The sequence below is a fragment of the Cajanus cajan genome, chromosome 10, assembly GCF_000230855.2.
Source record: "Cajanus cajan strain Asha chromosome 10, NIPB_CcT2T_4, whole genome shotgun sequence".
Taxonomy (NCBI): Eukaryota; Viridiplantae; Streptophyta; class Magnoliopsida; order Fabales; family Fabaceae; genus Cajanus; species Cajanus cajan.
Window position 1 is genome coordinate 23,297,538 of NC_138526.1, and position 72,089 is coordinate 23,369,626.

Here is a 72,089-nt window from a genome sequence, read left to right on the forward strand (position 1 = left end):
TTTATATATGATATAAATGTACTAAAATTACAATTGTATAAAAATATAACAATATTTGGAACAAAAAACTTATACAAACGAAAAGTATTATAGCATACTGATGTGGCAAGAGAGAAGAAAGTAAAGTTATGTTTATTGAAAAGAAACACACACACACACACACATATATATATATATATATAGAGAGAGAGAGAGAGAGTTATGGAGAAAAGGTAAATTAAATTAAATTAATTAAAAAAGATAGAGTAAAAAAAACATGTTGAGCAAAAATGTTTTTGAAAAATTCGTAATACGTGTTTAGGAAAAAAAAACTTCCTTTATATATAAATGATAATTAAAAAATATCTTGATAAAATTGATTAATATATATATATATATATATATAATTTATGCTTACTTTAATTTTTCAAATATTATATATAAAATAAAAGCTAAATATTAATTTAGAGTTTTTTAATGTTGATCCTTACAATTTTTTAAAATTATTTTTAATCCTTATAGGATTATCCTTTCTCAATTTCAATCTTTATAATATTTTTTTTTTCAAAGTTTAGTCAATATAAATTTATATTTTTTCTTTCTAATTTTTAGTTGTTAGTACGAAGTTACATGAACTAAAGTGAAAGAAAATTATAATATATATTTAAAGAACTAAAATTTGAAAAATGCATATTTATAAGGATAAAAATTTAAAGAACTAAAATTGAGAAAACATGAACTTACAAAGACTAAATTCATATATAAATCAAAATAAACAAAAATATTTTAAATTATCATAATTAAGAAAACAAAACATATACGGACTAAATTCATATTGTAAACATATAAATTATATTTAAAATTTATGATATATATATATATATATGTGTGTGTGTGTGTGTGTGTTTTAAAAAATATATATGAGTGAAAATTCAGTTATATCAAAAGTAACTCTTGAAAGAGTTATTTAATGAATGTAATTACGTTATATATTGAATTTCTTATTCAATAAATTAAGTCTAAAAATTTGTATATTTTATTTTTTAATCAAATAGTTTTATTTAATAGATAATGTTAGATAATATTTAATAATTTTTAAAATTAATATCAGATAATATTTAATAATTTTAAAAATATTTTCAAATATTCAATAATTAAAAAAAATGAAGAGATAACAAATAAGATAAAATATATATAAGTAAAATAAAAAGAAAAAAATATGAGAAAATTTCAAATTCTTACTTTTTTGGGAGAATTTGAAATTATACTATTTCAAGAAATTTTTCAAATACTTGAATTTCAAATTCTATTAGCAACGAAATCTCTTAGTTGCGAGGGATTAGCGAAAAACCTTTTCCCTCGCTAATTTGCGACGGATTTGCGAGGCATTTGCGAGGGCTATCATTAGCGAGGGATTTGCGACAAGAAAACTCCCTCGCTAGATGAAAAAATTCGTTTTATAATTTGACTCATAATTTGGCGAGGGATTTGCGAGGGATTTGCGAGGGCGTAAGTTCCTCGCTAAATAAGCACTAGCTATAGCGATGGATTTGCGAGGAGATGAAGGTTGGTCGCAAAATGATCCTATTTAGCGAGGGAATTTAGCGAGGGATTTAAATCCAAGCTATTTCCTCGCTAATTAGCGAGGGATTAGAGAGGAACTGTATTCCTCGCCAGTCCCTCGCTAATTACCGAGGAAATAGCTTGGATTTAAATCCCTCGCTAAATTCCCTCGCTAATCCGCGAAATTCTTGTAGTGATAATTGAAAATAAATAAATTAGAAAATGAAACATAAGAGTTTACAAAATAATAAACACAAGTCCAAATCTATATAAAAATTCATTTCCTAGAAATCTTCTGCCCCGATGTCACAATATCAGATTATACCCACAATTCAACCGTTGGCATTCTAGATGTCACTCATAGCCGGATCTTCCTCATCTAAAACATCCACAATTTATATGTTGAGAAAAGAAAACATTTATATGTAAAGCACATACAAACACACCACAATATAATCTCATCATAACTCATTGCATAATGAATTATTTACAAGCATTTATATATAACAATTTTTCAATCATTCATCATCTTCACATCTCAATTCACAATTACATCAATCCATCACAATCCACACAAATCTTACAATTAACACTATGTCAAGGCCACACCACAACTGACATAAATGATACGAGTTAATTGTCTCACTCATCCCACACCATGCCAGGGTCACGCCCTCCCTATAGCATCACTTACTCAAGGGCCGTGTCATCCCTAGTCATTGATGTGACGAATTACAATCACATCACAATCCACACAAATCTCGCAATTAACCCTATGTCAGGGCTGTCATATTTGACATAAGTGATACGTGTTAATTGTCTTACTCATCCCACACCATGCCAAGGTCACGCCCTCCCTGTAGCATCACTTACCCAAGGATCGTGCCATCCCCGGTCATTGATGTGAGGAACCACAATCACAATCAATCCACACATCCATACAACAATTCATCTCATAGCTCAATTCCATATACACAATGGATAAGTCCAACAAAATAAGGGTTTACACACCCCTCAAGCAATTCACATCTAGATCATCAATTATTAACAAGTAATATAACAATAACATTCATAAATTAATATAATAATCAATGGAATTACCAATTTAATATAATCTTAACATAAACGAGAAAACCCCCAATTATTCCAAAACCTAACTCACAGGCACTTTTCTACAATTTCGTTCTCTCTCCCAGATCATCATTCTTACAAATTAAATATATATTTCTAATCCTAAATACATACAGAATCACATAAGATCAATAATTCTCCAAACAAAAATAATTATAAAATCACTCATAATCCTACGAGTTTCCTCTTCTACCCAATTCCCTCATGTAACTTTGCATACAAATAATCCCCTTTTCCCCCATACCTGGATAAACAGTAGCTGAAACTAAAACAGAGATCTCCTTGGTCTCCTCCTCTAAGTGTCCCTCGACCTTCAGAGAGTGTAGAAGGAAAAGAAGAGAATGTAGAAGAAAGAAGTCAGAACTGAAAGAAGTTAGAACTGAAAGGTGTACTTTTTAGGAATGTTAGAGCTCTCTATTTATAGGCATCAGGCGTCGCCAGAACGACCCATTTCAAATTCGGAATGGCCCTTTCTGGACTCTGACGACATGTGTAAAATTCACATCTAGAACGACCTATTCTCAAACCAGAACGACCCATTCTAGGATTGCACTTAACTCACAACGGCCATATTTAGAACGGCCCGTTCTCAATTAGGGTTATAGGCATTTTTGGTGATTTGGAACGCTCCGTTCCAATTTGGGAATGCCCCTTTCCAATTTGGGAATGCCCCGTTCCCATCTAAAACTTGTAGACAATTTTTGTATTTTGGAATGGCCCGTTCCAGTTTGGGAACGACCTGTTCTGAACTATAAAATCACTCTTGTTTTAGTAGTTTGGAACAACCCGTTCCAATTTGGGAACTGACCGTTTTGGGCTACTAAATCACCTCTATTAAGCCTTTGGGCCCTCAAACAATTTGTGAAAATCGGGCTGTTACACAGACTTTGCGTGCATGTTTGGTTACACGTCCAAAACGTGATTTAGAGCAAAAACGTCCAAAACGTGATTTAGAGCAAAAATCACATTTAAAACCTAAAAATTATAACTGACAACTTCAATTCTGCGTCTCTACATCTAATTTAATATGGTTTTAAAAAAAATTGGTAAAAAAATCTAATTTAAAAAATTGGTTAAGAAACAACCATTCTTTAATCCTTGACATAGTTCTTAAGAAAATATTTTGATTTAATTGCTCTTTACTGCTAATTATATTTCACAATTTGGCAAGTCATATTTCATTGACTATCTAACATGCATGGTTAACTGAAAATCTTGTTGGGTGTGGAAATAAAAATAATTAGTGAATCAACCTTTTATCTTTGTTTTCTTTCTATCTTTAGTTTGTGAGATGTTCCATCTCTTTTTCTATTATTCCTTTGCTTCTCTCCACTTCTTCCTTTATTTCTTTGTATATTTCTCAAACTATATGATTGACTCCAATGGTGGAGAGTTAATTAATATACACAAGATCGTTGTCAATAAAACTCTTTCTAGTGAATAAAATAATATCTTGATTTAATTTTACTTTATTTAATCGTTAGAGGGTCTCTTATATCGGTAATATTTTTCTTAAGTTAATTTTTTAATAAAATAAGTCTCCCTTTAATTGCAATATCAACCAATAAAAAATACTAAAAAACGCTCCAATAATATTTAACATTTCTTCGCAAAAAGTTCATATATATATTTATTTTTGAAACGAATATTGAATATTCAACATCAAATATCCCTCAAAATATAAAATATATTCCTGTTGAAACTTTGTTTCCACTACTTCCTTATCTTTCTACATAAGTTACGATGTGTTCTTCGTTTAAATAATTTGAAGGTCAATAATATTCTATCTAAATTCCAAATCGTCAAAAGTTAATAAAAAAAAAACACCATAAACACCGTAAATCTAAATCATCAATCACCATCACTCAAATAAATAAAAAAGATTAAAATATGGAAGAAATATATATATAAAAATCACCGATCACAATAAATTATTACAAAATAAAAAATGAAAAAGAATAGATCTCTAATGTAACGATGTAAAGGATAAAAATCCTTCTTATTCTCCGTATGTCCTAAAACAAATAATAATAGGTATATAAATACCATAAAATCTCTGTCTATAATATACCTATACGTATAAACCAAACTCATAAATCATAATCACCACTCCATATATAACAAAACGAATCAATTTTGTACACAAATCCAACGAAATTCAATGCTTCATGATGGCCACCAATGATACCACAACCGAAGCTCCGATCACAGCAAGAGAGCTCGAAACGGATCCCGCCGCACCCGCGTCGGGGCTGGGCGCCGGCGACAAGTCCTGAGCATTGACGGCGGCGCCGAAGAGAGCCACGAGGAGGAAGACGGCGAAGAAAATGTTGAGTGATGATGCCATGGCGGAGAAGTTAAGATATAGATAGAACAAATTGAAAGAAATTTCTATAGGGAGGACCGAATTGCAAAATTGAAAAGTAAAGGGGGTGTGTGAGCAAGGAGTGGATGAAGAAAGTGGTGTTTGGGTGAGGGTATTTATAGTGGGGGGGGAGTGGGTGTGGGACCCAGTGAAAGCGTGGACACGTGGCAGGCGAGGAAGGGAGAAGGGCGTGTTTGTACGACATATGGCTTTCTCAACGTTTGCGTGCTGCTAACGTGGTTTGGCTTTGGTAAACGAACTTGTTCGCTTATTGGTGGGGTGCTTAGCTTCCAAGAAAAAGCTTGGCACCTGTTAAAGTTGGACTTCGTTTTCACATCATATTTTCTCTGCGTTGTTTTGGTTTATTCAATCATGCTATTGTTTATTCATTAAATTTATTATGTGTTTGATTTGACTAGGTAATACTATATGTGGGACTAACCGACTTAGTATTAATACTAGTAATCGCGTTTGTGTGTGTATGATTGGTTGCTTATGGAAGCCATGAGGTAATCAATGGTTTCATGTTGTTATTCTATGGAGCAATTATAACGACTAGGGATGGCAATGGGCCCAACAGGGCGGATAATAGTAAATCCGTCTCATTACTTGTCTCTTTTCTACTAGATGAAAATTGGTCTTATACTTACCTCATATTCATGCAAGTATCCATTAAGCGAGTATCCATAAATTTTTTGAATACTCACGGATATCCATGGATATTTATAAATTTTTTAAAAAATTAAAAAAATTATATTACAAATAATTTTAAGTTTATATTTAATGTCATTGAAATATTAAAAATGAAAATTCAATATTAATTTTAAACTTGTATTTAATGTTAATTTTGTTAAAATAATAATAAAAATGTAAGATAATTAATAACTTAAAATACATCAATCTCACAAGTATGATAAAGTCTCATCACGAAACTACAATAATTTAATCTCATAATTCCAAATGAAAGTAAACAACTTAAAATACATAAATTTTATTGGTACAGTCAAAGCTAGAAAATTAATCAAATTATATCCAACATAATTATATAACATGCTTAACACATGTTGGTAACTTCGTCAACCTCACTTTTGTAAGAAAATAAGATGAGAGAGTGTAATTTTAGGGTTATGTGGTACAAGGATAATTAGGATATTTAAGAAATATTATTAAACGGGTACCTGCGGGTATGAATATCATCATACCCACCCCCACTCCGTTTATAAACGGGTAAAAAATTATTCGTCCCCATTATCCACGAGTACCCAATTAGCCTATTCATTTATCATCCGTAGTGAATTTTACCCACAAATACCTGCGGGTACAGGTATTTTTGCTATCTAATAACGACAATTACTTTTATTTTTATTATATATATATATATATATATATATATATATATATATATATTGAGGAGGGTTGAGATAAAAAATAATTGCACTATAATACTACGACCCATAAAAAGATTCATTACATCTCTTAAAAAAAGGACAAGCATCTCATAACTAAAATACTTGTGATTCAATTATTTTGGTAAATCAAGTGAATTACTAATGGTGGCGGAGAGAAATTTTATTGGGATAATTCATTAGTTAATGGGTTGTTGAGAAAATTAATTGGTGCTTTCTTTTATTTGTGGGACTAATAATAATAATAATAATAATTAGCTAGAGTTTGCAACGTTAGAGATTAAAAGCAAAAGTTAAAATTGGAGTATTTTAACGAATTTAACGTTAGAGCTTGAACTTGTAACGTTCTGTGCAAGCATTTTAAAGCGGGAGCTTGCAACGCCAAATTAACGTTATAAATTTGATTTGATAACAAATTTACCGTTGTATTTTTAACGTTGTCTATTAAAGCCATTTTGATAAGTTTTTCATTAAAAAGCAGTGCATTTTAACATTGTCAAATAGCATTTTTGTAAAAAAGTAAAATACCCCCTCCAATTCTAATTATAAAATATTCTCTCCATTTTATTTTATTCGTGGTTTAAAATTTTGACATAAGACTTTAAAAAATTATATATTAATATGTCTAACTTGATAAGATATGTAATTTCTTAATATACTTTTAAACTTTTATAATTCATACATATATAAAAAAATAGTATTATTAAATTTTGACTAATTATTGAGTGAATAGTTATATTTGGTCTAAAGATTTTAAATATATTATTGGCCAGTTGTTTAATTGTGAAGTATTAAAAAAAAAATTGGATTTTCACCAATAAAATAAGCAACACATTAATATTAAAGAATAAATTAATAATGATTAAAGGTATAATAGATAAAAAAATATTTAATATTACAATGATATTATAAAATGACAATCAAATTAAAACAAATTAGAATTGTTAAAATGTTAAATAAAATGAAATGAAAGGGACAAAGGGTACAAATGAGTGAAATTACTCTCTGTTCCTTTTTAATAGTTTTTCAAGATTGTTATACGCAAATGACAAACCAAAAAATACAATAATTTTTTTTTTCATACAATAATTTTGATGTTTCTTATTATTCTTTTTCATGTTTGTCCAATAATAAATATATATTAATTGTTAATTTAAATTCATTGATATTGTTAAATAAAGTTTTGATATGATGTAATATTCTCTTATCTCTTATAAAATTTAATGTTAAGTAAAAAAAATTGCACAAACATAATTGATATTTTTATTAATGTTAGGTCACATTCTTTACGCACTCTCATCAGAAGGATAAACTATCATGTTTTAGTTGGGATATCTAAGTTGTACAAGATACATCCCATACACACAAATGAAGAATTGAGACTTCTCAAACCAAACTATCCCAAGGATTAATTCCTAAGCTTTTACACAAGAGACTTTCTTTAATGGTGTATTCTATATTGTGTTCTTAAAAACACTTTTATGTATATGATGCATGTCAAATAGATTGTATCTATAACACTGCAGATGATCTCATTAGTTTATATATGAAAAATCTCATTATATCATATTCTTCATCAATCACTCATTTACACACATATTTAGGTTCATATATATATATATATATATATATATATATATATATATATATATATATATATATATATATATATATATGTTAAGTCAAAAAATGATCAATCTCTTAAATTTAGAGTTTTAATGCTAACAAACAAAACATTTTTATATAGAAGAAATGTCTATGAAAACGTATTTGAAACATATTTTTGAAAGGAATTTTAGATGAACTATAAGATGTAAATCGTTTGTAAGATGATTGTTAATCAGAACAAACATACAATTTGTTTCATATACATTAAATAGTTATCATTTATTGAGTAATTATAAAGATCACTTTGAATATTTTATTCCTTAACAGATCAAATCAAAAGACTATCTCAACTCACAAATCTATTAAAGAGAAGAACCATACTTTCCATTAGAAACAAATCCTTGAAATCACGTGTAGAAAAGCAAATAAAGTCATTATTATAGCTGCCCCACATTGACATTGCTTCTATAAGCTCCGTTCAATATGGAAAGTTGATAAGTGACCTCCTTAATTAAATAAAAGGTACTATTTGGTGAAATACATTTAATGCTCACATTAATTGTGTCAATTTGTTACCTACCACCCCACAAGAAAAATGATAAAGAAAAATGAAGCAAACTTGTGAGCTGGACTTAAAGTGTTGCATCGGTTATCTTCTTTAGGTTACTATATAAGAAGATTTAAACTTTAAGAAAGAATGACACGTAATTTACTAAAGAGGAACTAATTGCAATACATTTACATAAAAACACTATATGAAAATCTATTATTTCTTGTATACTTTTTTTCTATATAATTGGTTGTATAACGTTTAAGTGAGACGAACACAACATTTGTAACCTTTATAACCATTGTTATAAGTTTGAACCTAGAAAACCTTGTTGATAAAAGAATACTTGAGTAAAACCTGAAGAGGCTTATTGTTAAAAGAATACTTGGTTAAGCTTGAAGAGACATTGTTGAAAAAATACTTGGATAATGACTTAAAGATGCTAGTCAAAGAACACTTTTTGTAGAACCAAAAGTAGCTTAGGAAAGAATACTTGTAACTTTGAGAAATTTAGTGGAACTAAATCTAGTTGCATTGAAAACTGGACGTAATCTCTATGTTTGAGACGAACCAATATAAAAATACTTAATGTTTCATCTGTTCTTTTGATTACTCTTCTTGCACTTTGTCTATTGTAAATGCTACTTCACTTTCTTGAGAAAAGTGCGAGTTTTTGATATTCACTATTTGACTCTCCTTCTAGTGACTATCTTTTCTCAATAATATATATATATATATATATATATATATATATATATATCAACTTCATAACACAAGAACAATATCATGCAATCCAAGGAACACCAAACAAACTCGCAGGCGAAATAATGCTCAATGACACATTCCCCGTGCTCGACGTGATACCTCTAAAAGACCACATTGATCTCTATCTAGACCGTGCTTGACGTGACCAAGCTCATGCCTGATGAAAACAAAATAGAGAGCCCCTATAACATCCATGTCCTGCGAAAGTTAGCTCACGCCTAGTGAAAACATCACAAGGAACCCCCTAAAGCTTCCACACCCAACGAGGGTCATCCCACACTCAACGGGAGAGACCATAGAGAAAACTTTTCTTTTGGTCTTGATGATGCTCGACATGCCCAAGGTGGCAACCAATGTTGTATAAAAAAAACATACATTCTGTAAAATTGCAAATTGGCAAACCAAAGTACCAACTCCAATGTTTACAATACATTCGATAAAAGTGTTATAAATCACATGCTAAACATTCCAAACAACATAATTTACACATATAATTACATACCCAATTAATCTCTTCATACAATCACCAATGCATTCCCTTAGTGTTTCTCACAAGAACCCACAAGAACACCAAAACATACAACTTCAAGCCAATTTTGAAAATTATCAACAAATACATACAATTAACATCAAATAGAACATACAACAAGAAATAGAGAAGATAAAGGCACATTGGTGGAAAACCCCTCATATATGTGGATACAACAAAGACAAGATTGAAGAGTCAATCTCACTACCCAACATACATCCCCACACCTAAAGCGAGATTTTTCACTCTCCCTTTACTTGGATAAGCACTAGATGACGGATGCAAGACTCCTTCAAGTTCTCTAAGTTCTAAAGTACAAGTGCGTACATGAAAATAAAAGAAGTTTGAAAACTAATAGAGGAAAAGCACTTTCTTTTAAAACTTAACCTCCCTATAATCCCATAGTTAAAACATTTTAACTATAGTTACAAATTTCTTCCCTTTTAGTTAATTAAATAAACATTTTAACCATAATTGCTAAAAATGTGTTATGTATTATGATTGCATATTAAAAATGGAATTGTATGCTAGATTGAACTAGATTTTATGTAAATTTGAGCCAAATAAAGATTCTACCAAGTGTGAAAATATTCATGGCCTCGGGTGTGACTGAAGTTAGAGACTTTCTACCTTGATCACGTCAAAAGCGAGATTGATATCTCGGACATGGATTAGTAAGGAGCTTTCTAACTTAGTCTTGTAAGGTGTGGAATAAGAGGCATCAGGTGTGATTGCTCAAAAAAACTCTCTAACTTGGTGACGTCAGATTTAGGTTAAGAGCCACATGCTTGACCAAGATAATGGCTCTATACCTGGACAACATCAAACACAAGTTTAGTGGCGCTGAGCGCGAGTTAGACATAGGCTCTCTACCTGGTTGAGGCTAGACATGATTATTTACACTAGGTGTAATTGACTTAGAGGCTCTCAACCCTCATCCATGCCAAGGGTAGGAGGTTTACTATTGAGCATGGGTGAGCTAGAGGTTTTCTACCTCAATGGTGTCGAGTGTGGGGAAAATGGCACTAGACATGGTTTGTTGGATGAAAAATTTGCCTAAGTGTTTAGAACATATGAAGTGTAATGCTTTCTTACATGCCATATGATGTCGTTATACATTGGTCTAGGATAATGTATAGTGATGTTTTAAGTTGCTAAGTTGTAAGTTGATACTTAATTTAAATTGATTAAGTTGCAAAGTGTATATTTTTTGAAGTTGTTAAATTGTTAGACATATGGTGAGGTGATACATGTCTCAGTTGAGATACATAAAATCTAGAGGAGAGTAAAAATATTTTAGAAATTAAAATATCATGTTTATAGGATATAAGTTATGGTAGGAAAACCTCTAATAGGAATGAGAGACTATCATGACCAGGTATAAAACTTCGACAAATTCCTATTAGACATCTCCTAGCTGAGGGTGATTTAAGGGGGATCATTATTGATGGGTGGTCCCTACACTATTTGATGGGTGGTATCGTTCCATGACTCCTAGGCTATTCTATATTGATGATGATGAGGAGGAGGAGATTGATACCACATACATATAGAGTTAGGAGCATCCATTGCACTAGTCTTAATTTATGATTGAGCTATATTGTGTGACTTGCTGGCCATGAACGATGAATGAATGTATGAAGATGGTTATTATAAATGTATGGAATGATGCTTATATATGTGTGAAATGTTATTAATGTTATATATGTGTGTCTACCTTTATGTCTTATATGTTGTGTATGAATGTGATGTATTCTCACTCCCTATATTTGTATGTTTGTATTTGGGTTAAATGTCATTTGTAGGACTATAACATGTACAAGGAGATGCGTTTGATAAAGGAGAGACACAAAGAGAGGTTTTACTCTGATTGGTATGACATTAGGGGTAGAATTTTAGTCTAAGTAGTTACTTGCATATGTTAAATTCCTATTTTATTATGCTTCCTAGCTTGTTGAAAGTTTTGTTCAAATAGGTGATTGTGCCTTGCTTTGCTTTAAACATCATTTTCTATTTTTTTTAATAAAATTATGGATAAAATATTGTGAACTCTTTTACAAAGTGTTGAAAAAAAGATTTATTATTATTTTATAGAATTGTTGATATTAAATTATTTATTTCTTTATCTAATTATTCAGGATTGAATGGTATCACAGTAACCGGGAAAACTCACCTCTACTATTTGAGGGATCAAGTGATCAAAGTAAGGTTGTTGAAGAAGAAAAGATTGATTGACAATTTTTTAATTTTACCTTATTTATATTTTAAAGAGATTAATTTATATTTAATTTTATGTTATTAAACTTATGTTTTAAATAGAATAATTTGTATTTAAGTTTAGGTTTAGTTTATTACCATCTAAAATGATAATAAATCATATATTTTTTTTTCTTGAATATACATAGATACTCGTAAGTATTTATGCGTTTGTGAGAAACTCACAAGTTAGTGAGATGGGTGGTAGATTTTTTCATATCTAGACAAGTAGTAAATAGTTCCTACACATGTCCACCCGCACCCGTTGCTATCCCTAAACATGATGGTCAAAACCAGATATTAAGCGAACATTCCAACTCTATATAAGAAATTAACAACTACCTTTACATCATAATATTCAACACTAGATATTAAGCAAACATTAATCAACTCTCAACGAGGTATAACCAGCACTAAATTTTATCACAATAGTATATAGGCAACTTCCAAATACCAAAATCGCATACCAACACAAATAAAATTGGTTTTATGATAACTGATTTTAAAATCTCAATTTTAATTTTCTTTTTTTCACCGGTGGTAACATAGAAACATCAAATTTACTATTGATGTAAAACTCTTTGGAATGATTAAAGAATCCAATCAAAGGAAAAAAATCTCTTCCTTAAAATACTCCTAATGGAATTTCACATCAATAAATATTATGAATTATTTGAGAAAAACAAGTTAACAGTTCATTGGATGTCGAAAATATTATATGCCCATTTCTTTGGGCTGAACTAGCACATGTTTTGAACTTGATGGTGAATATTTGTTTTAAAATCTCATAGAGGTTTGAGTAGAACCGTTAAAGTGGGCTTGAAAACTGGTCAGGCTGGGTAAAAAAAATTGAAGTTTTATAGTATGTGGATATATCTCAATCCGGTCTACTTTGACCCGGCCCACCACGTAACCCACCAACTCACTATTTTTTTTTGCAATAAAAATTTAAGTATGATTTGTAGTTAATTTTGTATGATGGGATATTGAAAATTTTTATTTTAGAATTTTATCATGATTTATATTTAATTTTGTATGATGAGTTATGACCTATGATTATTAATGATGCTAATTTTATGACTATTATGTTAATTTATAATTAATTTAAAATTTTGAATTTTTTATAATTTTTTTTTAATTTTTGGTGGGCTGGTGGGCTGGCCCGTATAACCCACCAACCTGTAGTAGGCCGGGCCGGGCCAAATTTCTTTTTTGAGAAAATTAAAAATAGACTGAGTTGGGTTAGTTCATTTTTAAAGTGGGTCAATATGAGCCGGCCCAGATAGGCGGGACTGGCCCATTTTGTTTTAGACATAATTAAAGGTTACATGTAACTAGCATACGTGGCAGCCATTTCTGGTTAAGCAATAATGCATAAGTCTCTCGTAGACTCATACTACCCTTTTACGTTGCTGTTATGGACCGTTTCAGTTTTCTCTTCTCTTTCCTTCTTTTTGCTTTGCCACACAAAGTCCATGCCCTTATTATTGCACTTAATTATGGGGTTACAACATGCAATATGTTTTCATATATCATTCATCCACCCCTTTTTCTTTCCCGTTTTCAATCATTATCTTTTGAGATCTTAGACAATTGTTTTTTAAGGATAAGAAGGACAAAAGTTTGGTTACCTAACTGAATAACAATTTAAAATACGGCAAGGTTAAATTAAAAACAACTAATCAAAACTATAAAGTGTGTTAAATTATATATTTTGAATTTAATAATTTCTTTATAAAATGTCTTGTAAAACATTAGTAAAATACAATTTTATAATGGTAAAATAAAATTTGCATACAAATTAATAGGTACAAATTATTTAAGGTAAAATGAAAAGTGTTAATGATGAAAATATATTTTATTTATGAGTTCAATTTTAATATAACATGAATACGACACTACTAGAAAAATTTATTTTTCTGTGACTTTTTCCACAAAAAAATATTTGCAGAAATTTTTTTTAATATTCTTTTGCAATAATAAATCCATAGAACTTTTTACGAATTTATTTGTGAAAAATAATTTGTAGAAATTTTGACATATTTTTTTTATCGAAAATAATTTACAAGAAGTTTTTGCAAATTTTGCTACAATTTTGATGATCATAGAATTTTTTTTCATGGTAAAAATTCGTAAAAATGTTGTAAGAATTTTTTTTTTGTTTCTTGCAAAAATAAATTTTCAGATAATATTTATCAATAGCATCATAAATGGTAGAAAAATTTCACAGGTGATTTTTCTTGTGGATTTTCTTGTCAATTTTAATCCCCAAGAAAAATTTAAAAAATATTTAAATTTATAAGTTTAATAATTAAAATTTTTAATTAAAAATATTATTTTAGTAAATTATTTATAAATATTTCATAAAAATTAATTTATTTAAAAATATTAATTAATTAAACATTTATTTTAATTAAATGTATAAATTAATGATAATGAGTTTTAATTTAATGATAGTTTTTAAAATAAAATTATTTAATAAAACTATTTTTTAGAATATTGAATATTAAGAGTTAATATAATTTATAATAATATGATTTTGTAGTTCAATGTGATTGAATTAATTTTATTTATAAGGACATAATCTAATTAATTTTTAAAGAAAATCTTAAGCTCCACATTAATTAGAAATAAGACAATTAAAGAGTATATTACTAAAGATTAATCTTAGGTTGGGTTAGACCTATAACCTACATTCAAAAATTTCAAAAGGTCATCAATCACATATTGGAGGTGTGAAAAACATATTATGAATTCATTGTGTGTTTGAAAGATAATAATTGAAGAAATAATGGTGATTTGATACTCACAATTATGACAAAATTTATTGTAAATTTAATTTTTTTTAAGAAATTTAGCAAAACAATTTACACAAAAATTACTTTTGAATTATAAATTCGCAAGAAACTTTTTGTAGCAATTTCTTTATTTTTTTTTTCATAAAAAAATTTGCTACAAAATTTCTTGAGATTTTTTTCACAATAAATTTCATAGGAAAATTTCTTGCGAATTTTAAAATTTGCAAAAAGATATTATCCACAAAGATATTATCTGTAGATAAAATTTCACGGAAAAATTCGTAAGGATCACATTTCTTGTGAATTTTTATGTAAAATTTGTATGAAAAGTCGCATATAATAAGAGAAATTCTAGTAGTAGGATGACGAAACGTACTTGCAAGTAGGATGGTTGTTTATCCATAATTTTAGGTCTAAGTTTGGGGTGGGTATTTCATTCATGAGCGTGAACCAAGTTGTGGATAAGAGGAGGATATTACTTCATTTAATTGTATGTCTTCTAGATGAGTTATGATGGGAATGCTTGAGATTGGATTGATTTGTTGTCAATGAGTTATGGTATTTTAGGGTTCCTTAGACTTGAGTGGTGATATGATTTGGATGAATTATATGAGTGGTGGTTTGAAATTTTTCGTTAATATCATTAAGTGTGCATTACAAGTAAATAATGTTTTATGAATGTAACTATAAAATTGAGACAAAACTAAGAATAATTGGACTTAAGAGTGAGTTGAGGGGGATTTCAAAAACCCAATTTTGTGAATTTTGTGTGTCCGTACTAATTGGGAGATTCTCAATACTAAGCTTGATATTCCATAGGAAGAGAGTTCGTTTGTATTTCTCCAACACTAAGTATGGACTTGCCTATGCTAAGCATGAAAGTCACAAAGAAAAATAATGACTCTGGCACCAAGCATGCATGTTGTACTCACACTAAGAGTTGGATCCACAGAGAGAGACCCTTAGTTAGGCCCTTAGAGAGTCTAACCTTGCTATACACCATTTCACATAAGAATTCTAAGTTTGGGTGCTAAGTGAGAGTGAGTTTCACTAAGCACCATAGTTATATTGTTGCATTTAAAAGAAAAGGCTAAAAATGTTTGAAGATGCAATACAAGAAGGTTTTGGCTTCACATATGAAGAGATCAAAGAGTCAAACTTGAAGTCAAGGTTGTCTGAAGATGAAGTCATGTTGTAATAGTTTAAGTGTTTTTACTTAGGAATAGGTAGCTAGAGTCATGTGAAGCAAATATATGATTAACCAAATATTTCTTAAAACTAGAGATTTTAAAATAAACAAGATTAAAAGAAAAACATGCTTTCATAAGTAAAATCAATCAAGCAAAAAAAAAAACATTAAAAAAATTATCTTTAAGTTTTTCAAAGAGAAAAAGATCGATCTTTAGTGTAATCACTTAACTGAAGAAGTAACAAATTATATATGTATAGTAAAAGTCTTTCTTGTAACTGATTACATGAAGATGTATTAGATTGTAATGTGTCCTTCATAGTTTCTAGGAAATCAAAAATCTGTTATATCTGATTACACAAAAGGGTAATTGATTACATAAGAGCCATAGTATTTTGTGAGAAAGGTTTATAAGTGTATAACATGTTAAAATTGTTTTTCAAATGATTTAAGTTTTAAGATGTGAAATTGTAACAACCTAAACACATCAGAATGAGAGCAATCCAGAGATTTGTATAGGTATGAGACTATGCAGTTAAAGATAACTCAAAGGAATTAATTTGTAAAAAAGTATGGGTTCTAGAGAACTTCTTTCTAACTTCTCTTTAGCTTTTCTTAAACCATGAATTTATGAGGTTCATGTCTTAAGAAAAATCTTATATACCATTTCTTAAGTTGAGTCAACTTAACTCTGTTTGAGACTACCTTTAAGACAATTTAACTTTCAGGGTTCTTTGATCCCAAAGCTCTAAAACAACAATCAAACAAAAATTTATAAATCACATATAATCAAATAAAGCACCTAAAACGTATAGTGTTACATATTAAGTCTTTAATGAACTCATTTAGTGTATGAGTTTTCCTTGACTTGTTTTGTAGTGTTGACTTAAATAAAATTTTGTTTTGAGTTTGTAATATAGTCGAACATGGCAAATCTGTAGACTTTATTTTGAGTTTTTAATGTTATTAACACTTGGTAGATTTTTGGGTACTTTTTAATGTCGAGTTATTGACAAACAAATTAATTATAGGCTTATATATATTTTAAGCCCTTACAAATATAGTGCTGTCTTATTTTCTTCTTATATATATATATATTTTATTTTTTTTTATCATTTTTTGATTCTTTACATTTTCTTAGCATACATTTTTAGTTCCTGTCACTAAATTTATTGTTAAAATGGATATCAAAATATAAAATATTAATTTAGATAATTAAAGTAATGAAAAATATTTTAAATTAAGATAATTAAATTATTTTTATGTTCAAAATTTAATTAAGTAATTTATGTATTATTTTATATAAATAAGGTAGTTAAATATAATTAGCCTTTAAAGTTTTTTTTTTAAATTTTTAACATGTTATGAACAATGATTTTTATTGCATTTATTTTTTCTTATCAATATTTAACTTTATTATTAGTTTTATTAATATTTGATTTTTATTACATTTAATTTTTTTGTTATTTTTCAGTTTATTAATTTTTATTACATTAAATTTATTATTATTATTATGAATATTTAATTTTATTCTTACTTTTCAATTTATTAATTTTTAATATTGTACTTTTTAAAAATATTATATATATATATATATATATATATATATATATATATAATTTACTTAGATGTTTATAACACATTTTTAGTATCTTACTTTTAATGCCTTTTTAAAATTTTAATTTATTAATTTTAATTGATTGTGATATAATTTTTATTTATGATATTTTTAGATTGAGACATGAAATAAAATAGTATAAAATATTAGTAGGAGTGAGGACAATAATACAATTACATAATTTTTCAAAGTGGCTTGATATTCAGAAATAGAGCCATATTAGTAGAGCTTAAAAAGTGTAGCTCGATGATTTTCATAAGTGGATGAGTCAAAACACAATTCTAGCGCTTTGGTAAAACTCGATCAATTAGTGAGTTAGTTGTTTGAAACATTCATTGGAACCAACTAAGCATGTCACCCTTCATTTAAAAAGTAATCATGAAAAGTTTGTGTTCTTGTAGTATTTGATGGTATAAGAAATAGTCCTCAACTTGAAACAGTCAATCCAAAGGCTCAAATTTGTCAAATGGTGATAATTGGAGTTTAGGAAAACATAAGGGTTAAGTATGATGATGGATAAAGGGAGGTGGTTTAGTATTGTAAAGGTTAAATGGGGGTGGTTGAAAATTAATAAATAAAGGGGTAATGTGATGAGTAAAGATGGGTTGGTGGAAGGACATATGTGGTAGGGGATGCTGAGATGATGGCATGGTGGTGGTACTGAATAAAAAAATAAAATTGGGGCTAGTAAGTGAGGAAATATGAGGGATAAATGGTATCTTGAAAAGAATGGTAAGAGGAATAGATAATTGTGGTTGGAAAAGATTGAAGGCACTATAGGAGCTTCCATTAGTGAGCTATTTAATCACACTTACAAGAATAGAAGTTAGCAATTCATGTTTGGAATCTTGAATGTGCTGATTGTTCTCAATTTAAGTAGTCAAAAAACCTATTTTCTCGCTAGAGAAATGATGGTACCATCTAGATCTTTGGAACGTGTAGAGTGATTATTCAAAGGCACGGTATGTCGAAGAAAGCAGTAATCTGATAGGCTTACATGACTCACGTAAAAAAAAGGAAAGCAAAACTAAGAAATACTAGATAACAACATATCTTCATTCATAATTTGGATTGTTTACAAGATGACAATTTAATGAACAAAAGCAACAATATTAAAATCAAGACCCTTCAAAAGGAAGCATCCAAATTAAAAGCAACTTATTTAATGGATCAGGTCCTAGTAATAATCATTTATCCAAGCTAGTGTTAACATTTCATTTGGGCCACTACATAACAGTTGGTCTAATGTGCGTGGTAGTTGGGTAACTAGGATTTTGGAGCTTCTATAAAAGTAAGAAGTTGAACCCTCTTCCTTTATGTATTGCCGCTTTTGGGAGATTAGAGAGAGAAATTTCATTTTTTTCTCTCTCTACAATTTGTCCTCCTTTTGCCAAAATCCACCAACACCTTGTCTCTACAATTTGATTTGGACCCTCAGCAAGAGTTTTTCCTTCCTTATTCTTTAGTGCATGTTTTTGTGGCAATGTTGAGAGCTTAAAGACAACACTCATTTTGCTCAATTTGGGGTTGAAACCACAAAGGTATGGGGAGGTTTCCTTTTCTTCCATCCAAGCTACGATGTTTTCTTCTAATTCTTGTGTTGTTTTGGTTGTTGAAACTAGTTTGAGTCATGAGTATCATGAGAATGTCACAAATATTGAAAAGTAGTTGTTTTTTATGTTTGGGTTGCAACTACTTTTTAATTTTAAAATATATTTTCTGGGTTGGTTTTGGTGGTGTGAGACCATTTCTCCAAGGAGGTAAATAGTTGAATTAGATAATTTTTAAGTTGGATTATAATAGATCAAATAAAAATAATTTATTAATCCGTTTAGATATCCTAAAAAATTATTTAAAATCTAATCCATCCAATCCATTTAAGAATATAAAATCTAATCTATCAATTAACAATTTTTTTAATGTATGTATATCCGATCCATCCATGAAAAAATATTTTTTTTTTGTAAAAGTCTTTTAAAAAATATTTTAAGTCATTATATTAATATATAATCTTTAAGTGTCCAATTTTTTTTTTCAAAATAGTCTTTCAAAATCTCAATCCAATATATCCCTCTTATTGTAATCTAATGAATTTTGAAAAATAGTGGATGAATTACTATTCATTTATAAAAATTAATAGATGGATTGTATCAAATCTATTATTACTTTATATATATAATGAATGAGTTTAGTGATGGATGGATTAGATGAATGATGGATAGATATATTGTTTTGCCACTCCATTTCCCAGTATCTTGACTCCTCTATATGCTATAATACTTTTTTTTTTCAAAATTGTTTGAGCACTATAACAATTTCTAAGGGGTTTTTCTATGTAAATAATTGAATTTGTCATATGTGTTATTTTTAATTTTATAAACAATTTGGAGCATGATTTTGGAAAAGTGAAATCATACACTTGTTTGTCAAATGAAGAAGAGACCATCTTCAATTTTTCATTGAGCGAAACAAGCTTGAAAAATATTTTTTATTATTTACTTTTTGAAAAATTGAAATTACTCTACTGAAAAAATGAATAGAAAAATAATTTTTTGTAGGAATTTTAGTTTGACAAAAATATATTGACCTTATCATTCCTTTTAATTTTCCTTACCCACAGATACTCTCTTTTTTATTCAAGACTTTGGATTGAATTTCTCCTATTGCATATCGTATATTTGTTAATATGAGACAAATTAAGTATTTCTTATTAATTATAATTTAGTCAAATCTATATAATTTTAATGTTGACATAGTAAAAAATTGTTATTAAATAAACATTTATTAGTATTTAATGTTCATCAATATGCTAAATATTAAATAATTTATTATTTTCAGGAAAACAATAAGTTATAGAATTCAAAAGTCTATCTATGAATATTTGACTACAATCTATACTTTAGATTTTTTTTAATTATATATTTCAAGTGACTAAAGTATGTCTGTCTCATTCATCGTTTTGCTTACAATACTCTAGAGTAAAAAAAGTTATAATTAACCAAGTCTTTCTCATTTTATTCTCAAGAGATAACTCAAAGTTATATATGTTCCTTTAAAAATAAATATTTTTATTCAAGACGTTTTGGACAAATATTTTTATTCGAGACTGTGAACCGGTATTTCTATTTGTAGGTCTTCATTGATACATTTACTGGTAAAAAATAAAGAATTTTTGTTAAAAAGAATTTAGTTAAATATTTGAATTATAGATTGCAAAATTTTAAATATACATAATTAAACCATAATTTGTTAGCATATAATAATGTTTAACAATAATTTAAATAAAAAAGAATTTATTATTCTCTTCAAAATAATAAGTTATCATATTTTAAAAGTTTATCAATATTTGACTATGATCCATATTTTATGTTTTAGTTGTGATTATTTATTAAAAATGACTAAAGCATGCCTTATCTTTCTTAAGTATAAAAATAATCTTGAATTCTTCATCAACATCATTTTGTTAATCATTCTACAATATTTTCTAACATTTTTTGTTTTGTTTTTAATGATAAGTTTTAAATGTTCTTTTTAAATAATAATAAATAATAATAATTCATGTATTTTTTTTTGAAGAATTTTGATTGATTATTTTTACATTATTTGATAGAATTTTTATTATAATTAGTTAACTTTTTGGTTCATTGTAGACACTTTTTGATGTTATATAATATATATATATATATATATATATATATATATATATATATATATATATATATATACTTTTGAGTTTGATAGAATCATGTTGTTATTATATAAAATTCATTGTGATTTATAGTTCAATTAATTTTTTTTGAATTTTATGTATTAAATATGGTTGACTGTTCTAAGATGGTAAATTGGACATTGGAGAATAATATGGTTAGGGATAAGTCTAATGTCATGAAAGATCTTGTCTCCTTAGTCTTGTAGGTTTCGACAAATATAGTTTCAAGTTAAATGTAAATATCTTATACCTTTCATTATTCAAAGTAGACTATGCTTTTTTACAATTTTAGTCCGCAACCAAAACCAAAATCATTATTATATTTTATGCAATGGAGTATTTTTTTTTTGTAAAAGTTTATTCAATTGAAAACTCTCATAACAAATCAAAGAATTTATTTGACATTTACAATCCATCTCGGTGATAGCTTTTGCAACTTCATGTGTCCCAAAGTAAAAAAGTATGACATTTGGGTGTTTTATTGTGATTATTTGTTTTCTAACAATATTTCAACATAGCACATGTTGTGTTCCCTTAATCTCTTAACATGTAGCAATATATTTTTATAGTAACATGTTGATAATAAACATGATAGCAAATTGCAAGTTACAACCACACCAACTACTCATGCCAATATTAGAACAAAAGGTTTTAAACCACATGAGATGAGTAAATATTAATAGTATAGATATGAAATATATCTGATACAATTTTAATCACTTAAATACATTATTTTCATCTTTTTATTAGTATAGATACGAAATATTTGATACAATTTTTTCATGTTATAGATTAAACATTTTAAGTATAAATTTTGTAAAGTTCTACATTTGTAAGTGACCCAATAGTAGTTATATATCAGAAAATTTGATAGATCCAACAACAATAGGCAGAATAAACCTTAATACAATCTTATATAATGTAAATTTCTTTTCTTGTAAAGTGTATAGACTTCCAAGTTATAAAATTGTAGTCATTCGAACCACATAAACCAACATTTCAAATTTTAACTAAGATTCTATATCTAGGCATGTACCAAATGTCAATAATCACTAACAAAAAGAACTTGGCATATTCAAGTATTAAAATCCCAATTTCTAAAAGGCAATCTATTATGCACTATTTATTTTCTTCACCGATTTAGCTATTTATTTATTTGTATAGGTTTTTGCAACACCCTAGTAATAGATGCCATTGGACTTTGTCTTAGATGAGGAGTAATTCTTCCTGAGTGGGGTTTGTTCCTCATTAATTAATTTTTTTCTCCAAATGCAACCCCTGATGCTTTGGAAGATATTGAAGATGATCTAATGAGTGATGACTATGATTTACAATTTATTATTTTGGATTGTGTCATCAAGGGCTACAATCCTCTGTATCAATCAATAACTTTAAGCAACCTTCATAAGCTAGTTAATACAATTGTCTTTTTGGTTTACTTCTCTATATAGAAATGAAGTAATCCAAAATCTAAAATAACTTCGTGAAATATTTTATCTTCTTCTATGTCACATGGTTGTTTTAAATAATCATAATAATCATTACTCATCAAATCATTATCTGTGTCTTCCAAAGCATCAACGGTTGCACAGTTGGAGTAAAAGTTTGATGAGGAACAAGCCAAGCTCAAGGAGAAGTATTCCTTGTAGGAGAAGAAGTCCAATGGTATCTAATGTGTTGCAAAAACTTATAGAAATAGGTAAATAGCCAAATAAGTAGAGAAAATAAATAGTGCAAAAGCATCAACTTTCTAGAGATTAGGTCTTTTAATACTTTAGTATGTTATTTTATTTTCTTTAGTACTTGTTAATATATTTGGTACATGTTTGAAGATAGAAACATTGATAAAACTTGAAATGGTGGTGCATGGTACAAATGACTATAATTTTACAATTTGGAAGTCTAGAAATTAAAAACAAAAAACAAAAAAACAAACATATTTAGTATTTGAAACTATTCTAACAATTGTTGTAGAATCTACCAACCCACTTGTTATAAATTCATTATTAGATCATTTGTTTACATTTATATTTGAGATCTTTATATGAAAACATGTTAAATATTTTATATTAGTAATTATTAAGAAGGAAAAAATAGTATATAAATTAGATACAATCTTAATCTTACAAATTAACTAATTTTACAAGATTCAGTTAAACTCAATTTCATAATATGTGAATTTGGTATCTAAATGAAAGCTACTACTTGGCCCGAGCCAAAGTAAATATACAATTAATGACTGTTTCTTCATTCTATGGAATCTAATGTCCTATTCAAGTAGGCATGTAACATCCTTTATACATTTTGCCTAATGTTTTACAAGGAAATACAAAGTTTAAATCTTTGTATGGTTGACAATCTCAAACTCATCCCTAGAGGCTATCTTCGACAATATTCTTCCCCACAATAATCTTGATGTGAAACCAACATCATCTATGCAAATTGGGAGTGTAGAGAATGACAGACACACCTAGATTTGGCAATCAACAAACGCGTAAGAATATTTATAATTTTTTTCTTCCTTTGGTTTAGTAATAAAGTATATGCTTGTTATTTATGATTTTAAGTTGTTGCAATATATTTGACCCTTTTATCATGCCCACACTTGACATTATAATAATTAATTTTTTTTTGAAAGATATGTGGAAGATTTACGTAGAGGTGAAGAAGAATAAACTAGAAAAGACTCATTTATGGTAGGTGGAGTTTAAAGTGTGAATTATTTATTTATTTATTTTTTAAAATTTTCTTTTTCTACTTACATCTTTACTTAATTAAATAAAAAGATATTATTATAATAACAATATTATAAATTATTTTAAATTTTATTAATCGATAGCTTAATCAAATATAAATCTTTTGAATTGTAGATTGTAAAGTTTTAAATATATATTACGAAATCAACTTTTGTTTGCATTTATGTTCAACAATATTCTTAGTAGATATATTTTTATTCATAAAAATTATAATATTAGTAACAATGTTTAAGACCTGATTTAAAATGATATACATAATATTCCAATCCAATTACTAGACAAACTCTAATAGTTCTATTTTCATTAGATAAAATATCAACTATCCTAATTTTGTGATTGCATAGACTACTTTTGGTTTAATGATAAGTCTACCCTCTCTTTATTGAAGATTCACAATGATAACACGATTGCGAATTATGTTAATTTGAAAATGAGAATTTGTATTATGTTATTATAATTAAAATTTAAACCATTTTCAAGAATCTATTAATTTCATGAAACCAATAAGTTGTCAAATTTAAAACGTCTATCAAAATGTCATATCATTTACACACCATAAAATATTTCTTAGATTCTTAAATATAAAGAATTAATAAATCTAAACCTTCTTATATATCGTTTTCTTTAAATCTGTCTACAAATTCTTTTATTTTTTTTTATGATTTTATGATAATATAAATATATTTGGATTTTATTGACTACAAAATATTACGAAGAAATAAAAAAATATAGGAAAATACTATATTAATCAATTATAAAAGTACATTTTTACACTTATGTGATAACACTCTGATATAGACTATGAATTCAAATTAAGTGAGATCATGCAAGATTTAAAAATAGGAGTAACTATACATAGAAATGTCTTCAACCATCAACAAAGAGATCTTCTTTTTAGTCTTACAGTTCTTTCACGAGCAATGTTTCAAGGAAGCAACACTCACGTATGTGTCTCTCTCTTTCTACAATGCAAAGTTAAGGTTTATTACATGGTTTTTAATGTTATATATCAATATGATTGTTCTTTTGGCATGTTATTTTTCCTTGAATCTTTCTTTCACAATTTTGGGAGTGAAAGTGAGATATGTTTTACAGATAGTTTTTGTTGAATGGTTATTGTCCTTTATCTCATTTGAAGTGGGATGTGGTTGAAAATTATCTTTTAGGATTCTTAAAGGTGATCAACAATAAGCACTCGTCTTAATAGTTTTGGAAATAAGGACACAGAAGAACTTTGAAAGATATACTTTAACTTCTAGCATTTTAAGAGTAAGGGGGATAAGAACTATCTTTCAAAGTATTTTTGCTTCCATATTTCAAAAAGTATTTTAGATAAGTGTCGTTTAACATTTGTGAATCGTGGAAGATAACTCTCACTTGAAATGAGGTCAAAGAAAATAAAAATTCAATTAAAACTATCTTTAAACCTTGAAAGATAATTCTTAATTTCATCCTATTGGCTCTCATAATACTCCAAGTCAAAGTATATTTCATTTTCACATCCAAAATTGTGAAGTAAAGATTCAAGGGAAAACAACATGACAAAAAACAAACATATTCATTTATAACATTAAAAACCATGTAAGAAGCCTTAAATTTTTGTTGGAGAGAGAGAGAGACAGATACGCGAGTGTTGCTTCATTGAAACCTTGCACATGTAAGAATTGTAAGATTAGAAAGTAGAGCTCTTTGTCGAGGGTTAAAGACATGTAAACTTCCAATCTTGCCTACGCACATTTAATTTTATTCACATGTCAAAGTATCTATCACATAAGGTGTAAAATCGTATTATAATTAAGTAATGTAGTTCTATTTTTCTACAAATTTTCCATATATAGGTAATATTTTGTATTCAATAAAATTCAAACATTATTGATTTAAAATCATAAAAAAACATTTAATACTTTTCTTAAAATGAAAATAAGAAAATTTGTAGAAATATTTTTTTTAAAATGATATAAAAAATTATTTCGATTGTGATGTGTGAATGAAATGACATCTTGTTAAATCATTTAAATTTGGTAATTTATTGAATTTGTTTTTGGGTGTGAAACCTTATTCAATTGAAAACTCTCATAATAAATCAAAGTATTTATTTGATATTTGCAATAGATCTTAATGATAGTTCTTGTAGCATTGTATGCATCTCGAAGTAAAAAAGGTATGACATTTGTGTGGTTTATTGTGATTATTTGTTTTCTTACAACATTTTAACACAACACGTGTCTTGTTCCCTTAATCCCTTAACATTTGGTTATCAGTAGATTTCTTTAGTAACATATTGATAATAAATGTGATGACTTATTGCAATTTACAATCACATACCGACTACTCATGCCATTATTAGAAAGGAAGTTTTAATACATATGAGATGACTAAACATTAATGTAAACACCCAATTTTGTCCTCTTCTCTTTCTATTCCTTTTCCGTTTCTTTTCTTTATAAATTAATCACATGTTATTTTTTCTTTCTTATTCAACATTCAAATTAAAGTGAAAGACTCAATCACTACTCTCTTTAGAAAGATAAAAATTGTGCCAAATGCCAACTATTATTGTACATAATTATCTTGATAAAGCTGTATAAATTAATATTGTATGACACAATTTAAAAGGAAACACAAGTGAGTGTCTCACGCAACTCCAAATTGTAATGTTTTTTTTAAATAAATAAACAAAAATGTATACTTATAATAATAATAATATAAAATAAAATAAAATATAAAAAAAAGTTCATTTATTGGCGTACGAAGTGCATAATCTAGAAGCTTATGCACTCTGAAGATCTCCACGGGCTAGCCTTCAAGCGCCTCCAATCTTAATGAAGATGTGATTGATCACACATTCTTGAGCCCACCCCTACTGCGGTGAAATCACGCAAGGCGACAAATTATAATAATTACTTGAAGGCAATATAAAAAGAGACCATTACGAAGAAAGGGAGGACTTCTCTTCGCAATCCTCGTCCACGCGGATTGGCTTCCTATCTAGCATTCAGTGGTTTCTTCGCACAAATAGAGCTGGTGCAATACGGGTACAATTTCTTTTTCTTGTTCGTGCTGATTGGTAGAACTGTTACCCTTATATTCTTTATTTTATGAATGCATGATTGGTAGAAAATCAGCTCTGGCTATGCGGGGATTCTCTTCCATGCATGGTTCCTGTTATTTCTCCTTAATATTATCGATTAATACCTGATCCATATAACTTGTTGTCACGTTTTATTCATTTTTACTTTATCATTTACTATCTCTTTTTTTTTATTGGTTCCACAACGTGAATGATATACATATTATTTTGCCTTTCAAATATGCGTTATTATAATAATCATTCGACATCCATTATGTTATTCCATGTGCTTGAAATTGTGTTTATATATCTTTTGTTGATTTGCTTTCCTTTTATTGTCGTTACATTGCGGTTGGGATTTTATTAAGTATAATATACCTTTATCGTATATGGCTTGATTAGCATGGCCTGGATAGCTAAAGCTATTAAATGGAATTAGTAAAATAGAACAAAACTGAAGGAAACCGAGTCGAATAAAATAGGAACAAGTGATAACGTGTAGATTTTCTCGTTTAAACATTCTCATATTAATTTAATAATATCAATATTAATAATACTAAATAAATAAGAAAAATATGTCATCTAAGCAATAAATTTTATGATAGAGTTAACTAGATGAGACATCTTCTAGACTCCAATATATTTTAGATGCAAGTTGTGACCGCTTGATAGTCTTAAGACTTAAAAAAAAATATGTTTTAGTTAATGTTAATAATTTCTCACAAATTACAAATGTTAATTATTAAAAGTTTTGTAATATAATTAAATTAAGGGTTATTCTAAGATAAAGGATTATCTGATCGTGACGTTCTTTTAATCCTAAAGTTTAAAAGTGCAAGTTATGACGACTTTTTATTTTAAACTCTTCTCTAAATTAATAATTCATAAAACACTACTGTTGCAACAAAATTTACTATAAAAAGGAGGGACTAAGATTCGTATGCAATAATGGCAATAAGTATAATCAAAACTAAATAATTCAATTGACTTTGGTGTACACCTCTGTCAATTTCGGGATGTATGAGCTGAGACAGCTCAAAAGTCCCAAATTAAATTAAAGGAGTAAATTTAAATAAAAAACTATTAAAACATTTTCTTTCAAGAACTACGTGACTTTGATTCTTCATTACATATGGAGATACGTAGGAGCAAGAAATTATTCCTGTCGAGCCCAAAAATAAAAATAACAATATTATCTCAATAATAATAATAATAAAAAACTTTAATAGTCAATGCACTTGTTGAATAAAATATATGTGATTATAATCGTTAATTTCCAGTAATTTGGGGTGAGATAAATATTTTAAAAGTTATAATAGTTTGCTTGATTAATTAGAGGTAACCGTCTTTACGATGAACGTCGTAAGGTTTTAATACCTTCCTTACACGTAATTGACTCCCGAACTCAAAATCTGATTTCGTAGACCATTTTTCTTTAATGGTTTTTTTTTCCAATGTTTTTTCCGTAGAAATAAACATTGGTGGCGACTCCATAAAATTTTATTTCGCCATCCCGTGGTGACCGAGGTTGCTACAAATGGCGACTTCACTGGAGAAATTCGAGAGTCAAGCCTTTATATTTGATTAAGCATAATATTAATAACTTTAAATTTATTTATCTCATCTTTAGATTTTCTTTTGTTCATCTTTCTATATATATTTTATTTTGTTAATATTTTATGTTTGTTTATTGTATAAATATGTTTTACATGTATTTGAACCATAGGGTAGATGCCTTTATTCTTTATTTGGAAAGATGGGTGGTTCAGAAATTGTTCCCTTCAAGCACTTTATTTATACATTCCCATGCATTTTATGAGTGGGGTCCTATACCCGGACCTGAGCGCAACCTAGGATAAAAATGAGGTTGAGTAGTGGTAACCTTCTAGATGTACATCTTGTTTGGTTATCATGAAGGCCTCACCTAGAGTTTGATCCTATCTCGAGGATATTACTGCTTCTGATAGTTTACCTATTGTTGTGGTTAATATTTCGAGGGAGGCTCCTTGACAGGCTTTGGCTGATGTAATACAATGGAAAAAAGCTTGGAAGGAGGCTAAGATAACAGAAAGAGGCATGAAGAAACAATTGGAAAATTTGAACGAACAATTAAAGAGAGTTGTAGCTGAATATGAAAATAGGGTCCATGGTGAAAGACAGTTAAATGAAGACTTGAAGAGATACATAGAGGAATTGGAAATACAAATAGGGAAACTGAACATGACCATCATTGGCCGCGATGAAGAACAAAAAGTATGGGCCAATAATTTTGTGAAACGGGCTCTACAAATAAAAGAAATGCTTAACAAGGCCTCACGTCTACTGAGAAAAGCTGAGGGGATGACAAATCCACTTTCCACACCAATAGAAATATTTGAATTCCTTGAGTATTGTAATGACATGATAACCCAGATGAAAAATATGGCTAGATGTGATAACTAATGATATGTATTTTATTTCAAGGGGCATGTTTTGTCGTAATTTGTTTTGAATAGAAGGAAAAATATGTAGTACCTTGATCCTTCAAATGCCATGTACTTTGTTTTGATTATCAATGAAAGTATGGTTGGTGTTTTACTTTATGGTTTTCAAACTAAAATATTTAGAACGTGACGTTCTAAAAAGAAAGTCAAAACATTATGAGTTATCCATTGATCCCATGTTTCCTGAAACTTAGTACTTTGGACGTGACATTCTTAGAGAAAGCGATTCTTCGACACCCTTATAGCACTCGTGCCAAGACAAGACTTATGGCAAAACAAGAGCAAGATCACGAAGAATTAAGGGAAGAGATGAATCAACTAAAAGAACAGATGAACAAAATCTTGGAGACTTTATAGTCATTAGAGGAGCGGAGAGGCACAAATGGGAATTCATCTGAGAATAATCAAGTCACGCCTGCCCATCCCCCTGGGTTCGCACCGCTTTAACAACCTAACCCTAATACACAAGTTCAATTCTCCTCATATGGCCCACCTCTTGGATACTCTTTAATAACTAATACTTTCGGGAATGCCACTACTTCCAACATTCAAACACAGTCCCCCAATTCTCAAGTGCAATTCCCTCCATATGGCTTATCCCCAGGCTACACACCACCTATAGCTACCACCACTTCTAGAAATAATGTCCATGCCTCAAACCCAAATCCCCAAAACAAACTTCTTGAAACCACCATGCAACCAACTAATGACCTGATCCTTGTCCATACACCACCCACAACCAACAATCTCGAAAGCAATCCCTCCAACTCTACCTTAAACATTCAAAACCAAACACAACCGCAAGACCAAAACCCCCAAATCGGTGGCACACAAGTCACCCACCCCCATCAAACCAACATACCTCATCCCCCTATAAACACATCCTTAATTCATACAAACCTTTTAGACCACCCTTCAAACAATCAAGAGACCAACCCAACTTCAACTGTTATCATACACCCTCGCCAACACAGAGATACCCAATCAAACGAGAAGTTGCAATGTTTAGAAGAAAGGTTAAGAGCAATCGAGGGAATGGACTATTATGCTTTTGATGCTATAGATTTATGTCTAGTCCCAGATGTAGTGATTCCCCCTAAGTTTAAGGTGCCCGAATTTGATAAATATAACGAAAATTCATGTCCGAGGAACCATCTCACCATGTATTGCAAGAAAATGGCCGCATGTGCTCACAACGACAAACTACTAATCCATTTCTTCCAAGAAAGCCTTATAGGACCTGCACTAGGTTGGTACATGAACCTAGAACAAGGTCGAATTCGCACCTGGAAGGATTTGGCTGAAGCTTTCATCAAGAAATATAAGTACAACATGGACATGGCACCAGATCGAACACAGTTACAGAATATGGTGAAAAAGGATAATGAAACTTTTAAGGAATATGCCCAACGTTGGAGAGGAATAGCAGCACAAGTACAACCCCCTTTGTCTGAGAAAGAAATGGTTGCAATGTTCATTGATACACTCCAATCTCCCTTCTATGACAGGATGATTGGAAATGTATCATCGAACTTTTCAGACCTAGTTGTCATTGGAGAAAGAGTTGAAGTAGGAATAAGGAGTGGGAAGATTGCTCAAGTTTCAACTGAAACAATTACAAGGAAACCAGTGACGAACATGGATAAGAAAAAAGGAGGTGAAACAAATGCAGTTATGCCCAACTACAACCCTGCAATGATACAAACCCCATTCCCAACAACCTTTAACCCTACCCCTATCGTATCAAACTACCGACCCCAATTCATGTACAACCCCCAAATAGCATCATTTTCGCATCCACCATACCAACCTCCTCACCAACCTAAAATAGCCTACAACCCCCCAATACCACAAACCCCAACAATGCCAACACATCAGACAAACCCATCACAAATTCCACAACACAATATGAGTAATAGTCAAAAAAGGAATAATCAAGAGAGGAACCTTGTACCCATCCCTATGACCTATACTGAACTTTTGCAACATTTAGTTCGTAATTCTTTGGTCACCTCAAAACCATTAAAACCTATTCAACCGCCATATCCAAAATCATTTGACCCAAAGGCTAAATGTGATTATCATGCAGGGGTCGTAGGGCATTTTACTGAAAAGGGTTGGGCATTAAAGTATAAAGTACAAGATTTGATAGATGAAGGATTATTGAGTTTTAAAGAAGAAAATATGAATGTTAGCACTAATCCACTCCCAGGACATGGGAATTCGTCAGTAAATTCCCTTGAAAACGAACCTTATCAACTAGTGAAGGAGGTGGTGCCAGTCAAAACCCCAATGAAAATCGTCTTTGATCAGTTATGTGAGTTCAAGGTGATTGATGGAGAAGTCCACAAAGCAGAGGTATGTGGCTTTCATAAAGGAGCCAAACACTTAATAGAAGATTGTAATGAATTTAAGCAGATTTTGAAAAAGTTAATGGATGCAAACTTAGTCCAAATAACCCAAATACAAAAGGAAGAGAATGTGTTAATGGCCCAATCAGAGGAAAGACATGAGATGAAATCACCAAAGCCGGTAGTGATTGATGGAATCATACTTGGGAATGCAAGAGGTGACACACTCAAAGATCCAAGAAGAGTTGGCAAGACATGAAGGTTTGGGCCAGCCAGGGCCCAATGGGCCAGATGGGCCTGGGAAGGCCCAAGTTGAACTTTTCATGGGCCATATTTTTGTTATAGCTATTTTCATATGTTTTGTATACATCATGTTAGTATAGGTATCATATATTTTGGTCTTGTATTTTGGACCACATAGAGTAGCATTTTAGGTTTTAGGCTTGTTGGGCCTAGTTTTGGGCTTCATGGGCCTTAGGGCTTTTGGTACCCAATATTGGGCTCATTTTCATTCTTGTAAATTTTCCTTTCCATTGTAATTGTTGGACCATTATAATTAGGCCATTAGATTAGGATTAAAGGAGGATTACTAGTTTAGTTAAATTAGGGTAAACTAGGTTTAATTTAACATGCATTTAAGTTGCATTTTGAGTCACATGGATCATGCCACCTTGGCTGAACATGTGTGACTCAAATTCAACCCTAAATGCACACTAAATCAAAACCAAATGCACCAAGCACTCATGGGACCGGTCATACACATGTGTGACAAGATTTGAATTCAAATCTTGGCGCCAACATGGTGACCACTCATGTGGCGCCAAGTGTATTCATATTTTCGGATGCATATATGTTCCCTCCTTCACCTATTGTACTCACTTTGAATATTGAATGAAATTTGAGAGCCTTTAGTGCCATGTTTCTCCTTTCAAAGTCACCAAGATTTCACCTCAAAACCTTAGGAAGTTCACCTTCTTCCTTCTCTTTGAAGTGAGTTCTCCATTGATCCTTGAGCTTGGATGCTTCCATCCAAGGCTTAAGCCTATTCCAATCCGTGATTCATCCACCATCAAGTGCTTGAAGTTATGGATTCCATCTCCTTGAAAAAGATCCGTGCATAAGGAGAGCTAAGGAGAAGTCATCTACCACTCCTTCTAACCTCTTCCATCAATTTTGGTATCAAGAGCAAGGTTCTTCAAGGAGATAAGTTTTTCCTAAATTTTTGTGTGTCCGTGTTTGTGTCTATGTGTTCTTCTTGTTCTATTTGAGTTTCTATTTCAGATCTATGTTATTTTGATTCATTGTGTTCTATAGATCCATTAGTTGATTGTTTTTGAATTTCTTCCACAATCAACATGTTTAGGAACTATTTGCTTGTGCTATTTTGATTTTATCTTGAGTCTCTCCATTCCTTGTATGTGTCCGTGATTGGACCTCATGCATATGCATTAGATTTTGTTTTTGAATCTTTGTTTTGTCTTAGAGTTCATGTTTAGTCCTTATATGTTGCAAATTCCTTGAATAACATGTTTAACCTAGTTTTATTTTGATTTGTGTGTCTACATTTTGCTCGCGGTTTGCTCTCATTGTTGCCTACCTATATGTGCTTTTTCTTTTACCTTATTGTGTTCATAATTTTCTATTAGTTCTAGCAAATTTCTTTAGAGTTAGGTTTCCATTGTGTACTTAAGTTTTCAAATCACTTTCCATTGAAAAATCTTAAGAAAAAAATTTTGTTACCTAAAATTTCAAGTGTTTAACCTACTTCTAGTGCACTTTTCTTGTGGATTCAATTTAAAAAAAAAAGAGTATTAAGGCTGGAAAAACAAAGGAAATACAGAGCCTAAAGTGTTTCAAAATATCAAAGAAAAGTGTACAAAAGAATCCAAAACAAAACCTAAAAAAAACTAGTGCACTAGTTTCCTTGTTTTCACTTGAATTTTGACCTAACTTGTAGTCTCGGTTTCTATAGCTTGGAATCATAAAAAAATTTGAAACAAAAGGCAAATACATTCTCTGGAATCTTAATTTGAATATAGAAAAAGAAAGAATAAAAAAAATATAGAAAACAATTTAAAAGGAAAAAGCCGAGAGGTGTACAATCTGAAAAATCTACTTGATTCCTTGTTTTTGTTTTGACTACTATTTGTTCTATACTTATCCAATTGCTTTCAAATTTTTTTGTTTTGTTCATCTACTCTAGTACCTATCTAGGAACATTCCTAACTGTGTGCTAGCTTTATTTGGAGTCTTAATTTTCAGTTTTACTTGTTGAACCTCTTTGAGTCTTGTCATATACACCTATTACTCTTCATTTATGGTATAAGCTTTTCAAATTGTGCTTTGTTGCTTGTCTACTTTTCTTTCCTTAAATTTTCTGTGCTGGAAGTGGCCTCAAATCCTTGCTCAAGGATCAAGCATTGCTCAACAAAGAGTAGGAAAAGTTTGGACACTAAGACTACAACATTTTGACCTAATTTAGTGACCTAGCTTTTCCTAAACTTCCTTCACTTGAGTGACCATTCCTTTCACATTGTGAGGCAGCCACCATTAATCTCTTTGTTGTGTTTCTTTTGCAGGTCCAAGAGCATCATATTTGAAGGATTAGTGGTGGATTAAACACTTGAATAAGTGTTAGAAAAGTTCAACAACAAATCCGTCACTAATTGGTCTTCAAAACCGCCATTTATTGCTTTCTAGGCTAGTTTAAATTTTGCAATCTCTCTTGTATTTTTAAACCAATTTGTAAAGCTTGGAGGGAGTATTAAGAAGCTGGTCAAGTATATCTAACTCCTTTGGTAGCTACTCACGTGTAGTACTAGTGGAAGTGGCTTGGAAATTTCATATGTTTCAAGCTTCCACTTAGGATATCCGACTAGTTGCTTATCTTGTTTCCTTTAAGTTTCTTGTCCTTAATTGTTTTATTTTGCTGCCTTGAAACGTCTAGAATTGTGTAGTTTTATTTGCTCACGCTTAGTTTAGTGTCAAAACAAACAAATTGTGAAAAGCATACAAAATTTTTTTGTGAAAAGTTTTGGGGAATTGAAAGTACCACAAAGGAGTTTAGTGATTTCCACTTGAAAAGGCTTGGTTATTAAGTGGCTCTTTGTAGCTCACCTCCCTTGATAGTGCAACTTGTACACTTAGACTTCCAAGTGCTATTTTCATTCCTAGAAAATCCCAAAAACATTTTATATCTTTTGCATAGCATATAAATTCTTATTGCTTAATCATGAGTCATCATTCTCAAAGTAGTAGTGACTTTGAAACTCCTAAAAGTTTTAAAAGAATTATCAAGGAGGTTGAAGCACTAAAACTTTGGAAGCATGAAGAGGTACTTCAAAAACAAAAAGAAAAGATTCAAAGAGAAGTACAACTTATTGCTTTAGAGGAAGAGATACAAAAGATTAAGCAACGAGAAGAAAAACTTTTGAAAAAAATAAATAAAAATAAAAGTCAAAAAAGTTCCTCAAAGAGTTCTACCAAAGGTTCCAATGCCTCTTCTAGCTAAGAAGATATGGGTAGCTTGAAAATTGATGATTATTACCAACCCATACCTAGAAAAGTCATTAGGGAACCTAAAGTGAGGGAATCAAAGGTTGATCTCCCTTACTTTTATGGAAAGGAGGATGTGGATGCCTACTTGGAATGGGAGATGAAAGTGGAGCAAATCTTCACTTGTCATCAAGTAGGTGAGGAAAGAAAAGTTCCCTTAGCCACCTTAGCTTTCCAAGGACAAGCTATGTATTGGTGGACATCCTTGGAGAGAGAGAGAAGACTTCACAATGACCCTCCAATCACTTATTGGAATGAGTTGAGGAGTGCTATGAGAAGAAGACACATACCTTCTTATTATAGTAGGGAGCTTATGGATAAGCTCCAAAGACTCCAACAAAAGAACATGAGTGTGGAGGAGTATAGACAGAAAATGGAGTTATATCTCATGAGGGCTGGAATAAGGGAGGAAGAAAGATTGACCATTGCTAGGTTTTTGAGTGGTCTAAATTTTGTTATTAGAGATAGAGTTGAGTTACACCCTTATAGGGACCTTGATGATTTGGTCCAACTTTGTATAAGGGTGGAACAACAAAATTTGAGGAAAAGTTCTTTTAAAGGAAAAACTCAATCTAGCTCATATATCAAGAATGACTACAAGAAGGAGGGTCAACATGACTCTTCTACAAACTCTAGTAAGGGTCATGAAAAAGAAATAAAAAAAGAAAATGATAAAAATAAAAATGTTGTCACTTCTAGTAGTAAAACTAGTGACATCAAATGCTTTAAATGTCTTGGGAGAGGCCATATAGCTTCTCAATGTCCAACTAAAAAGGTCATGATTTTGAGAGGACAAGACATTTATAGTAGTCTTGATGAATCTAGTTCTACCACTTCAAGTGATAGTGAGACTAGTGAGGAAGATCCTAAAATTGAAAAGTTATATCCTGTTGATGGTGATCTTCTTATAATCAAAAGGCTTCTTGGAAGCCAACCTTGTCCCACTTCACTATCTCAAAGAGAGAACATCTTTCATACAAGATGTTTGGTTTCTAAAAGAACTTGTTCTCTCATTGTTGATAGTGGATCATGTTCTAATTGTTGTAGTACAAGGTTGGTTAACAAGTTAGCCCTTACCACCATTCCTCACCCTCACTCTCATAAACTTCATTGGCTCAATGAAGGTGAGGAATTGGAGGTGAATCAACAAGTGAAGGTCAAGTTTTCTATAGGGGATTATAAAGACAAAGTGTTATGTGATGTGATCCCTATGGAAGCTTGTCATATTTTGCTTGGTAGGCCATGGAAATTTGATAAACAAACTATACATGATGGCCTTACTAACAAAATAGCCTTCACTCATAAAAATAAGGAAATTGTTTTTAATCCTTTAACACCACCCCAAGTGTTTGAGGATCAAAAGCAAATGAAAAGAAAAAGAAATAAAGAAAGAAAAGAAGGAAAGAGTGTGGAAGATGGGGATTCCACTAAAACCTTTGTGACCAAAGAGACACTACAAGAAAATGACGATTTTGCGACGGTTATATGGCCTATATTGCGACGGTTAGAACTGCCGCAAAGACAACATTGCGACGGTTTGGGAACCGTCGTAGAATTATCCGTCACCAGACAATTTTGCGACGGTTATCAGAACCGTCGCACAAACCGTTGCAAACTTGGAATTGCGACCCTTTCATCAACTGTCGCACCAACTGCCTCTATATTAACATTGTGACCCTATCATCAACTGTCGCACTAACTGTCTCTAAATTAATATTACGATTCTTTTTTTACCCATCGAAAATTATAATTTTTTTTTTTAATTTTAATAAATTTATTAATGTAACAATCCTCATATTTGGCCTCTCAAGGGTTCTATTTCACAATATTTCACTATTTAGCGTGTTTTATCCTTACTTGTGCAATTTCTGGGAAACTTCCCAGAAGGTCACCCATCCCTGTACTACTCCAGGTCAAACACGCTTAACTGTGAAGTTCTGATGAGTAGGCTACCGAAATGTATATGTATATTGTCAGTATAACTTGTACAAATTAATTCATTTAAGTTATCATCAAATATACAATCTCATATTTGTACTATAATAATAATATATAATAATTTTATATTATGAATAATAATAATAATAATATATTTAGTTATTCTTTATTTATATGTACTTACTTTTATAATTAACATCTACTTATTTCTATTTAAAATTATAATTTAAATTATTTAATTTTATAATTTATAATGATAATATAATTTATAAGATTATAAATATTTATTTATTACATACTTATAAATTTAATTTTAATATTTTAAATAATTATTAATTAATTTAATATATTTATTTACCTTAAATCAAACATATAAAATTCAAAAAAATGTATTTATCCTTGTTTTATTTTCTAATTATCAACTATTAATAAAATACTAACTTAAAATCTTATCTAATTATATATAATATTCTCATATCAAATTTAAAAGCAGATATTAGTTATACAAAAATATTAAGATCATATAGTAAATTGTCAATAAGATTTTAGTTAAATAATTTAAAATAATTAATGTTTCAATTATATTATTAATTAGAAAATAATTTATTCCAAAACTAATTAAATTTTTTATATTAATTATTAGTAAAATTTAATAACTTTTAAATTAACAATTAATTGGATCGATGAAATTCAACACACACCATGAGTTATTGAGCGGAATAACTTTACCAAGAGTTATTTTGCAAGTTATCTTAAATCAAACATATAATATTCAAAAAATGTATTTATCCTTGTTTTATTTTTTAATTATCAACCATTAATAAAATACTAACTTAAAATCTTATCTAATTAAATCATAATATTTTCATATCAAATTTAAAACCAGTTTTTACATTTTCGACAAATATAAATTTTTCTGAAATATTCCATCAATAATATAGCTTTTCCTACAAAAATTTTCTCATCGAAAATATAAATTTTTCGACAGATTGAATTTAATTTTATAAGAAATCATCTTCGATTAATATAACATTTTGTATATATGATTTAAAAGTAAAAGATTTTCAATTTAACGGTTGAATTTACAAATTCACATTTAATATAAAGTTATTGAGCAGTGTAACACTTAGTAAAATTTACACCGATGTAATTATAACCCCCCTCATATATATATATATATATATATATATATTAAATGTGACTTTTACTAAGTATTACACCGCTCAATAACTTTATATTAAATGTAAATTTGGTAAATCCAACTGTTAGATTGAAAGTTCATATCTCTCATAGATTATATATACAAAACTTTATATTAATCCAAGATGATTTGATACTTCATTTTTATAAAACAAAATTGATGTAATATATTCATTTCAAAATACACTAAAATATAAACACTTTGATTACCTTCCAGTTGTTCAATTTTAACAAAATTTGATATACACTTATAAAGTGATATGAACTTTCAATTTAACGATTGGATTTACAAAATTTACGTTTAATATAAAGTTATTAAGCGTCATAATACTTAGTGAAAGTTACAACAGTATAATTATAACCCCTTATATTATATATATATATATATATATATAGGGACGGATGCACGTTTGGAATAGTGGGGCACTTGCCCCCACTATTATTTGACATATACATAATTTTTTTATCTAAAAAGTAATATATTTTAAAAAATAAAAATTATATTCTAATAAAATAAAATATAGATTCTGAAAAAAAATATTTATTTATTTGATATCTGTCAAATTTTTGAAAGAAATTAATTCTCATGTGATAAAAAAAATTTCTTAAATAATGAATTAATTTTTAAAAAAGTTTAATTATAATATATATATTGATATATATATATATATATATATATATATATATATATATATATATATGTCTTAATACTCACATATATAATATAATATATTAAAATAAATAATTTTTTGATATAATAAAATTTGTCCATGCATGTTTATCTTTTTATTTATTTATTTATTATATACGTTGATTGGAAAAATCAAAATAGTAAAATTGTATATATTAATTAAAAAAATCAAAATAAGAAAAATCTGAAGATTTATGTTCCATTTAGAATTGTTACTATAAGATATATTTTAAAATAAATTATCATTTTAAAATATATATTAGATATTAAAAACATATTTATATCATAAATAAATTAAACTGGATTTTTATAAAATTTAACATATTTATTTTTATATTTTTAATAGTGTTATAAAGATGGAATTTAAAATAAAATTTATAAAATTTAACATTGTAAATTATTCAACAATATGTGATCTGATAACTCAAAAATTAAGTTATAAAATGATAATTATATTTATTTATATACTCTAACACATCTTACATACAAGATAAATTCATAAGTTTGTTGAAAGATAAATTTATATTTTAGTCACTATTTTGAAATTATATAAAGAAAAAAAATCGTGTACCTCATGTTAACGGAAGTATATATAAAATTGTTAATAAAATATAAGTTTATTAAGATAATATACATAATACTTAAAAAAAATTAATTTTAATAAAAAAAAATTGTCTTGTAGATTGTGACGGTTTATAGTAAATCGTCGCAATGCTGAAAATTTTGCGACGATTTATGACTAACTGTCGCAATATTAAAAAAATTTGCGACGGTTTATGATTAACTGTTGCAATCTTCAACAAATTTTGCGACGGTTTATCATAACCCGTCGCAATGTTCAACAAATTTTGCGATGGTTTACGATAAACCCTCGCAATGTTGGACAATTTTGTGACAATTTTTGATAAACTGTCGCAATGTTAAACAAATTTTGCGACGGTTTATCATAAACCGTCGCAATGTTCTACAATTTTTGCGACGGTTTATGATAAACAGTTGCAATGTTCTACAAATTTTGCGACGGTTTACGATAAACCGTCGCAATGTTGAACAATTTTGCGACGGTTTTGAAAATCTGTCGTATGAAGGGTCGCAATATCAAAGCGACGACGGTTTCTAGATAACCGTCGCAATTTGTCCGTCGCAATTTATCATTTTCCTTGTAGTGAGAGTTATTTTATGAATAAACAAGACTTGAAAAGAACTCTCTTTATTCATAAAAGTTTTGACTCTTATCCTCATGCTGCCACTAATCTTAAAGTTGAGAATGAGGAACAAAATGAATTTCAAGCAAAGAATTCCCAACTTCGAGATATAGTGAGGAAGGAGTGGATTATTCCTAGTGTTACTCCTTATACTACTTCCTTGAAGGTGCACAAGGAAGGAAGTATTTCTTTGGATTTAATAAAGCACCCAATTTTAGGTTTACATTGTTTAGTAGATACAACTTGTAATAATCTATATTCTATGTATGATCTTATGGGTAGTTCTTACTCTTTTGAACTTAATATGTTTCATTCCCTACAAGATAAATATAGCTTATATGATTATGAGTATCTAGTAAGCAATCAAATCCAAAATTGTTTAGGGCGTTTTCTAGTAGTTTTTTCTTTATATTTTAGGAAAAGCCTAGGTTACCATTTAGGGTACTTTAGGGAAGATATAATAGTGTTTAAAAATCAATCTTTTCATTGTCTTAGTCACAGTGTTATCACATTTTTAGGTTTTACTTCTAGGTTAGGCTTATGAGAGGAGCCTATTTCTAGAGAGTCTAATATTTTATCTTTCTTTGTTAGGTTAGAAAATAGGACTCCTCTTAGGATCCATGATCTTTTCTCTTACCATGTCACTTCTTATTCCTTGCATGTTTTACATGTAGGTGTTAATGTTTCTTCCATGCATCCTCTAGATTTAAGGACAAATCCTTTTCAAGAGGGAGGGGATGATGGAATCATACTTGGGAATGCAAGAGGTGACACACTCAAAGATCCAAGAGGAGTTGGCTAGACATGAAGGTTTGGGCCAGTCAGGGCCCAATGGGCCAGATGGGCCTGGGAAGGCCCAAGTTGAACTTTTCATGGGCCATATTTTTGTTATAGCTATTTTCATATGTTTTGTATACATCATGTTAGTATAGGTATCATATATTTTGGTATTGTATTTTGGACCACATAGAGTAGCATTTTAGGTTTTAGGCTTGTTGGGCCTAGTTTTGGGCTTCATGGGCCTTAGGGCTTTTGGTACCCAATATTGGGCTCATTTTCATTCTTGTAAATTTTCCTTTCCATTGTAATTGTTGGACCATTATAATTAGGCCATTAGATTAGGATTAAAGGAGGATTACTAGTTTAGTTAAATTAGGGTAAACTAGGTTTAATTTAGCATGCATTTAAGTTGCATTTTGAGTCACATGGATCATGCCACCTTGGCTGAACATGTGTGACTCAAATTCAACCCTAAATGCACACTAAATCAAAACCAAATGCACCAAGCACTCATGGGACCGGTCATACACATGTGTGACAAGATTTGAATTCAAATTATTCAAATCTTGGCGCCAACATGGTGACCACTCATGTGGTGCCAAATGTATTCATATTTTCGGATGCATATATGTTCCCTCCTTCACCTATTGTACTCACTTTGAATATTGAATGAAATTTGAGAGCCTTTAGTGCCGAGTTTCTCCTTTCAAAGTCACCAAGATTTCACCTCAAAACCTTAGGAAGTTCACCTTCTTCCTTCTCTTTGAAGTGAGTTCTCCATTGATCCTTGAGCTTGGATGCTTCCATCCAAGGCTTAAGCCTATTCCAATCCGTGATTCATCCACCATCAAGTGCTTGAAGTTATGGATTCCATCTCCTTGAAAAAGATCCGTGCATAAGGAGAGCTAAGGAGAAGTCATCTACCACTCATCCTAACCTCTTCCATCAGTGATGCACTACACCAAAAAATTTTCTTTTAGGGCACCGCGACCTCCCAAACCTCTCGTTGTTCAAATTCCAACTTCATTCCCTTATAAGGACACTAGAGCAGTGCCATGGAAATATGATGTAATGGTGAAAACAAATGAACAACAAAGGGATGACCTTGTAGTTGAAGGAACAACTGTCACAAATTTTGCTGGGATAGGGGGGATGACTCGTAGTGGAAGAATATACACCCCTGGGGAATTGAGAAACGAAGATTCAACAAAGACTCTCAATGATGGAAATCTAATCTCCAAGGATCCCTTTGGAAGAGGTAAGACCAAGAAGGGTGAAGGATGATCTAAGGAGACTCTCACTTGAAGACCATTGGGCCTTTAACTAAGTCCATGGTTAGGAAGCTAGAGGAGACTTCTACAGAGGAGGTGCTTCTTAGACCTTTGCTCCTCATGAGCATTGATTATGATTCCTCTTATTAGTCTCTTGAGTTTCCATTGTACATACTTGTATAGTTGATTTCTTGTACTTTGTATATAGTAGATACTTGTATAGGTATATTTTTGCCTTTGTATTTGAGAGGCACTATATTTCCTTTGCTAGCTATTGTATATTGTTTCTAGGGTAGGTTACTTGGACACTTTGACTCCATTTAACCTAATCTAGAAACACACTCTTTTCTTAATTTTCCTGTAGTAGGATTGGGAGTGGCATTAGCAAGCTAGAGAATGTCACTAGCAAGCTAGAGAGTGTTACTAGCAATTGGACCTAGAGGTGGGCCTAAGCAAAATTTTACATATTGGAATCATTTTACTCCTAATTTTTCATAGATTTGATTTAGCTAGGTTCCATTCACATTGGATGAACCTAACTAAACCAAATCAACATTTTCAAAACCGGTTGGAGTAAAATAAAGTCCAAAGAGCTGCCCACCTTGGTTTGTGTTCACATTGGCCGAATTTCTTGTCTCCTCTCAAGCTTAGAAGCTTGAAGCACAAGCTTCTCCTTAGCTTGCTTACCAAGCAAGCTAAATGAGTAGCTTGCTCTCCAAGCCTCTAGACCATGGACGGTTAGTTAGACCTTACCATGGTTCCTAGTGAACCATGGTTAAGGATAGCTTGCTCTCCAAGCTTCCCACTCCTATATATTTGTTTTTCCTTCTTTGTAAAACACTTTTGGCATATATTTGAGAGATAATTCAGAGATTGTTCAGATTTATCTCTTCTAAAAGTCCCTAAACATCTTTGATATTTATCCAATTCTCTTATCCCTTCCCTAGAAGAGTGTGGTGAGAATTGAAGAGACTTATCTCTTCATCAAGGAGTGGCGTCTCTTGGGAGAGTTCTCCACCAAACCGTGGTGGTTCTAAGGTCTCTACCTCCATTAGAGACATTAGCAAAGCTTAAGAAGAATCAAGGAGCCGAAGATCTAGGGAGGAACTTGAAGAGGATTCACATCAATCCGGATTCTCCAACAAGTTTTCCATCATTTGGTATCAAGAGCTAGGTCTCCTTGGTAAATTCGTTCTTAAGCTTTCTTGTCTTGTTTTGTTCGGTTCAAATCATGTAAAAGTGTGTATAAACTATTCCTACATGTATTTCCTTTTATTGTCTTGTGTTTGTGTGCCTTGAGTTGTTCTTGTGTCACATCTATAAATCTATAGAACACACTCACCTTGTCTTGTTTGTTCTTGATTCATGTTCTAAATTCTTGTGAATTAATCTTTGTGTGTGCCTTAGGTATTCTTTGTATGTATTTTTAAATGTTTTAGGATTGCTTTTATCTTTCATTGGACTCCTTAATATTCAGTCTAAAAAGAAATTCCAAAAAAGAAACAAGAATACAAGCATTTTACATTTCTTAATCTACTAGTTTTGTCTTAGAGTCATGTGTAGTTGTTTTGCTCGTCATTAAATCCTTGTTGTGCCTTTTTATTTTTGAATCTATATGAACTGATATCTGTTCTTGTATGGTGTCATTTCTGGCTGAAAATTAAAAAAATCTTAGAGTGCTCATAAAATGTTTCCAATGCATGTTATTAGTCCTAACATGTTCTAGAGTCAATTTTTTGTGAACTTCTTTTGCTAATAGTTTCTTAGCAATTTGTGGCCAGCAATTCCTTGTGTGTCTTGTGCTTGTTTTGAAAAAAAGAAAACAGAGTTAGAAGTGTATTAAAAACGAAAATCAAAGTGTACAAAAGATGAGAACAAACTAGTACCAAAGCTAGTAACAATTTGTGTTGAAAATTTTGACTAGTACACTTACACTTCTACTCTTCTTACTTCTCTTTTCTCCACCATTTGGAAACCTCTTTATTAATTGTGTGGCCTCTATTTTTAAGTGGTAATTCTCTGTATTAAAAGAAAATAAAGAAAATAAAGAGACAAAAATACAAGAAAAAAAAAGAAAAGAAAACAAAAGAGAAAAAAAATAGAGAAAAAGAAAGGTGAAAACAAAACATCACTAGTAGCACTTGGCCTTGAATTTTTGTGTGATTTTTCTTGAGGTTTGTTTGCTGTCCAGTGGTTGGAAAAAGACTTTTAAACCATCAAAACATTAGCACAAATTTTGTTTTGGTTTTTGTAATCAATTCTAGAGCCATTCCTAGGGTTATTCTTTTGTGTGCTAGCTTTTGAAATTATCCTTTAATTGTTGCTTTGTGTCTTCTTGGCCTTCTTTGTTTTGTCACATTAATTCCTATAAGAGTGTAGCCTATTCTAATTGTGCATTTTCAGTTTTAATTTCTTGGTCTCTACTCTCTCTTGTTGATTGTTAAGCCTTGGTGGGATATAACTCTTTTTCAAGCCATTACACTTGGAAGGAAGAGTTAATTGAGACACATTGGATTAATCTCAAAGGGGTCAACACTTGAAGAAGATTGAGGTACAGATTACTTGAGTGAAATACCTTGGAAAGGCTCACTTGTTTGTTCCTTTTTGCAGCCAAGACTTGTTTTAACTTTTAGGTCAAAGTTAGAGACGAATTTTGGAAGCAATTTAGAGACGGATTTGAAGAACTTAGTAACGAATTTGGACACTTAGAGACGGATTGGTGGAGACCAATTTGGGACGTTTCACTTGACTCCAAGGCTGTCCAAGCTTGCTTCCAAGCACCCTTGGTGGAAGTTCTTCAAGTATTCTTGAATTGATTGTTTCCTTCTTTGTAACTCTCTAACCCTACCTTGGGTTAACTATTAGTTTCCTTTTGTTAAACTCACATTTAGGAGTGGTTGTTTGGGAAAACCTTTGATTAAGTCCCACCACTTCCTAAATAGTTCTAAATAAAGATTCCTAGATACGTTTAGTACTTGTGGAAGGGTCCCCAAAGACTTCAAGTGTCATTTGGGCTTCCACTAGGATACGCCTAGTTTACTTGCTTTCATAATACGTTTAGGACTTGTGGAAGTGTCCCAAAAGGCTTCAAGTGTCACTTGGACTTCCACCCTAGGACCATACGACTAGTGTATGCTTTACTTTCTTTCCTTTTAACTTGTTTTAATTCTAAGCTCGTTTAGAAGGCTTCCTTTGCCTAATAGGGGTTGCGTGCACACACACACAACTACTTGACTTGTTTGTGTGAAAAGTTGTTTTGTGAGAAAAGTATAAGGGGGTTTAGTAATTTCCACTTGAAAAGGCTTGGTTATTAAGTGGCTCCTTGTAGCTCACCTCCCTTGATAGTGCAACTTGTATACTTAGACCTCCAAGTACTTAGTCTCACACCTAAAAGAGAAAACCTTTTGTGAAAATCTTTATCACTCAATTTGCAAAATTCTTTAAGATTTGTGAAAACCTTTTCCTTGCAAAAATGAGTGAACATTCTCATGAAAGTAGTGTGCATGGTCATCATTCTCCTAAGAGTCATAGAAGTACTAAAAATGAGCTTAGAGAACTTAGGGAATATATTAGAAGAAAAGACATAGAAAATGAAAAAAACAATGAGACAATAAGAGAGTTGTTGAGTAAGCTTGTGGTAGGGGGTGAGACTAGCAAACCCCATGCCAATGAGGGTCATGGGCCTACTAGGCCCAAAAGACATGATGGTGAAGGGCCTTCTAGGCCCCATAGACATAAACATGAGGAAGAACCATCATGGCCCAAAAGTCAACATTCACACACTCACTATTCCACAAGTGAAGGGTTTTATAGTAGCCACCATGATGATGACTACTATCAAAGACCCCCTAGGAAACATAGGCCTAGGCATGAAACATCCTCTTCTAGAGAACCTAGGTTTGACCTTCCTCCCTTCCATGGAAAAGATAATGTTAATGGCTACCTAGTGTGACCAGTAAGGTAGTAACAAGATTCATAAAAAGAGAGTTAATTTGCCGATATGGCTTACCATCCAAAATGACCACTGATAATGCAACAAATCTGAATAGAAAAATGATGAAAGAGTTATGTGATAGTTTCAAAATTCAGCATCATAATTCATCTCTATATCGCCCACAAATGAATGGAGCGGTATAGGCAGCAAATAAAAATATCAAGAAGATTATTCAAAAAATGGTGGTAACCTACAAAGATTGGCATGAAATGCTCCCTTTTGCATTGCATGGTTATCGCACATCTGTTCATACTTCGAATGGTGTTACCCCATTCTCATTAGTATACGGGATGGAAGTAGTACTCCCAATTGAAGTAGAAATTCCTTAATTGAGAGTATTGATGGAGACAAAATTGGAAGAAACAGACCGGGTCTGAGCTCAGTATGACCAGTTGAACTTGATCGAAGAGAAAAGACTAATTGCCTTGTGTCATGGCCAAGTGTACCAAAAGAGGATGAAGAGAGCTTATGATAAAAAGGTTCTCCCTTGAGAATTTAAAGAAGGAGACTTAGTACTCAAAAGGATTCTACCTACCCAAAAGGATCAAAGGGGCAAATGGTCTCCAAATTATGAAGGACCTTATGTAGTGAAAAAAGTTTTTTCTAGGGGAGCCTTGATTTTGACAAATATGGATGGTGAAGATCTACCAACTATAAACTCTGATGCAGTAAAAAAGTATTACATATAAAAAAGGAGGAAAAGGCTCGCTAGGCTGAAAACCTAAAAAGGCAGTCTAGGCAAAAGTTAGAGCGACCCGCTAGGTTGAAAACTCGAAAGAGCAACCTAGGCAAAAGTTAGGGTAAAAAAAAAAGGGCTCGCTAGATTGAAAACCTGAAAAGGCGATCTATGCAAAAGTTAGAGCGACCCGCTAGGTTGAAAACTCGAAAGAGTGACCTAGGCAAAAATTAGGGTCTCAATAAAAAAAAAAGGGGCTCGCTAGACTGAAAACCTGAAAAGGTGGTCTAGGCAAAAGTTAGAGCGACCCGCTAGGTTGAAAACTCGAAAGAGCGACCTAGGCAAAAATTAGGGTCTAAAAAAAAGGTGGGGGGGGGGAAGGAAGAATCATTTGTCAAAAATGAAGAGCTAACCTAGAGACTTCAGTAAATCTTCGAAAACAAGGGCAAATTCATAGCACTAGAGGGCTAGCTGTATAAAAATGGAGTTGTCAAGACATCTAATATTGTCAAAAGGCTAGAGGATGGGCATTTCAAAATTATAGAGATGGGAATTAGCACCATAATCCTAAAAAATACATATTTTGTCATCTATTGCCGCCTATGTTGATCACAAGACCCATTTTCGTCTATAATACCATTTTTGTCTCCTCATGTAATCTACAATACCTTATTCGAAGTAATGTTATACCTCAACCCTTCCTGATCATTGCGTTGTTTCGTTATTTTGTATACTGAAAATGGAACATGCATAAACATTTAAAAACATTGCAGTTATCTTAAAATCACAGGAAATAAAAGTGGATTTTTAATCAGCCCTAACAAGGATAAAATCCAATTACTGATCAAAGCATAAATGATATGGCCCTAATTCACGACACTGTTAGCATACTTTCAAGAGATATAGAACAATTTAACAGACTTGCTCTGATTTTTCCTTGAGTCTCAAGACGCAAATAACTACGAGGGTGTCAAAAAAATGAAAAAACAAACATATAAGGAAAAGTTTAGACAAACATCTCACATAACTCTTATATTGTAAATAATCATTTTCTAACTATTAGTATTGCATCACATATATTGGGTTATGAAACCCATTGCATTGGATATATTGGGTTATGACACCCATTGCATTTTACATTCTGGGTTACTACACCCATCACATTTTACATTATGGGTTGCTACACCCATCACATTTTACATTATGAGTTATGACACTCATCACACTTTACATCTCGGGTTACTACACCCATTGCATTTTACATTCTGGGTTGCTACACTCATAACATTTTACAATGAGTTACAACACTCATCACATTTCAAATTTTAGGGTTCCAACACTCGCTTGTATTTTACATTTTGGGTGAATATACCCACTGCATGTTTCATTTTGAGTTATGAATACTTGTTCACAATTAGTGCCTTCATGCACACGATTTTTATGGAATAGATCTTCTGCATTTGGATTTTGCATTAATGTGTCCGTTAGGTTCTCATGTCAATTGTTTTTCGTTTGTGTTTCATCTAAACTTCTTTCTCGACTTCTATAGTAATTATCTTCCTCTTCATGCTAAAGTTTAAAGTACACCACGTTTCTTTTTGTTGGGTATTGGGCTCCTTTCCTATGTGTGGAAAAGGCCCAAAATTGAGAAGCTCAATTTTGTCTCACTTAAAAACCAAGTGGAGAGGGGTCTCTTATGGTGAATAAGAGAGAGATAAAATTACACAGCCGTCAGGGAGAGAAAGAAGAGAGAAAGAGAGCAAAAATTTGGTTCCCACACACAGAGCAGTTTCAGTAAAATTGTGATCCCCACTTCGTTTACCGTTGGATCGGGCTGGAAATTTGACAGCAGGTTCTTAACATGGTGATCTTTGTTTTGACTGTTGGGATTGTAGATTGGAGGTCTGTGGTTAGAGAAATCAATTTCGTACAGTTGCTCAAATTTAAGGTTTCTTCTTCTTTATTCTTCAGTTGGGAAGCCTTGTTGCTTTAATATATCAGTTGGTTGTAAGCATTTGTTTATGCATTTGATTAGACTCTCTTGCACCCTAATTTGATCATAGTGGAGCTTGATTGAATGGCTTGTGCCCGTGGGTTTTTACTTCTCACATTGAGAGGGTTTTCCCACGTTAAAAATATTTGTGTCTCTTTGTGATTATTTTCTGCCATTTATTTGTTTTGTTGCTCCTTGTTGGTTTTTGCAAGTTGGGGAATTATTTCCACTACGTACTTTGGTACTCTTGATTATTTTGTTGTTGTTCCCCCTATCACAGTGGTATCAGAGCCTGGTTTGGGGCTATATTTACTTGCTTAAATGATGGAGGCAAATACAAACCTACTCTTTGGACAAAATTGGAGTTTATATCTTTAGTTACCTTTTAATACGATAATATGAAAATAAAATTTTCATATTTTCTATTAAATTTAAGTAAAGAGGGGCAACTGTAAACACCCAATTTTGTCTTCTTCTCTTTCTACTCCTTTTTCGTTTAATTTCTTTATAAATTAATCACATTTTATTTTTTCTTTCTTATTCAACATTCAAATTAAAGTGAAAGACTCAAACACTACTCTCTTTAGAAAGATAAAATTGTGCCAAATGCCAACTATTATTGTACATAAATATCTTGATAAAGCTGTATAATTTAATATTGTATGACACAATTTAGAAGGAAACACAAGTGAGTGTCTCACGCAACTCCAAATTGTAATGTTTTTTTTTTTAAATAAATAAATAAAAATGTATACTTATAATAATAATAATATAAAATAAAATAATAAAAAAAGTTCATTTACTGGCGTACGAAGTGCATAATCTGGAAGCTTCTGCACTCTGAAGATCTCCACGGGCTAGCCTTCAAGTGCCTCCAATCTTAATGAAGTTGTGATTGATCACACATTCTTGAGCCCACCCCTACTGTAGTGAAATCACGCAAGGCGAAAAATTATAATAATTACTTGAAGGCAATATAAAAAGAGACCATTACGAAGAAAGAGAGGACTTCTCTTCGCAATCCTCGTCCATGCGGATTGGCTTCCTATCTAGCATTCAGTGGTTTCTTCGCACAAATAGAGCTGGTGCGATATTGGTACAATTTATTTTTCTTTTTCGTGCTGATTGGTAGAACTTTTACCCCTATATTCTTTATTTTATGAATGCATGATTGGTAGAAAATCAGCTCTGGCTGTACGGGGATTCTCTTCCATGCACGGTTCCTGTTATTTCTCCTTAATATTATCAATTAATACCTGATCCATATAACTTGTTGTCACGTTTTATTCATTTTTACTTTATCATTTACTATCTTGGTGTTTTTTTTATTGGCTCCACAACGTGAATGATATACATATTATTTTGCCTTTCAAATATGCGTTATTATAATAATCATTTGACATCCATTATGTTATTCCATGTGCTTGAAATTGTGTTTATATATCTTTTGCTAATTTTTCCTTTTATTGTCGTTACATTGCGGTTGGGATTTTACTAAGTATAATATACCTTTATCGTATATGGCTTGATTAGCATGGCCTGTATAGCTAAAGCTATTAAATGGAATTAGTAAAATAGAACAAAACTGAAGTAAACCGAGTCGAATAAAATAGGAACAAGTGATAACGTGTAGATTTTCTCGTTTAAACATTCTCATATTAATTTAATAATATCAATATTAATAATACTAAATAAATAAGAAAAATATGTCATCTAAGCAATAAATTTTATGATAGAGTTAACTAGATGAGACATTTTCTAGACTCCAATATATTTTAGATTCAAGCTGTGACAGCTTGATAGTCTTAAGACTTTAAAAAAAATGTTTTAGTTAATGTTAATAATTTCTCACAAATTATAAATGTTAATTATTAAAAGTTTTGTAATATAATTAAATTAAGGGTTATTCTAAGATAAAGGATTATCTGATCGTGACTTTCTTTTAATCCTAAAATTTAAAAGTGTAAGTTGTGACGACTTGTTATTTTAAACTCTTCTCTAAATTAATAATTCATAAAACACTACTGTTGCAACAAAATTTACTATAAAAAGGAGGGACTAAGATTCGTATGCAATAATGGAAATAAGTATAATCAAAACTAAATAATTCAATTGACTTTGGTGTACACCTCTATCAATTTCGGGATGTATGAGCTGAGACAGCTCAAAAGTCCCAAATTAAATTAAAGGAGTAAATTTAAATAAAAAACTATTAAAACATTTTCTTTCAAGAACTACGTGACTCTGATTCTTCATTACATATGGAGATACGTAGGAGCAGGAAACTATTCCTGTCATGCCCAAAATTAAAAATATTAATATTATCTCAATAATAATAATAATAAATAACTTTAATATTCAATGCACTTGTTGAATAAAATATATGTGATTATCATCGTTAATTTCCAGTAATTTGGGGTGAGATAAATATTTTAAAAGTTATAATAGTTTGCTTGATTAATTAGAGGTAACCATCTTTACGATGGACGTCGTAAGGTGTTAATACCTTCCTTATACGTAAATGACTTCCGAACTCAAAACTGACTTCGTAGACCATTTCTCTTTAATGGTTTTTTTACAATGTTTTTTCCGTAGAAATAAACATTGGTGGCGACTCCATAAAATTTTATTTCGCCATCCTGTGGCGACCGAGGTTGCTATAATTAACAATACAACTAGTTTGGCTCAATGCACCTCCTAACAAATTCTTAAAATTTGAGTTTTGACCTACTTCAACTTAATAAATTAATCTATAAAGTTAAAATTATCTCAGTTTATGTATATTATTTTGACCTTTTTATTTGTATAAATATAAGATCTCTAATACTGTTCCTTTATATTATGGATTAGACATCTTAAGTGTGAAATTTATAAAATTACACATTTGAAAATGGTATAGTAATTAGTTCACAAATTATTTGCTAAACTTAATAGTAATCGATAAATAGACTTTAAAATGATCTCATAAAAGTATTTTTTTGTCTTTATAAAATTTTTACACTTCTAAATTGTAAAATTGTAATCATTCTTACCCATTCATGTGCACCACCATTTCAAATTTTAACTAGGATTCTATATCACAGCACGCACCAAATGTCAACAAGCACTAAAGAAAAGAAAAGGACATATTGAAGTATCAAAATCCCATTTTCTAGAAAGCCAGTTATTGTGCATTATTTATTTTCTCCACCAATTTGGTTGTTTATTTATTTGTATAGGTTTGTGCAATATCCTAACATTAGATGTCAATGTAAATGTTGGATGTAGGGCAAAGTTTCAGAGTCATTATCCTCTAAGGAAAGCAACATGGCCTTCAAATACTATTCTTCTTCATCGGAGTGCTCATATGAAGAAATGAGGGGTGGCTGAAGAAAAAACAATTATGGCAAACAACGAGCGAAGCAACATAGAAGGAGAAAATTCAAACAATGATCTAGTAGGTATTACACAATAGTTAATAGAAAAAGTTGGGACACATAGGACACATCAAATTCAAATTAGTGGGAAAGGTATAGCTGAACACGTGATAAAGGAAGGCATAAGTGAGAACAACAACCAAGTAAAGGATGAAGACACAAGGGGGTGTCTTTTACTTCACCAAACAAGCAATGGGGAAAGCATTGAGGTAGAAAGAAGTGTCAGGAAGGGTCGTCTTGATCAACTTATAGATTGTGACAACAAAAGTCTAGGACGACACAATAGGACCGACCATACTTCGGTTTGAGAGGATAAAACTATTAAAGGATCATGTTGGGTTGCTGATCCTAACGATGGGTTAATTAGGCTCAACAAAAGATAGAAAAACCCAACCCTTTTAGACCTCAGGCCCAATACATCTGGTCTAGTGTCTAAGAAGTGTGAGTTGGACCTAGTTGCACTTTTGCCCAAGGGAGGTGACCAAGTGTGTGAAGAAAGAAGGAATCTGATCAGGGTTAGTGATATGGAAGATTCAAGCTCGAATTTAGGGATCACAAATGTGGAGAAGAGCAATAACAATTAGAAGAAGAAAGTGTCTAACTCTTCAAAAGAAGAGTACAACATTGTGAAGCCTACGATGAGTGCGAAGAATAGGGTCACAATCCCATCGAAGTCTATCATAGCCAAAGTGCAGTCAATAGAAGTCCAAAGAAGTCTAAAGGAAGCTATGTAGTAGTTGCAAAGTGAAGACCAACGAGTACACAATTTTATCAAAGAAAGAACCAGTGGGGGATGGGTACAACTAACAATGCATCATGGAGAAAGTAGGTAAGGCATGCAATTCACTCCCTCAGTAACAATTTGAGATTGTGACATTAAAAATTGCAATAGAGTATATTTGCTTAAATAAGAGGTGGAAGAGGCGAAGAAATTGTGGGAGATCGAAAAAGCAGTATAAGTGACCTATAACTGTGATGAAGATCAGATTATTAAGAAATTGGTGAATCTAGAAGAGAGAAATCAGTAGGACAGGTTGAAGCTAATCAACCAAACTCAGAAGGGAAATCAAGTGGGTGAATAATGAAGATATTGTCATTCAACATTAGAGGAATGGGTGGAAGGGTCAAGTGGAGCCACGTAAGGAGAATGATAATCAAGGAGGATATTCAACTCTTTGTAGACCCCTAAAATTGTCCGGGTCGGAAATAAAGCTTGAAGACTCTTGAGGACTGAAGGAAAGTCAGCCAGAAGGACTCATGGAAGGCCCTAGGAGGATTCTCTGTAGGTCTAGAGGTCTTGTAATAAGCTCAAAATAAGGAAGTGGAGGGAATGAAGCCCAATACGGCCTCCCAAAAGTTCAATACGGCCGTATTGAACATTTTGAACTACAATACGGCCGCACTGAACTCAATACGGCCGGATTGAAGTTTCTGAACTTCACTACGGCCGCACTGAACTCAATACGACCGTATTGAGTTTTTTTGAACTTCAATACGGCCGTACTGAATTCAATACGGCCGTATTGTAGTTCAAAACTTCAATACGGGCCGTATTGACTCCAGGGCCCGTATTGCGCCTGTTCCCTATAAATAAGACGTCATTTGGACGTCATTCTACACTTTTACACTGAGTTTTAACCCTCTTCTTGAGTATTCTGGGTTTTTTTGAGCAGTGCTCTGCCTAAAATCACTCGAAGAGTTGATCCGACAAAGTTCTCGAGTTCTGAGCTTTTTGCTTGAGTCTCGAACTGAGTAGAAGGGAAATCCTCCGGATTTCCATAGTTAAAATTTTCTAGGAGGGAACGAGCGGGCTTGTAGAGCGAGGGAACGCCAAAAAGCTTCCCAGTTTTACTTGAATATAAAATCACGCTTCAAAGGTTTCTTCTTAAGACCTTCCTTTTACTGCTTTCTGTGTGTATATTTAACTGTCATCATGTAGATAGTTAAGTTATAATTGTTTAGAATAAATAGGGGTAATTTAGTAATTTCGCACTATTATTTTTAGAAATAATCTGTCATAGGGAACCCGAAAGGGGCGCTGGGGGTGCTAACACCTTCCCCACGCGTAACCGACTCCCTTACCCGACTCTGGTTGTCATGGCCGAAGTCGATTTTTGAATCGATTGCCTTAAACTTCTTTTTCCAATGTTTTGAGTAAAACATTGGTGGCGACTCCATGAACCCTTCCTTTTTATGAAAACCGCTAATCCATGGAGGGTCCCGCTTGGGATTAACATGGATTGGTGAGCCTTTTAATAAAATTGCTCGTTTGACAAGGTCTCAGTTTGAGAATAAGTCATTCTAGCAATCCATATTTTTAAACAAATAAAAGAGTCCAACCATCCTTCGCGAATGTTGAAAGCCCGTTTCGGGCCGGTGGCGACAGATGGCGACTCCGCTGGGGAAGCCTCGAGAGTCAGTCCCATTTAGTGATGGATTCTTTTTAAAATAATAGTTTAAAATTACTTTATTACCCCTCACTTGTATGATAACATGCTTTATTTATTTGGCTTTAATAACTGTTGTTTGTTTAATTTTCCGCAATTGTTTGAAATATAAATTGCACACAAACCTTTGCACACAACAGTTCCCTCTATACCCGGGGGCATGAGTGGTAAGCCATAGGGAGTGGATGTTAGTACGGCCGGTTGTCGAATGGGTCTATAGGTGCCCGTAGACCGTTGTTGGAAAGCATCACTCAAGGTGATAACCATGAACTCGAGTCCGACAGTGCGTTGGAGCTTTCCATCGGCTTACGACGAGAGGAATTGGGTCCCTGTAATGGGGGCACCTTGGGGGCCTCAGACCGGTGAGAACAGTTAGAACCACCTTGAATATGCACTTTTCTGCAGGATACCCCTACCTCGTGATTCGCTCGTGACTGTTCGTGGATGAGTGAATTGTTTGTGCATTGATTATGTGAAATTGTTTGAGCATACATTGCATTTCTTTAAACATACAACATTCTTTTTTAAAATAAGAATAAATAGGAATAAGAATCTTCCATTGCATGGTGTTAACATCTACCTTCATCACATTCATATAGGTAGTTTCCCTTTTCACCCAAAAAAAATACAAAAAAAATATAAAATAAAAAATACCCAAAAAAGAAAAAAAGATATTTATCCAAACCAAGCAATATCATGCATCATCTTAGGAGCATCCCGAAAACATGATAATGCTTAGTTGAATAAACACAATGCATGCATATTCAACGCCATCATCTCATATCATGCATTCTTATCAAAGATCATGGAGGGATTTAGGTTTGCATTTCATACATCCCTCCTAGTAATTCATTAATAATAGTAATAAAAAGAAAGGATTAAGCGATGCGTATGTTCAAAGAATGGATCGCACGCCGTTCGTTATTAAATGCAAGCCAACAACCGCGTTAAGCGAACACACGTCAACTCCGTTGTTGGTAATCAAGACAAACAAAGGGGAAGGTCCGACACCGTTAAGGATCACTACTCCAAGGCCTTTTCCCTACGAATCAAATAAGGCTGTGCCATGGATATACGACATCCATTTTTCTGCCGACAGCGATATCTCTAACATCGCTGGACTTGGGGGCATGACTAGGAGTGGCAGGATCTACACTCCCGAAGATCTTCATGATAAAGCTCCCAAGAATAAAGGAAAAAAAGAAAAAAGAAAAAACCGAGGAAAATAAAGAATCCGAGGAGGAGACAGACGAGCTGTTAAAATATATCCGACAGAGCGAGTACTCCATCATGGATCAACTTCATAAGACGCCAGCAAAGATTACTCTGTTGTCGTTGATCCTATGCTCCGAGCCGCATCGTCAAGCTCTGTTGAAAGTCTTGAACGAGGCATACGTGTCGCACAGTATCTCCCAAGACAAATTTGAGGGGATTGTTAGTCACATCACGGCTAATGATCACCTCACTTTCACCGATGAAGAAATCCCCGCTAGGGGACCGAATCATAACAAACCCTTGCACATCTCTGTAAAGTGCAAGGAGTATCACATCGCAAAAGTCTTGGTGGATAATGGATCTTCCTTGAATGTGATGCCTAAAAGAACTCTTGATCAAGTGGCAATCAAGGGAGTCCAAATGCGCCCGAGCAATATGATCGTCCGAGCTTTCGACGGTTCTAAAAGAGAAGTGGTGGGAGAAGTCAATCTTCCAATCCAAATTGGACCCACCATCTTCAACGTCGAATTTCAAGTGATGGACATTACTCCCGCATACAGCTGTCTCCTCGGCCGACCTTGGATTCATGATGCAAAAGCTGTTCCTTCTACGCTCCACCAGAAAGTCAAGTTCATAGTAGATGACAAGCTGGTGACTGTACAAGCTGAAGATGACATACTCATCAGCAAGCCATCTGCCATACCTTATGTGGATATAGCGGAGGAAGCTTTAGAAACCGCCTTCCAAGCATTGGAAATCGCCAATGTTGAAACGTTTCCCCGAGAAATGAAGAAGGTAGCCTCCATGCTCACCAAGAACGGATACTTGCCAAGACAAAGACTTGGCAAGGATTCCCAAGGAATGCCCGAGCTACCTATTATCAAGGACAATCCGGGGAAACAAGGGTTAGGATACAACCCTAATAAAGATCAAAGGACGAAGAGGAACCAAGATCCTTCTCGACGTTCTTTAAGCCAGATCTTTAGGAAGGCCGGTTCACAAGCGTCAAGGCCGGTCATCGTCATCAAGTGCTCTTCTTCTTCCGATAGGGATGTATAGACCCGATGACTATTAGAGATTACTCCTCAGGGACAGCCCGACCCCCGAGCCTCGATAGGGCACATGTTTCCATTATGATTATAATAAAATCATTCTTTATTCTTTCTCATTGCTTCTTTTCTTGCCTATAATAAAATTCTAGACCACATTATTTTAACCCTGTTTGAATAAACATAAATGAGGTTAAAATTGTCTTAATAAAAATAAACCCGCATCTTTTTTTATGTGGAAGTGTGTGACAACTTGGAGCACCTTTCCTTGGCCTCAATAAGTGTCGTCATGGATAAAAAGAAATCCATTCAGGACAAAAATCCTAAAAAAACAAAAAGCTCGGCAGGAAACCCAAAAAGGGGACTGCGCAAAAATAAGAGCAAAAGACCCGCTAGGAATCCCACAAAAGGGTGACCTAGGCAAAAATTAGGGTTACAAAATAATGAACAAAAACAAAAGCCCGCTAAAACTCCACAAATGGGCGTTTTAGGCAAAAGTTAGGGCAATCGAAAAACAGAATAAATCCATGATGGTACCACCAACTGAATTCAACAAAGGGGCTCAAGAAAAGCTATCCAAGTTATCAAATCACAAACGTTAATAACCAAGACGTGCTTAACTTCATAAGTGTTTAATCAAACAAGCCTAAACACTTAAGCCTACCATTGGCCAAGCCATTCTTACAAAATCCATTTTTCAAAAAATAAATAATCCCCTCTAAAACACAAACTTTCGAAAAAATATCCTTTCCTTCTTTTCTCTCTTGTCCCAAACGATTTTTGAATAATCTAGTGGAAACATGGAGATATAGTAGTCAATAGGAGGGTTGACACATCTTCTAAAGGAAAGGAAAATCATTTGGTTGATGACACCAAAATCAAATACGCATCATTCCTCGGTTACGGAAATCAGCAGAGCACAGCCCCATCTGGAGGAATGGCAAGATCCAAACAAAAAGTGCACCGATTAATTCTTTTGAAAGAAATGAATCAAATAGAATTAGGTGCATCATATTTGCATACATGCATACAGATGATAGGTGTAATGGAAGATCACTTATTCTCTGTTTATTCAAAAATAAAAATAAAAATAAAAATAAAATAAAAAAAAATAAAAAAAAATCAAACTTCAGAAAAAACAAATGCGCCCGTATCATGTTCAGTACACCCGTACTAAAAATAGGGTTATGAACAAATTTTCAACTCAATACGGGCGTACTGAAATGGATATGGCCGTATTAGCCACAAAGAAATTTTCAAAGACCTCTTCATGAGGCAATTGCATAAAATAGAAAAATAGAAAAATTGCTTGTGTATGACAACAGTCAACAGAAAAAGCCAAAAACATCGATAAAAGGCAAAATACAGAAAAAGTCAAAATTCGACAAAAAAGGCAAAGATTCCGCATCATACAGAATAACTGAGCCTGGAGAGGCTTGCCGAAACAATACTCATACAGAATAACTGAGCCTGGAGAGGCTCGCCGAAATAATACTCTCTCAGAATAATTGAGCCTGGAGAGGCTTGCCGAAACAATACTCCCTCTCAGAATAACTGAGCCTGGAGAGGCTTGCCGAAATAATACTCCTTCAGAATAACTGAGCCTGGAGAGGCTTGCCGAAATAATACTCCTTCAGAATAACTGAGCCTGGAGAGGCTTGCCGAAATAATACTCTCTCAGAATAACTGAGCCTGGAGAGGCTTGCCGAAACAATACTCTCTCTCAGAATAACTGAGCCTGGAGAGGCTTGCCGAAATAATACTCTCTCAGAATAACTGAGCCTGGAGAGGCTCGCAGAAATAATACTCCCCAGAGAAACCTCAGCTTAAGCTCATGGAACAAATCCCCAGCGAGAGCTATCAAAGCAAGATCGTCAAAATCCCCAATGGAAGCGCGATCATCCAAAGCAAAATATTCAGTCAAAGGACTTGAAACTTCCTCAGTGGAAGATAGCTCTCTGACTCAAGCGCTGAGTGAGGCTAAGCCTGCAGAGGCTTCCTAAATAATACTCTGGGATATATAAGATCCCCAAATCCCCAGTCGCCTACTCAAGAGGCACCCCTACAAAAGGAGAAAAATAAAAAAAATATATATATTCCCCAAGCGGAATCCGGCACTCAGCCGAACACCAAACATCAAGATAATTCGCCTACTCAGAGGCACTCCTTCAAAAGAGAAGATCCAAAAAAGATCAATAATCATTCCCCAAGCGGAATTCGGCATTCAGCCAATCATTGAACGTCAAGATGATCCGCCTAACAGAAGAGGCTAATCACAACAAAACGACAAAATCCCCCAGCGGATGATAGCCTACATAGAGGCAACAAAACCAGAAAAACAAAAAGAGTCGCCCGAATAAGGATAACCGGGATACTCCACCACCGTCAAAAGGACGTCAGCCAATCATAAGGCATCGCTCACATCAGAAGGAGCATCTTCGTGTCTACACCCCAAGGAAACAGAAATTCCTCAATGGGAACCAACTACGCAATGGAAAGTTGGGACACAAGAACCTATGAGTAACTGCACATCCCCTAGACGGATCCCTGCGTTATCCAGCCCTCAGTGGCACAAAAATTAAAAAACAATCGTCGAAGCAGCATCGTGGACTGTGGAGACAAAACTATCACAGAGTCTGGAGAGACGATACTCAAAGTCTGGAGAGACGGTACTCAGAGTCTGGAGAGACGGTACTCAGAGTCTGGAGAGACGGTACTCAGAGTCTGGAGAGACGGTACTCAGAGTCTGGAGAGACGGTACTCAGAGTCTGGAGAGACGGTACTCAGAGTCTGGAGAGACGGTACTCAGAGTCTGGAGAGACGGTACTCAGAGTCTGGAGAGACGGTACTCAGAGTCTGGAGAGACGGTACTCAGAGTCTGGAGAGACGGTACTCAGAGTCTGGAGAGACGGTACTCAGAGTCTGGAGAGACGGTACTCAGAGTCTGGAGAGACGGTACTCAGAGTCTGGAGAGACGGTACTCAGAGTCTGGAGAGACGGTACTCAGAGTCTGGAGAGATGGTACTCAGAGTCTGGAGAGACGGTACTCAAGGTCTGGAGAGACGGTACTCAAAGTCTGGAGAGACGGTACTCAAGGTCTGGAGAGACAGTACTCAACCATCAGCGTCGTCAGAGGCACGTTGGTGTTCAACTTTCGGCTCGGGCGTCGAGTGAAGTTGACCCTGGAGAGGGTAAACTTAGCTACCGAGGTTGTCAGAAGCGCCGAGGTATGCAACAACCTGGAGAGGCTACTCAACAATTTTCCACCGGAAGACGCTACAAGTCAGAAGGTTGGCACATCACCTGGACAATTGGGTCAACTCCTTTACTTGTCAGCCGGTACACCAAAAGGCCGTCCGACTAAGTAAAGGGGGGGCAGCTGTAGACCCCTAAAATTGTCCGGGTCGGAAATAAAGCTTGAAGACTCTTGAGGACTGAAGGAAAGTCAGCCAGAAGGACTCATGGAAGGCCCTAGGAGGATTCTCTGTAGGTCTAGAGGTCTTGTAATAAGCTCAAAATAAGGAAGTGGAGGGAATGAAGCCCAATACGGCCTCCCAAAAGTTCAGTACGGCCGTATTGAACATTTTGAACTACAATACGGCCGCACTGAACTCAATACGGCCGGTTTGAAGTTTCTGAACTTCACTACGGCCGCACTGAACTCAATACGGCCGTATTGAGTTTTTTTGAACTTCAATACGGCCGTACTGAATTCAATACGGCCGTATTGTAGTTCAAAACTTCAATACGGGCCGTATTGACTCCAGGGCCCGTATTGCGCCTGTTCCCTATAAATAAGACGTCATTTGGACGTCATTCTACACTTTTACACTGAGTTTTAACCCTCTTCTTGAGTATTCTGGGTTTTTTTGAGCAGTGCTCTGCCTAGAAATCACTCGAAGAGTTGATCCGACAAAGTTCTCGAGTTCTGAGCTTTTTGCTTGAGTCTCGAACTGAGTCGAAGGGAAATCCTCCGGATTTCCATAGTTAAAATTTTCTAGGAGGGAGCGAGCGGGCTTGTAGAGCGAGGGAACGCCAAAAAGCTTCCCAGTTTTACTTGAATATAAAAGCACGCTTCAAAGGTTTCTTCTTAAGACCTTCCTTTTACTGCTTTCTGTGTGTATATTTAACTGTCATCATGTAGATAGTTAAGTTATAATTGTTTAGAATAAATAGGGGTAATTTAATAATTTCGCACTATTATTTTTAGAAATAATCTGTCATAGGGAACCCGAAAGGGGCGCTGTGGGGTGCTAACACCTTCCCCACGCGTAACCGACTCCCTTACCCGACTCTGGTTGTCATGGCCGAAGTCGATTTTTGAATCGATTGCCTTAAACTTCTTTTTCCAATGTTTTGAGTAAAACATTGGTGGCGACTCCATGAACCCTTCCTTTTTATGAAAACCGCTAATCCATGGAGGGTCCCGCTTGGGATTAACATGGATTGGTGAGCCTTTTAATAAAATTGCTCGTTTGACAAGGTCTCAGTTTGAGAATAAGTCATTCTAGCAATCCATATTTTTAAACAAATAAAAGAGTCCAACCATCCTTCGCGAATGCCGAAAGCCCGTTTCGGGCCGGTGGCGACACTCTTATGTGTCCAAGAGACACAAACAAATAATAAATCACAGCAAAGTTCTGTAAGTTGCTTTGGTGGGAAGGATATTTTGATTGGATGATGGTACCTATAGTCAATTCAAGTGGTGGTTTATTGTGTATATGGAACAAAAAAAAATTGAAATAAACTCTCACTTTGAAGGGACATGCTTTCTCGATTTGGAAGGATAGTGGAATGATAATTGTTATAGTCAATTGTATATGCACCATGTGATAGTTCTCAAAAGAGGCATTTATGAAGAAAATTGATAGAAGAAAAAAAAATGATAGAAGCAATATAAATTTGTGGTATTTGGCAGGGGATTTCAATAGTGTGAGAAATGCAAGGGAAATAGTAAGTTTAAATGGGAGCACCCATGACACAACAAACACAAGGATGTTCAATAAATTCATATCTAAGATGGAATCAAAGGACCTTCCTCTAATTGGTAGGGATTTCACGTGGTACAAGCCCAATGGGACAACAAAAAGCAAGATTGATAGGTTCATGGTCTTTAGAGATTGGTTCATTTGGTGGCCTAGAAGTTCATAATTTGTGTTGAATAGAAACGTATCTGATCACCGCCCAATTCAGGTGCAAAACTCAAACACAGATTGGTGACCTAAACCTTTTTGATCTCTAGATCATTGGTTTGAGGATAAGGAATTTGAGACGTTTGTTGAAGAAACCTAGAAGGGACATTTTTTCCAAGGATAGGGTGTTTACGTCTTTAAAGAAAAGCTAAAATTACTTAAATATAAATTAACAAAGTGGAACTCAACAAAGTTTGGAAGTCATATTACAAATTAGAATAGGATTGTAGAAGGAATGAATAAATTAGATAAAAATGAGGAGATTACGAGGTTGAATGATGTAGAATTACAAGAAAGAAGAGACTTGCAACAAGAGTTCTAGAATATGGCTATACGAGGTGAATCAATTTTATCCCAAAAGTCTAAAGTAAGGTGGCTAAAGGAAGGGGATCTCAATACAAAATTCCTCCACTTTATGGTAAATTGGAGAAGAAAGAAAAATGCACTTGGAGGATTATTCATTGATGGTTCTTAGATTAAAGAGCCAGAAGAGGTCAAAAGTTATGTGAAAAAGTTTTTTTAAGATAGATTTTAAGAACAAATAGATGATAGACATAAACTGGACAAAGTGCAGTTCAAAAAAATTTCTTATTCACAAAATCATAAGCTTATCTTTGAGTTTGAAGAAGAGGAGATCAAGCAAGTTGTGTGGGATTGTGGCAGCTCCAAGAGCCCTAGGTCAAATGGTTTTAACTTCAAATTCTTAAAGGCGTTTTGGGATATTATGAAAGGGGACATATTTCATTTTGTGAAGGAATTCCACACAAATGGAAAGCTTCCCCGAGGTACCAATACCACCTTTATCGCTCATTCCTAAGAAGGAGGATCCACAACACTTAGGAAACTATAGAACCATTTCATTGGTGGGCTGTATGTATAAGATATTGTCCAAGATTCTAGCTAATAGATTGAAAAGAGTGCTACCAAGTGTCATAGATGAGAGACAAAGTGCATTCCTAAAAGGTAAGAGCCTCTTACATAGTGTGTTGGTAGTTAATGAAGCTATTGATGAAACAAAGAGGAACAAAAAAACTGACATTTTTTTCAAGGTAGACTATGAAAAGACGTATGACTTGGTTAGTTGGAATTACCTCCTATATATGCTTCAATGTATTGGATTTAGAAATAAATGGATAGATTGGATTGGAGAATGCTTGAAAATAGCTCAGCTATCAATGCTTGTTAAGAGAAGCCCAACCAAAGAATTTTGTCTTAAGAGGGGTCTAAGACAAGGAGATCCACTAGCACCCTTCCTTTTCAATGTAGTTGTTGAGGGGTTGACAAGTATGATGAGGGAGGCAGAGAAAAAGAATTTATTTAAAGGTTTGAAGGTGGGTAATGACCAAGTTGACATTAGCATAGTTTAATACGCAGATGATAGTATGTTTTGGGGCGAGGCTAGTCTTGAGAATGTAGTAGTTGTGATCAAAAGTATTTTACGATGTTTTGAGGTTATATCATGGTTAAAAGTTAACTTCTTCAAGAGATATTTTGGAGCGATTGGAGTGGATAGAAATTTAGTGGAGTTTTGCACATCATTTGAATTAGAAGTTACTACAAGTACCTTTTACTTATCTAGGCTTCCCTATTGGAGCAAATTAATCCAAGAAGTGTAGAGATGTGGAAGCCTATCTTACAAAAAATCAGGAATAAGCTATCTTCATGGAAGAGTAAAAACTTTCTATGGTTGGAAGAGTCTGTTTAATCAACTCAGTTCTAGGATTTTTACCCCTTTTCTACTTATCCTTTTTTAAAATGCCAAAACTAGTGAGTAACCAAATAAAGTCAATGCAAAGGATATTCTTAAGGGGGTGTAAAGAAAACCAACAAAAGATATCTTGGATTAGTTGGGACAAGGTGACTAGACCAAAAGGATAAGGTGGTTTGGGGGTCAAAAATATCACTATGTTCAACATTGCCCTACTAGAAAAATGAAGATGGAACCTCTTCCATCAACCAAACACCGTATGGTGGAAGGTGTTATCTTCAAGGTATGGAGGAGGATGCAATCTATGCTCACAAAATGCCTCTACTAAAGACTCTATTTGGTGGCGAGACTTACTAAAGGTTTGTGGTAATGAGATTGAGGATACATGGCTTGAAAAATTGGTGACATGGAAGGTTGAGGAAGGTACACGAGCTAGATTTTGGCTGAATAATTGGGTAGGAATAGAATGTTTAGAAGTAACATATCCTAGGCTTTTCCTCAATTTAGAATAGAAACAAGATGTAATTGTTGATATGGGGTGTTGGTCAGAAGGTAGTTGGGTTTGGCAATTCAAATGACGCAGGAATTAGTTTAAGCAGGAGTTTGCTCAAGGATATAATCTCTGCTACAAGTTATGGGGAATGTCACAATTCATAAAGACCACTCGAATTCATGGGTATGGAAGCCTGAACCTTCTAGAATATTCTCAGTCAGATCAGCATAGAAGGCCATTCATATAGAAAGTCATGGGATTGATGAGCCTGGAAAGTTTAAACAAATCTAGAACATTTTGGTTCCCCCCTAAAGTTCATACATTTGTGTGGAGGCTGATGATTAGGGGACTTCCTTATCGAAAATCTGCTAAAAAGAAATGTCATCATGAGAGCACAACATCTGACTTGTGCCTTTTATAAGGTAGAGTTTGAATCCAGGTCACATATTTTTTGCACTTGCCCAATGTTAGATAAAGTTTGGAAACAATGGGTTAGTTGGCTAAATTGTCCCTCACCCCTATCTCAGTTCTTGGATCAACACTTTAATTTTTTTGGGACCACTCCAGTGCATATCAGAGGAGGAAAACTGGTGATTAATATGGAGCGCTGCTATGTGGACTATATGAAGACATAGAAACCACTGTGTGTTTTAAGGTGGATGCTTCGGCCAAGACAAGCTGATGAAGGACATCCTGTTCTCCTCTTGGTCATGGCTGTCTACATTACAGAAGTCATTCTAATATTCCTTTGCACAATGGTGTACCAATTTAGGACAATGCATCTGTACAAGGGAATAAGCTTGACATACAAGTTGCACTCTTGTAGATTGTTTTTAAATGGAAATTTGGTGGCTCCTTTCAAATGGGATCAAACATAAAGAAGTTGAAAATAGGAAGAGGGAAGTGGAGGATAGAGCTGGAATTCAACATAAAATTTAGCTATCAATTATGTAGAAGAATGGGGAAGGCTGGAGAACATCACAAATCTACCTTTGGATTCAAGGTACAGATCGGAAATCTCATAAGGAAGGGGATGCTTTGATATAGGCACTACAAGGTGGCTAGTTTTAGTGGTTTATAAGTGTTCAAAATCTGCAGAAAGTTAGCAACATTTGCAGAAAACAATTCATATTACCCAAGTGTGAAATTTTGTTGATTGATCGGAGGAACTAAGTGTAAAGGGGAAATTATATTATGTAAATCTTGGTTGACTTGTAACTTATGCTTTCAACCATAAATTACCATCTAGCCCGGATTAAGTGGATTGACAACCATATTTGTTTATCTTACTTCCTTCTAAATGGGTTTAAGTTACCCTTGTATCTTTTAATATAATGATATTTGCTGTTAAAAAAGAAAAATTTATTGTTAGTCGCAGTATTCGTTTCGTGCCCCAAAGTAAGCTTCAATTGATTTCAAAAATCAATCCGAAATAGCTTTTAAATATAAATTAAGACTTAGACTACAAGAAAATTACTATATAGTGACACACACCTTATAGTGATACACACCCTATAGTGACACATACCCTATAGTGACACTATACATGTTACTAAAAATTACTTTTACCCACACAATAATTACAATATATGTTGGTTTATTAAAAATGTAGGTATAGGCTATAGTGACACACAAAATATGTTGTTAAATCTTATTCAAAATCAACATTAAAATTGTGTGCAACTATATGTCAAATAAATATATACTTACATATATTGTACCTATAGTGACACTTTTTGTATGTCACTATATCTAATATTTCTTGTAGTGTTAAAATTATTTACAAATACCGGTCATTTTCTTTTATACTTTTATCGTTAGGTTTAATTTAGTATCAGTAATTTTTAATTATTTCTAGATCTTGATCTTTGCTAAATAATTTTTTAATCCTTATTATTACGACATGACAGATAAATTAAAAATATTAATAAGATAATTAAGGTGATAAAAATATTTTAAATTAAGATAACTATATTATTTTATGTGCATATTTTAAATAATATATTTTTTATTTTATGCAAATAAGATAATTGCATATAATTTACTTTTATAATTATTTTTATTTTTGAAAATATTATCAACAATATTTTTAATTATTTTTAATATTATTCTTACTTTTTAATTCACTAAAATAACTTTAATATTATACTTTTAAAAAGTTATATAATTTACTTAGATGCATATGGTTTATTTTAATATTATTGTTTGACTAATTTTATTTCAATATATTATTAGTCAATTGGAGACAAAATCACTACTTATGAGCTATTAAAAATAAATAAATTATAAATTATATTACAACTAGTCAAATTATATTAATGAATTGAAATGTAAAATTAAAAATAAAATGATATATTAAAAGTACATTATAAGTGTCTAAGTAATTTTTTTAAAATACAATATTATAAGTAAATTAACAAATTAAAAATAAGTATATTAAAAGAAATAAAAAAGTTAAAATAAATTATAACACAAATTCTATGTAATTTCCTTTTATATTTAAAATAATAAATATTTCACTTAATTAAATTATACACTTACTACAAAAAAAATAACTATACACTTAGGAATAATTTAATTATATTAATTTAAAATATTATTTATTATCTGAATTTTTTAATTAGTATTTTGATTTTTTTTTTATTTTTTAACACTAAACTAATTAGAATCAATGATAAAAAACTTGAAAAGAACTCGAATAAAATGTTAAAGATTTTCTAGAGTCAAGAAAAAAAATGCAAGACTAAAATAAGACAACTGTATTTGTAGACTTCTAAAACATATTTAAGTCCATAAATAATATTTTTTAAAATAATTATTACATTAAAATGTAAAAAAAAAATAGAGGGAGAAAATCCGAAAACAGCATTAATATTAAAATGAATAAACGTAAGAAATAACAATCGTGAAATATATTACACAACAAAACCTCAAAAAGAATACACATAAGAAAGGATATACTAAAATCCTTCTTATTACTCCCTCTACAATAAATAACACCAATAAATATAAATAACGTAAAAATATTTCATTCTATATAGTATATACAAACACCAATCAAACTCATAATAACCATCACTCGGTAAACATGTATAGAAATGGATTAGTTTTGTAAACAAAACCACAACAAGACCAATGGACTCAATGTTTGAAGATGGCAAGCATGGACAACACAACCGCAGCTCCAATCACGGTGGCGGAGCTCGAAGCCGCCCCGGCGGCTCCGGCATCGGGTGCCGGTGTCGGCGAGCTTTGAGCAGATACGGTGGCGGAGAAGAGAGCAAGGAGGAGGAGGATGGCAAGTGACATGAAGGTGCTCTTTGTTGATGCCATGGCAAAGAGAAGGAAGGTGTAGGAGGAGAAGGGAAAGAAAGGAAGTTATAGGGAGAGAATTGAATAGTGGAAGATGGAGGAGCACTTGATGAAGGATGAGGGTGAGAGGGAGTATTTATAGGAGGAAAATGTGAAGGATCATAGAGTGTATATTAATGTAATAAGAAATATTTAATAATATATAGTTTGCACATTTTCTCTTTGATAAATTAAGATATTTTTTAATCGAATCTCTTAAGGTAGTGAGATCTATTTAAAGGATTAATTTTTTCTAACAAATATTTTTCAATATATTGAATAAAATCAAATTTTTAACTATTTTGAACACACATTCTCTTGTTGATGGAGAAAATTACAAAAGTTGGCGAGTCTAGGTTTTATTTAATGAAATTCTCTCATAATTTTAGTTTTTAATAAATTTTAATTAATAATAAAAAATTTGTTATGTGTAAGAATATATTAGATAATATGTTGTTTGTGATTCTCGTTACACTAATTAATATACTTAAGCACTTCTCTTAGTGTAATTAGGGTAGAGGAAAAAAATAATTATATATAATCATTTTTATTATCTTTTATTTTGAAATAATTGACATTCAAGAAATTTTCTATTTGAAAATATTTTATTTTACAATATCATCAGAATATTAATATTTTGTTAAAATTTGAAGGTTAAATATTTGTTTAGTTTAGAATAATGTTCATTTTATCATTTCCTTTTAACTATTCATTTATGAAAATATTCATATCTAAATTGTCATTTTAATTTGTTCCATGCAAACTATTTTTATCTATAAAAAATGTTAATCCATGTAAATTAAACATTTCCTTTAAATTATTCATTTAGAGTATCCATCATTAAATATAAATTAAAATAACTTAATGTTTGTCTCTTAATAATTTACAACATTTACCAAAATACACATATTACATTTACATCATCATGTATTCATGTTAGAAAATGAAGAATAGAATAGGAAGCATGTTGTTGTACTTTAATCAAAGTTTTATTATAAAAAAAAAAGAAATAGAAGGGGACGTTGGGAGCAAGGGAAAACGTGGACAGGTGAAGCATGAGGAAGAAGTAATGGTTGGTGATTTGTCTCTACGTTTGTTTGCTGTATTTCTCATTATTGGTGTTTTATTAAACAACCTAGTTTGTTGGACTACTTATCGTACAAGTAACACACCACCGCACTTGTTGATTCATCTATTATTATTTATTAATGAAGCAAGATTCTGATTCATTACTTTATGCTTCTTTAGGCCCATCATGCAACTAAAATGGAGACTTCTAGACTCTAGAGGACCTGTTCTTAGTTTCTAAATAACTTTAATTTTTTGGTAAACAAAGTTATTTTGTCTAGAATTAATGCTTAATGTTAAAATATACTGAAATTTATTTAAATAGCTGACATTTTGGTTACAAATTAAATTTTTTATCACATACTTAAGAGTCATGGTTAGTTACTAACCATTTTGTTTTAAAAAATTATTTAGATCCTGTATAAGTAATTAATTGATAAGTATTTGACCAAGCATTTATAAACAAAATGAATAAAAATTCTCCCATGAATTAAAATTAATCTATATACATTAAATTATATATATAAAAAATCTCTTTTTTAAGTTATCTAAAAAAATTGATTTTAAGAAAAACTTTCATTAATTCCTTTTTGAAAGCTAGGTAATATATCAATCCAATGAAGATTTATAGTAAAGTTAACTTTTTGTTTTCATCTACTTTCTTATTTTATTTTCTTATTATAAATATTATCCTAAAGTTTATACAAGCAAGATCATATTGAGTTTGTTGAACTGAGATTCATAACGTAGAAAACAAAAAGACTATTTCTCACAACTTTTTTTTGTTGACAGAATTTCTCACAACATTTAAAGAAACGAAAAAAAGCACAAAATTTGACGGAAACGAAAACGACCAAACCCGTTAACTGCACTGATTAAATAGTAGTTGCCTAGTTGAGGTCTTTAATGTTAATTTTGGCCCAATATAAATGTGGCATATATCAATATCAATAATGAGTACATTAGGGATAAATATGTATAAGGTATTGCATTATAACAAGTTTAAGATATAAAAAAAAATGCATGAATACTGATTTTTAAGTACATAATATAATTTTAGTTAGCTGAAAGGCAAATTCACAACAACTTTGGTACTGCGATGATTTGTAAATCTTGGTTTGTATATATTAAGAATATTTCTAGGAGTTGGAAATTAATTTCATTTATATTGTTTAATAATAAATATATTATTAGTGTAAAATAGTTTTTATACAGTTAATTAATAAAAATATTATTGACATGAATTTTAAAATAATAATTATAAAAATTAACATATTTACAAAAATGACTTGTATAATTCGATAATTTTATGGTATGAGTGTGTTTGGTAATATGGTATTTGAGGAGTTTATAGATTTTTTTTATCAATTTATAAACTTTTTTTTTGTCTAAATTAAATAAGTTTGTGCGATAAAAAAACTTATTTCAAAATCTTATAACTTTTTTTTTCATAAGCTAATTAAAATAACTTATAATTTATAAGTTTTGAACTTTTTTATCATTTATATTTTATCTTCATTAATATACTTGAAATCATTTTTACTCATTTTAATTTAGAAACCGTATGCCTACTTATTATTCTCTCACTCTCATTGTAAATAAATAAATATATCATTTTATATTAATCAATCAACTAATCTTATTAAACACTTTAAACTCAATTAATTAGTTCATAAACTTCTAATTTTTCAATGCCTAACGTGAAATTATGAATTGTCTATCTCATCCTTAACAAGTTTGCATGAAAGGATATAAAATATAAGAGAGATCAGATTCGATCCCAAGTTTTAGTTAGTAGAAACGAAAAAAAAAAAAAAAAAACTTAACCAAATATACCTTTGAGAGACTTGCTTATTTTCCAAGTACACTCTCTATATATAACTTATTATTTTCTCTTCTTTTTAAATTTAAAGAATTTTAAATTAAACTTTAATCTCCCTTAAAGTATTTACTATACACCGTGATAAAAAATCAACCTTAGTCAATTTTCTTTAAGGTTGGGACACCTATATTTAGAGTTTATTAGTAAGTAATGTTTAATAAGAAAAATATTAGTAATAACACATCTTCCGATGCACATTTTTAAACATACTTTTTCTTATCAATTGAAATCTATTAATAATTATAAAAAAAATATATTAAACACTCATCTTATTTAATAAACTTTTCTTGTACTTTTGTAAATTTTAATTAATAAAAAATGTGTTACTAGCACATGTGTGTATCTTCTCTCAGAATTGGAATAATCAAAATTAATCTTATAGATGGATTACACAAATAAAATTTAGTCCATTTCTTTAATTTTTTTTATATTTCTATTTTATTCATCTTCTTTGATGTTACTTTTTCTTTTTGGTGACTATGTAATTGATGTTGATGTGCCCTTATATAGTTCATGATAAAGAATTGAAATTTTTTTTTCTTAAAAACAAAATAAAGAATTTTTTTTTTTTTTGGAATACAAGGGGTATTTCATTCTAAATTAAAACAAAAGAACCCTCCCAAGTACTAGAAGTTTGAGTAGGTGAGAGATAAAAAAATATGTAACCCTAGTTCTTTTCATAATAATCATTTTTTGGCACCTGAAAAGCAAACTTGGATGCTTTAGTTAGATATATGATTAATTGTTGAAACCATCATTGATCAAGAGTTCATGGAACATGGCCCGCATTTAACTTATCTCTAGGGTTTTCTAGTTTCTGATTTAGCACGCAGCACAAT

The 72,089-nt window shown here is 31.9% G+C and overlaps 2 protein-coding genes across 2 annotated transcripts; both read left to right on the plus strand.

Moving 5' to 3' along the window:
* Window positions 1–27,121: 27,121 nt before the first annotated feature.
* On the plus strand, window positions 27,122–52,798 carry LOC145952380 (uncharacterized). The gene is made up of 3 exons (XM_083064732.1): window positions 27,122–27,257; window positions 34,706–36,669; window positions 52,697–52,798. Exons 2-3 carry the CDS (start codon window positions 35,644–35,646, stop codon window positions 52,796–52,798), a joined length of 1,128 nt encoding a protein of 375 aa, XP_082920858.1. The 5' UTR covers window positions 27,122–27,257; window positions 34,706–35,643.
* LOC109805146 (uncharacterized) lies at window positions 30,811–33,449 on the plus strand. The gene is made up of 2 exons (XM_083064731.1): window positions 30,811–32,307; window positions 33,441–33,449. The coding sequence occupies exons 1-2, from the start codon at window positions 30,811–30,813 to the stop codon at window positions 33,447–33,449; spliced, it is 1,506 nt and encodes a 501-aa protein (XP_082920857.1).
* Window positions 52,799–72,089: the final 19,291 nt, after the last annotated feature.

Excerpts from the sequence above, each read along its gene's own strand:
- LOC109805146 (XM_083064731.1), top strand. The coding sequence starts at position 30,811 with ATGGACTATTATGCTTTTGATGCTATAGATTTATGTCTAGTCCCAGAT.
- LOC145952380 (XM_083064732.1), top strand. The coding sequence starts at position 35,644 with ATGGGTAGCTTGAAAATTGATGATTATTACCAACCCATACCTAGAAAA. Across the intron at positions 36,670-52,696 it reads TCTTTCATACAAGATGTTTG|GGCAAAGTTTCAGAGTCATT; the intron begins GTTTCTAAAAGA and ends TGTTGGATGTAG.